Below are 71,637 nucleotides of genomic sequence, written 5' to 3'. Positions count from 1 at the left end.
TCAGAATGACAGGTGCATAGAAGGAAGCATTTTCTCCCCTCTCGCTTTTAATCCTAGATTCTCGCTCCTGTTAGTATCGAGAGTGAAGAGGTAATTCTATTTGCTTATATTACATTTTCTACTGAATAAAATTTGTTTATTCACAAGAGGACAAATGCTCTCTCTCTTCAAGCATTTCAATTATTATTATTTTCTGCAGGATGTTTACAAAAGTCAAACCAACAATCGCAAGTACTAAAAAGGGAAAGTGAATTCTCCATCTTGAGGTTGGTGTGACAATAACAGGTCTTTGGCCCACTGTGTGCGCGTTTGTATTGAGTTAGCAGGGATGGCGGAGACATAGGAACATACTGATCCCCGCTGAATTTGTGGCACAATTTGTTGGGAGACAACTTGAACACACAATGCCTCCTTAGATAGAGTCATCAAGTTCTGTACTATTGACTCCAAAATCAGGCCAAACTGAGATTTGTGGCTTTGAGAGATATGTGAGCAGTCACCTGGCTGCCCTCTGCTTCAATGAAATACAAACTTCATGGGTTGCAAATTTGAGACGTTTTTGTTCAGCAGGGTTGGGGGACTAGTCCAAAGGGAAAGGGTTAAAGACTCCATGTCTCAACTCATTGCTCTGATGAGACTCATAAAAAAGAGGGGTGGACCATCAGAAGACTGACAATGAATTTCCCAGAATTCCAGTCTATTCTCCCTTCCAGTTCTCTTCTTGGTAGCTTTCTTTTTGTGCCTAGTCACCTGAAAGAACTAAGCCAACAACTGCTTTGATTGAGGTTGGGTCCCACAGCTCCCATCATCTCTGACTATATTGCCCATGGTGACTGGTGCTGATGGGAGTTGTGGTCCCAGGCATCTGGAGGGCACTGCATTGGCTACCCTTGTGATAGGAGATGAAGGATGTAAATCAAATTAGTCAGTGGATAGCTGCAAACCCACATATATAGGTGGGAGGGCCTGGGAAAAACAGCTGTTTATGATGAGGTCCACCTCCAGTCAGTAGAGTGTGAAACTCTTAATCTCATGGTCTTGGGTTAGAATCCCATGCTGGGCGAAAGATTTCTGCATTGCAATGGGTTGGAGTAGATGGTTCTCATTGTCCCTTCCAACTCTACAATTCTATGATTCAGTCCAACACCACCTGCCTGACTTTGGTACACTGTGATATGTTTCTGGTCACCAAATACATTTGGCCTCAGTATGAATTTTCCCTCTCAAATGAGCATATTGGTTTAGGGCAGGGATGGGAGACCTGCAGCCCTCCAGATACTGTTGGGCTCCAACTCCCATCAGTCCCAATAAGCATGACCGATGGTCCGGGATGATGCATGCTGTGGTCTCACAACATCTGGAAGGCCACAGGTTCCCCATCTCTGGTCAAGGGCCTGAAAGGGTGCAGAGGAGTCTTTAGCATATGCGCTGCCGGGGTGCAAAGATTCATCCAGTACCCACAAGTATGACAAGCACCACCGCTGGTGCAGCGCATCTTTGGTAAATGAACACACAAAGTCGAAAGTCCTTTAGTGAAACTGTAGGTATACAACTCAGTAATACCTGGGTATATATGTATTTTGTTTTTCTAGCTTGATCAAAATTATTTAATATTTCTTAACAGGTAGATAGTTAAGAGCTCAAGCGGCAGGCACCCCCTAGAATTCAACACCTGGGTGCCCCGCACCCCTTGCACCCCTGGGTAAAGACGGCCCTGAAAGGGTGTTTGGTTTGGTTTTGCCTACACCACATTGTTCAGGATAAGTTATTAGGTTTGGCAGGAGACTTGAGTATAAGCAGAGGCCATGCAAGTTAAAGAGGAAAAGTGGAAGACAAACAAAGGGAGGCACTTTTGGAGAAGTTGGGCACCCTCACAACTACACATTGAGGCTGCAAGGCTTAGAAAAAGAGTTCCACTCAAGGCCTGTCTGGCTCATCATCAACATGAGGGGGATGTTGCAGGAGGAATTCCCCCAGGAAGCACTGGCTTGGTGGGGAACAACTATTCCAGGGTAATGACGGGGGCAGCCTCTTTTTTTGGAAATAAAATGGCCCTTTGTGCGTAGAATAACACAGGAAGTGATGTGCACCATTTTTAGAAGCTATTTGAACCTGTGCTGTGGAGGTGCCATCCTTTGAAGCTGCTCCAAGCAGATTTACACTATTAAAGCAAGGGAGGGAGGGAGACAGAACAGCTTTCTGTACACCTTGTACGTGCTGCTCAGTGGTGTGTGGGGTTGCCCCCAGAACTATCTTTTTAAAAAGCCACAAAGAAGAAGGACAGGGTATACTTTAAGATGTCCACATGTGGAAACAGTACAGAAGAGACTGGGCAGATTTATCTGTCCACAGCCTAGACATGTACTCACCAGTTTTGCATCTGAAGGCTGATCTTTCTTCTATTGAATGTAGGTCTTGGTGCTTAGTTTTCTGATTTTGCTTAAGCAAGCACATCAATAGGTTATGTGTATGTTCCTTAGAAGGATATTTATGTGAGCTCATGATCCAATGCCTTTAACCATACTTTACAACTATTAGGTCTTCCTGTAAAGTTTCTTCAAGGAAACTTACACTACGAGTTTCTCAAGGCCAGGTGAAGACCTCTCTCTTCTCCCAGGCTTTTTAAAATGCCACGGTTGCTGGTTTGTAAGTACTGCATGGTTACTGACTTTAAGCTGTTCTGTGGTATTATGCTGATTTATATAAATTTTGTGCTGGTGTTGCTTTTCTACGATGCGTGATTTTAGCACTGTTGGTTGTGTTAGCAGTCTATTGATTTTAAATGTTTGAACTTCTCAGAGGACACAGTTGACTGGGTGGCATAGAAATGCCAAACTAAATACCCCACAAAATGTCTTGTATCTTCATTACTGGGGTCTGGGTGCAATCTTGTCTAGGGTTCGCCTTGCAGGTTAAGCTTTCTCCCAGACCTGTGAACCGTGACCTTCTATAGATGCAGACGCCACAATTGTAGCAGTCATTGGAGCAGGGCAGCAGCACTTACTTGACCTTCCACAGAATCATAAAATCATAGAGTTGAAAGAGACCCTGAGGGTCATCTCGTCCAACCCTCTGCAATGCAGGAATCTCAGCTAAAGCATCTATGACAGATGGCCATCCAACCCCTGCTTAAAAGCCTCCAAGGAAGGAGAGTCCACCACCTCCTGAGTTTGAGTTCTACTCTCCAGAACAGAAGAAAACAAGCTTGCTCCCTCTTCTATGTGACAGACCTTCAGATATTTGAAGATGGCGATCATGTCTCTTCCCAGTCTTCTCTTTTCCAGGCTAAACATACCCAGCTCCTTCAAGCACTCCTTGTATGGCTTGGTTTCCAAACCCTTGACCATCATTGGGGTGGACAAGGTAATGGCTAGGTCAGTGCGGTGCAAACACGCTGATGGGAGTGCTGGATTGAATCCGCTGGTGTGTTTGCACCATGTTTACCTCACCCCTTTCCCTGCTGGTAAGCCGCAGTGATGCTTGTACCTGGGGCACAACTGCCTTACCAATTGTAACTGTGCCGTAGATGCACAGGAAACCTTTTGCATGGAAAGCATGTTGTCAGCTACTAAGCTACGGCATCTATTAGCTCTGAGCTGATCCCAAGCCCTGACAACATCCACTGCCTGCTGTCATGAATCTTTCCAGATGAGAAAGTCTAAACTCAACCGTTGCTACACTTTTGCACTGCACTGCAGAGAACTTCAAGACCCACACAGTAACCTTTCCTTAATGCAGAGCTGGGCTTCTGTCTAGGACACAAATGCCAATGATCACACCACAATAATGAATGTCAGAATTGCCTGGGTATCTGGTGTCAGCCCAGAAGCATGAATAACAATTTGCATTCTTTTGACTCATAAATGTGTTTTGGTGCAGCTGAGCTGTCAGGGTTAATTTATGTGTTTTCCCCCTGACAAGTTCTCATTTGCAGACTAGTTTACAGTGGTTCTGCTTAAGGAGGAAGCAGGGTGATCACCATTTATTTTCTGAGCATGCGGCTGAAAAATTGCCAGGGTATAGGAAGACTGCTTCTCTGTCACAAGAAATTAAGCTGCATTAAGGCTTCCAATTTTGTTGGTCATCTGAGCTTAGTTTTAATTGAAGCTTACATACACACCGTTGGAGAATTTGAGACCCGTTCTAAGAGAATATTTGGCAAAATGTCTTCACCCTCAACTTCTGCAAATGGTGTGGAGAATTTTGAGCACAACCATGGATACAACCCAGAATGCAAAATAATATTAAAAAAGGAAACAATATTTTGGAGGAAAAGCTCAGTCCTCTTCTTTTCACCCACTGATTCCTGCATACACCATTAGGAATGAAAGGTTGTATTCATCGCTGCCATGCCACTCACACATCCAGTGTCTGCTTGCAGAAAGGAACACCCCCATCCTCTCCTTTGCAACCCTCTCTCTCCCCATAAAATTGGCTCTAGGGGCTGGGGACCATCCTGAGCAGACCTGGAGTGGAGGAACATGCTTGGAGAGGAGGGGGAGGGAAAGTCCCTTTGTGTTAGCAAAATGCCTCTTGCGCAGCATTGCATACAACACTATCAATATTCTGAGCCAAAATTTCTCAGAAGAGGATGTTCTGAGCCATTTCAGTTTTTGTCCGCCCCCCCCCCCCAATGGCTGGAGAATTCTGCCTCCCTAGAGGATGTTTGGCAAAATGTTCCCCTCCAATTTAACCTGCAAATGTGGAGAGTTTGGGGGGGGGGGTTCATTTTCAATCATCCCTGAAATGAAAACCTGAAATTCTGATGAGGTTTTCCTGCAGGTTTCCTATGAACACGCTGCTTGTTACCATTAATTTCCAAACGGAACAGTGTCTGGCCCCAAAGCCCTTGAACTTATTTCCCTGTAACTTGGCAGGCTTCATCCACCCTGGACATTTGTGTAAGAGCTGAATCCGAGCCAAACTGACAACTCCCCCTTCCTTCAAAGAAGTTGGATGCCAAACTGCTTTGCACATTCTGAACCATCACACTAGGTCTCCTAGTGTAACCGATGCACAATAGAGATGAGTCTTTTCAAATTTATCTATAGCCCTTGCAAGTTTCTGTAGATTATAAGCATGTGGGAGGCACATGTCTCGTCCACTCTTGACCAGCATCTCAAGGTCTTCAGGGGACCTGTAAGCAGGTATCAACTGGTTCAGCAGCACAGGTGGGCCTGTGTTGCTGACCTGGCTTCCTCGTGCCATGCACCACTGCCAGCTACTGAGGGGTCCAAGGCAGCAGGGAGCTTGGGATGGTGCGGGCACAGCATCTGGAGCAAAAACTGCTGCTACTTCATGTAAGGATGTTTGTCTGATGATGCTTACAAACCTTCTCAGAGTCAGAACCTCACAGGGCCCCTGGCTTCAAGAAGACTTGTATCCACGGTGAGACAAACATACTTACAAGTCCTTGTTGCTGAATGTATCAAGGCCAATGGCTGGAAAGACCTTGAACCTCCTACTCCTTTTCGAAAAGTGGATCGAAAAGACGGAGATGCAAAGGGCATCTTGTGCTCAGCATGGCATTGTGTATGCAAAATCTGCACGGAGAAGGCTGGAAACAAAATGACTGCATGGCAGACACAGAAGGAACCACTATTATGCGCTGCGCAACATGGAACGAGATAGGCTTTCAGACATCCACACAATTAAAGTAAACAAGACTAAAAATAACCCCAGAGAGGGAAACAAATTGAGCAGAGAATATGATTATATCTAATTTCCATGGACTTCATGTCATCTTGCACTCTCAGTGTTGCTGCCGTTTCAGCGGAATAATAACTATGTTGTTCCTGTCTAATCATTTGTTTCTCCTGTCCCAAGGAACAAATTGAAGCAGGAATAAAATGGGGCTGGGAATGGAAATGATTCGAGTCTTCTCGCCAAATCAACTGCCCAGGTCAGACTGAGGATGTGGGCTACTGTGACCAAATCTAGGCCTGTTCTGTAGCCCAGAGATGCTTAATACCGTGGGATGGTGCGGAGAAAGTAGATAGAGATGTGTTTTTCTCCCTCTCGCAAATGAAGCTAGGTGTCAGGAGACTCAGGGCAGATGAAAGGAAGTAATTTTCCATGTGGCATATAGTGACGCCATCAAATTAAATTGCTTTGAGTGGGAACTAAGCATAAGAAGACGGGTCAAGGCCAGTGGTCCATTCTTTCCAGCATCCTGTTCTTACAGTGGCCAACCAGATGCCTGCGGAAAACACACAAGAACATCCTGAACGCCACAACACTCTCCCCTCCTGCGATTTCCAGAAACTGGTATTCAGAAGCATTACTACCTCTGACTATGGAGAATAAAGGTATCAATGGCTACTAGTCATATTACCTCCGTGAATCAGTCAATGGGGAACAAAGTGAGAGAAGACTATTACTATTCCTTACAAATCCCAGAGTTCCCTGTGAAGAGGAATTGGTTGTTAAACCACTCAGGGAATTGTAGCTCCGGGAGATGGAGCATAGGGGCCTCCTGGCAAATTTCAGCACCCTTAACAAACTACAGCTCCCAGAATCCTTTGGGGAAAGTAGGGCCATCTTACCCATAGGCGCCAGGGGTGCGGGGCACCTGGGAGCCGGGCTCTCAGGGGTGCCAGGCCAAGAGTCCGGGGCCCGAGAGCTGAGTCCAGGCAAGAGCCTGCCCATTGGCCGGAGCCCCATGGCAGGCTCTTCTGCTGCAGGTGGCTCTGCGCCACAAGTTCGGGGGCAACCAAGCCAGTAAGACGCTGAGGCAGCCGGCCAGCTCCGCCCTCCTGCGCGCCTGGGACTGGGAGTCTGGGACTGGGGTGGTGGTGCTGGGTGGATCTTTGCACCCTGGCACCGCATATGCTTAAGACAGCCCTGGGGGAAAGCCATGACTGTAAAAAACAATCTGATAAAAGCACAATAAAATTATGTTTATGGAAGTTCTGCCTTACAGAGTCCTCTGTGTTTCCCGGTCTCTGGTGGTCTGCTTCTCCTATAAGCATTCAGTGAATGAGTGAAGTGCATCTCTGGCTTCTGCAGATTTGAGAGATTTGAGGTGTAGCAGGGAGGAGAGTGGGCAGCACAGCAAAGGTGGGCTCAAGCTGGTGAGGAGCCCTTCTGAGTACCTTGCCTTTGGTCAGTTCCTGTGCTGCTCTACTACTGCTAACCAAGTGTGGCTGGAGGTATTTAAGCAGAGGATGAATGGCCATCTGTCAGGGATGCCATAGTTGCATCCTACACGAAGCCAGTCGATCAGCTGGATGACCTCCAGGTTCCCTTAGAGGTAAAAAAAAGGAAGCCTATGTAATACTTCATAGCTCCATGGATGAGTGGCATTTTGAGAATCCCCCCCCCCCAATAGTCTACAGATTTAGTTATTTCCTAAAAGGGAAAGCGGAGAGCCTTGAAAGCAAGCATTGCTGATGACCAACACAAATTGAATTTCAGATGAGAAATCATGAACATTCGCTCCCGGACTTTACTCTATGAGGGACGCTCCCCTAATCAGGGGGGGAACTGATCGATAGCATCCAAAGCAGTGTGCCATGTAGCATCTAAACACCACCTAAATATTGGATATTTGCAAGGAAACAGACAGGAAGGAACGAGGGGGCAATTTAGCCACTCATCCTGAATAATTAACCCACCGGAGAAAAATCACGCTTGTTTTCTCACAGCCAATTTGTGACTCCAAATGTACCCGGTAAACTGTGCCCCATGAATTATTTATCGAGTTCTGATAGAAGGCTTTAAGCAAGGAAGCTCTCCTTCATCTGTGTCCGTCGGATCGAGATGCGCTAATGAAATGGCTTGTCGTTTTGCAAAGCCAGTCCCCTGAAGGTAGGAATGACCTTTAGTGGCCCCTGTCGAGTGCCGAACAAAGCATGCCTCCTCCATCCCTTTTGTTTCGCTAGAGTTGGAGATACTTCATTTTGCCTTGGATCTGGGCCAGGGTCTGGGGAAGAGCTGCTATGGGGTTGCAATCAACATAGCAGACCTGCAGGATGAATTCTTTCTCTCTTCACTCGAATGTGTACTGCAGCTTACCTCATTTCTGCCGAGACCATATAACACCGGTCCTGAAAGATCTTCATTGGCTGCCAGTACGTTTCTGAGCACAATTCAAAGTGTTGGTGCTGACCTTTAAAGCCCTAAATGGCCTTGGCCCAGTATACCTGAAGGAGCGTCTCCACCCCCATCATTCAGCCCAGACACTGAGGTCCGGCGCCAAGGGGCTTTTGGTGTTTCTCTCACTGCGAGAAGTGAGGTTACAGGGAACCAGGCAGAGGGCCTTCTCGGTAGTAGCACCTGCCCTGTGGAATACCCTCCCATCAGATGTCAAGAAAATAAACAACTACCTGATTTTAGAAAACACCTGAAGGCAGGCCTGTTTAGGGAAGCTTTTAATGTTTGATGTTTTATTGTGTTTTTAATATTCTGTTGGGAGCTGCCCAGAGTGGTTGTTGAGGACCAGCCAGATGGGTGGGGTATAAGTACCAGTAATCAATTGTTGTTGTTGTTGTTATCTCCATATGCTGTGTGCTCCTGTGGTACATAATGGACTGCCATGCGAGGGCAGGGGGACACACAGGGCAATGGTCAGAACATTGAGCTGCTTCAGAACTAAGGGTGGGGGAGAAATTGGATTTGGTGCGCATCTGAAGGAGAATCTACCCAAGTCACACTTTCCAGAATAATATGCAAACCGAAACACAGCCAGCCATCAAAATTCACACTCCTCCAAGATTTGCAATGCAGCTCTCCACCCAAATAGTGTACAAAAATGGACGTGTGTACAAAAATGCATACATTAAGGAAAATGGCAAACATGCATTATACTTGGGGAATCAGCTTGCAAAAATGGGTATACTTTGTCCAAACTGCACGTAAAAATGTGTTAGGAGAAATTTGCACTAAAATGCTGGAGAACTTTCATGAGGATTAAAAAAACCAACCAACAACAATAGTGCAAATTGCTGCAGAAACATGAAAATCTGGTATATAAGGCTGGAAAAAGTAGAAACCGAAAAAACTGAAACCGAGAGATTTATCCATCCCTATTCTTCCCTGTTGGAATGTTGCATGTGAGAGTCAACTGCATACCAGCAAATTCAGGTCATGCAATTGCAGTGGATTTGGTGTTTTTACTCAACAAAACCATTTCCTAATTATTTTTACTCAGTGGCAAAGCAAAAAAAAAAAAACCCCACACACTTCACCAAGGGTAAATGTGCCACAAGCCACACACAATCCTTTTCCAAACATAGGAAGAGAAAGAGAGAGAGTCTGTGCTTCCAACTGCAAAAAATGAATGACAATATATTCCAGGCTTCTGATTCCAAATGCTTGATGGCACAGCTAGTTACTACGAGATTTTCCATATTTCAGTGAAATGAGGTGGTCCCGGGGACCAATGAAACAGCTTTCTTATTTTTCATTTTATTTCTTCACTGTGTTCTTCCAAATGTGCCAAATTAAAAGATCCGGAATCCACAGCCTGATAAATATATGATGTTGCTGCTTGTTAGCATAACTCTCTCTTAATTTATTATTACATTGAGATCAAGCAGCTGTTAGCAGTGCTTAGCACCAATTTTGCATGCATTGGAAGGAGACGTCCATCATTCAGTGGCAGTTTGCATCTACTTGGCGCACTATTTTCAGACTTGCACAGTCCATTTTTTCAGGCGGTATGCCAAGCCATTGCATGTAGTTAAAAAAAGAGAGAACACCCCACAAGTGCTCACATCCACCTTAAATTCATCATTTAGAGGGGGGAGAAAGGTAAAGGACCCCTGACAGTTAAGTCCAGTCGCGAAAAACTCTGGGGTTGCGGTGCTCATCTCACTTTACTGACTGAGGGAGCCGACGTTTGTCCACAGATAGTTTTTCCTGGTCATGTGGCCAGCATGACTAAGCTGCTTCTGGAGAAACCAGGGCAGTGCATGGAAACGCCGTTTACCTTCCCACTGGAGTGGTACCTATTTATCTACTTGCATTTGACGTGCTTTCGAACTGCTAGGTTGGCAGAAGCTGGGACCGAGCAATGGGAGCTCACCCCGTCGCAGGGATTCGAACCGCCAACCTTCCGATCGGCTCAGTGGTTTAGACCACAGCGCCACCCACGTCCCTAATAAATTCATCATTGCCACTGGCTAAAAGCTTCTTTGCTGCCTAATTTTCCAAGCATTCTGTTTGAAGTGACAAACATCTAATCAACATGCACAAATTGGATGTCCCTTTATGCCAGGAGCATAAATTTAGCTTCAGTCGCTAGTGTTGGACACCGGATGACATCAGGACACCTATTTACATCTGTTTGATGATTTTGCACATTTAGCTCTCCTACTTAAAAAAGAGAGCCATGCCGGGCATTGGAGCCACACCCTGCTGCAAGAGCTGAAATGGTGAGGAGGGCTATAAGAAGGTAACAGCCCCTGCTGAATTAGACCAAAGCCTTATCTCTAGACCACCTTTCGGTTTTCCAGAGTGGCCAACTAGATTATGACAACGATGATGATCAGTTGGATTTCTTACCTGCCCTTCACCATAAGGCCCCAGGGCAGATTAACAATATAAACATATAATATTAAAATCAATTAAATCCGAAGGACAACTGAAATAGATCCTGCAAGCCTTTGCAAAGAAACTTATACCTCAAAGTTGGAAGGATAGGTACCTACCTTTGCTCCTCAGTGCTCTGAGGATCTTGCTCCTTTCTATGTTCGGATGTATATCTTATGCATGTCCATCTCATATCAATATCTGTTTGGACCTATGGAGTGCTTATATTAATTTATACCCTTAGGTCGGGGCTGATGGGTTAGCTTTATTGTTAATGTAAGCTGACACTGTTTCTTTTGGTTACATTTGCTTTTTTAAAAAAATGAAAATCAGTTAAGACAACTTACAATTTGAATGGAGTAGATTTCAAGATGATAGACAGACAAACAGATTAGACAGCTAGATCTTGGCCGTCAGAGGCCAGGATAAAGAGATGCATGTTCAGCATATACCTATGGGAATCTCACAGGTAAGGCATGAGTGAAACAGCCTTCTCCAGTCCCAATGACTGGTGTGCTGGAGGTCCCACCTATCTATCACGACTAGTTGCCATTGAGACCATTATCCTCCATGAATTTGTCTAATCCCATTTTAAAGCCATATAAATTGGTGACCATCACCACCACTTAGGGCAGCAAATCCCATTGTTTTTAACCTTGGCTTTCTCTTGGCTGGTTCAAAAATCACTCCAGAGGATAACGCAGGGCAGAATTGCTAGCTATGCAGTTAAAGACTGTGTTTGGCTCTCTGTTCACACATTCATCTAGTGCCGATAATCTAGTGTCTAGTGTACCCAAGAGATTCTAAAGCATGTGTGAAGTAGGCCTTTGTACCCACTGAATGTTTCTGCCTTTTGAAAACATATGTCCAAAGTTTCCTCCTTCCGTACAAAACTTTTAATTGTGTTATTGGGCAGCAGAGATTGAAGAAACACAACCCAGAATCAAAGTGCACATCTTATTAGTTTACCCCCGAGTGCTAATTTTAAAACAGGCCAATATTGAGCCTGCTGTCTTTGTCCACCACTTTTCAAGCATTGCCTTTGCATGTGGCGCTTAATAAGCCTTCTTTGGCACCAGTTTATTGCCCTGGTGTTTCCAAAGACAATTATGTTGTGTTGTTCAATGATTAAAGAAAAGGTCTCTGCTGGTTACTGACTTCTTGCTTCTGCAAGTGGGTGAACTTACAAGCGCGCACACGCACACACGCACACACATAAGGAGAACAATAAGTTACCTGAACTATTTCGAGATATGAACTCACATACACATAATGAAGTCCAAACTACATGTGGCATGAGGCCCCCATGATAAGATCTCTCAACAAATTTCTTTGGTTAAAAATAGCCAGAGGAGGAGGGGGCGAATTTGATCAGAGCACAAAGTGGTGTTTCATTTTTATTTTTCTCAAAGGAGACCAGGGTGGCAAACACTTACATGATACAAAGTACAATTACAAACAAACCATATTGAAAACATTTAAAATCTGTTGGTGGTAAAACAAACCTTAGCTACAGCTCATGGTTTGCCTGCAATGAGATAGACCATGAGCAAAAGATCGGATGTATCACTAAGCCGAACCATGACTTAGCTCACAGCAGCATGGCAGCAGCAAGATTGGAAGAGGAGCAAAACAGCCACAATCTTCTCTCCAGCAAGCCATAATGCATTTGCTCATTCGTGCTGAACCATAGTTTGGCATAGGGTTATGTGCACAAATTGGGTCACTGTCAGAGCGGCCAAAGCTGCTTCTTCCTGCCATTTTCACTTCCATCAGCCCATCCTTGTCTTGCCAAGACAGTAAAGACCAGGTCAAAAACATGCAAGGAGGCATCTAGAAGATGGCTGTAAGCAAATGTTTCTGCACTTTCCTAGTGGTCCAAAGGATCAGCCAGCCACAACAGCGAATAGATTGCTGAACCTAAACTGGGGAGACTGGAGTTCCAAGTCTCAACCTAGTGGTGCAGGGCCCCACTCAGCAGAAAAGCAGGAGGGTCCCCAAGCACATGAGCTGGCTTACCTTCTGAAGATCAAGCCTAGGATCTAAAATTACCTATCTGCACCACCAGCTCAGCCAAGAAAGTGGCCTCCGGTCAGATACTACCTCTCAGCCAAACCTACTCATCACCGGGTTCTTGGGAGGCAAGAGTGGGTGGAATGAGAGCTCCCTGGAGAAAGGACAGCCTACTACATGAGTCTCTCGTTTCCTGTCTGATAGCTCAGTCAGTAGAGCATGAGACCTTTAATCTCAGGGAAGTGGGTTTGAGCCCAATGGGCAAAAAGATACCTGCATTGCAGGGGATTGGACTAGATAGCCCTAGGGGTCCCTTCCAACTCTACAATCCTGATTCAGCTGACAGAATGGTTTGAAGGCACACGACGCAGCTCAGGGCCTGCCAGATGTTCGCTATTGAAGAACGCTAACGAAGTAAATGGCATTCTGCTCTGTTCTTCCTCGTTTGCTTCTTGGCTTTTGAAAATCGGGTTTGGAGCTGACTGAAATAATCTGAAACACTTTCTGTTGCAGGGTCAAGATAAATACGTGGTGTTCTGCTGCAGAGGTGAGCTAGAATCCAAGAGCAGATGGAAAGCCCTGCTGGTGGCACTGAAGTCAAGCATTCTGCTTCCCATAGTGACCAACCGGTTAACTCCAGGAAATCCACAAAGAAGACATGAGGGAAATTACGCTCTCCTGCTATCACTCCCTAGAAGCAGGTAGTCAGTGGCTTCCTGAACATGAAGGTTCCATATCACCCTCTTGAGTAATAGCCATTGACAGACCACCTCTCCATTAATTTATCTAGCCCAAGCCCCTCTTCCTGCTGAAATGAATTTGTGGTTCTTTGGCAAATACGACAATTTATTCTGGGGAAATCTCTTTGCCCTGTTCTCTGCCTAGAGATAGCTGGCATTCTAGTGCCATCTTCTGGACAGTCAATAATAGCAGTTTGCTTCATTACCACAAAGGCACAGAAGACTTCTCAGTGGTATGTTTTTCTCGTATACGAATGTTCTGGGATTTTCTACGCTTGTGCTAGGCACCTTACATGTGGTTTTGAACATCATGAAAAAAGATTGCTCCATCCCCCGTCCCCTTGTGCTTTACTTAAAGACTGTAGAGGTCTTGCTTTTCCATTTTTAAATGGCACCTGGTAAATCAATAGCCATGGTGTAAAAATAAGTGATAGGGAAGAACTATTTGACCCTACATTTTTATAACACCAATGCTGGATGTTGCAATGCAATTAACACATTGAATACAGAAGATTCAGCGCATTTATTAATTTAAAAAATTGCACTTAGGGGTGTTTATTCTAAGTGCTAAGATATTCTCTGGTGGAAACCAGGTATCCATAGGACTTCATTATCTCAGTCTTCACAACCAGCGTAGTACGTCAGTGTTATGAGCCCCATATTGTAAACGAAACCCTAAGATCAGTTTATCCTAAGCTCACAGGCAAGATGACATGTGAGCTGCCTGCCTCCTGGGTCACAGCTCGGTCCCTCTGCCTCTATATTCCCATTACCATTAAATTGAAGGTGTTCAAAAATAATGATTGCCAGAAAGAAGACTGATCATTGAGTCTACAGAGCGATTTCACACCATCCCATTGTTATACTACATTATTTTTGGAAGGACATTTTAAGCACAAGACGCAATGAGTTTGTTTGACTTTTATTATCATTTCAATAAGCCTTTAAGCACCCAACCTTGATAATGCACCTGTGGAATTTGGATTTATTCACTTAACATATATAAATAATGATACATTTGCAAAATAAGAATGCCGTCTTTAAATACATGAAACAGACAAGTGAATGCATTTTTCCTGAAAACGAACAAATATGTGGGGCTTCTCAAAACATTATTGCAAGAGCAGAATAATTAGTACAAAAACAAAATACTATTTCTACAATATTTAATTATCATCTGCCTCAAGATTTATATTGTTGCCGAACTTTGCATAAAGCTGGACTTTGAGGTCTGATAATACTCTCTGGATGGATTCTACTCGTGACTCCAAAGCGCCAATTTCTTCCTGCAGGTTTTTCTGAGAAAAAGAAGAAGAAAAAGTAACAACCCCAAACAAATAATAAAAAACCACAACTGCCTAACATCCAGTTCTCAGAAGAAACCTATAGATTTTCTACAGGACCAGCTATTATAAATGACAAGACACTGTAAACAAGCTTTTTGGAAACACGTTAATCAGGCTTAGGGGTTTAGAATATTATTATTTTTGTAAAAATCAGAATCAGAGGGAAAGCTTCCTAATCTGTCCGAGCATAGACTCTAGAGCTTTTTAGAATAAAGCAGAAGAAAGATCTGTGCAGCTTCTTGGAAAACAGGATCAGGTTGGATAGAATGGGAAACTGTGGCTTAACAAACTCCAGGAGTCTGAAATTAAGGCATGAGTCAGGAGGGAGAAGGGAAGAAAGTGGTACGCATTACTGATCTAATAAACAATGGTTTATAAGACCAAGACTGATGCTTTTCAAGTGATCCTAAATGAAATCTGATGAGCTTCATGAAAATCAGTGTCAGCCAGTTTTGACCACTATTCTAATTATAACTTTTTTTCAAGATGGGGAGAACATAGCTGGTTGTATCCAGAGTTAATCAAATCGGGGGCTGCAAAAGCTGCCTTCCCCATCCTCTCCGGCCCATGGCAAACCCCAGCCTCCACAAAATTTGGGGGAATTCACCTTCCTGCACCACAGCCCACCTCCATGAGCAGGCCCCCCAGCACCAGTGGAGTATTTTCAATGATAAGGAGCCTCCGGGCGGGGGGGGGGGGGAGTCAGCTTCCACCAGCATCATTAGGCACACTTAACTCTGGATCCAATCCAGTGAGTTTTATACTTAAACCAGGAGCATATATATTAATGATAAATAAGAAGGCAAATGTATCAACGTCCCACTGAAAGGTATACATACTGATGTGTTAAGCACTGTAGTTCAGGGCCACGAAGTTTTTCCAAATCCTGCAAACCTAGTTTTCCATAAGGTGGTAAACCTGTGTATGAACAGTACCACTTTAAACTGCAAATGGGGGCTCCCAATAATGATCTTCCATGTGAAAATATTGCCTCTCCCAGCCTTACCAGGAGATGTCAGGGAACAAACCCGGGACCTTTTGCATGCAAAACAGATGTACTATGTCCCTTCCACCTTTGCAATGGAGTGATACATTCAAGATGCCAGCTTAACACCTCAGTGACGACTAGGCTCACAACCTCTACTATCAGTACTGGGGGAAATGGCTTATCAGATGCCAGGGAACAGGGCTGGCAACCGGTTGGAGGGGCCCTGCCCCATCCACTTCAGCATCTGCCTGCTGGGCCTTTCAGATAGCCTTACCAAGCAGTGGCATGGGTAGGCAACACTGGAGAAATGAAGATGGCAGGCTGCTGCAGCCTCGCCCCAGCTTGTGGCGTCACTTCACAGCACCAGACTGAGCACTACCAGCCTACTGCCCTAGTGAAAATGCGTAAAGAAAAAAGAGAGAGACACCGGCAACCAGTGTCAGCCCAGAGGACCCTCCAGGGCACATGAGCCCTGGCATTTCACAGGAAGTTGCCATACACTATGACAGACCATTGGCCCATCTACCTTTATGCTGTCAATACTGACTGGTAGCATTTCAGACAGGGCTCTCTCCCAGTCCTACCTGAAGATGCCAGAGACTGAATCTGGGACCTGCATGCAAAACTGATGCTCTGCCACTGAGCTGTATGCATGTCAGCTTCTGACACCAGGCCCAACTTCCTATAAGGCAGCTCCCCATCTTGCTACATTGGTGGGGCAGTATGGGGGCAAACCAGCCTGCTAATATGGATGCTGTGTGAAGTGAAGGCACGAGACAGGTGTTGATCATCAGGTGAGTTGTGCGTAAGCAAGCTGCCAGCTAGGCCCACAGAAGCTCCTTTTATTGACACAATATGCAAAACCAAGCAGGTACATTTTGGACTGTGACCTTTACACACCTTCCAATCCTGAGATTGAGGGGTGGCACAGGTTATTTTGGTACCTGTTTCCACCGTGTCACTTTCCCCTTGCACAATGTTTATTCAAAAGAGACAAAGGTCACAGACAGGGCACGGCAGACTACTAAGACCGCAAAACGTTAGACAGAGGGCAAGATGTTCATACAGCTGTGGCTTTATCTGTGAGGGGGAGTGTACTCCGCACCCCAAGGTCACGCGTGCAGACAGCTGAGGCCGCCCGCGGGCGGGAATGTGCTCCACAACCCAGCGATCATTCCTACACTGTGTCTGTCCTATGCAGAAAATCTACGTAGCAGAAATGTTTAATACTACAGTATTTAATATTATTTAGTATAGTAACAAAGAGGAGAAAGAGGCAAAGAGAGAGAAGACTCTTATCAGGTTTTCATCTGCCAGACTCAATGATGCTTCACACACAAACATTTTTTGCTGCATCACTGAAAGGACCCAAAGAAGATCCACAAGGAATAAGCACCAACCTTTGCTTCCTCCAGCATCTCTTCTGTTTCTTCCTGTGGGTGGCTAATGAAGACATCTCCGATTTGATAAGGTATCAGTAGTGAATCGCCATCAAGCATCATGAGGTCATCACATGCGTCTTGCAAGTTCTGAAGCTGTTTCTGTGATCAAGAGATCAGTAACTCTCCCATCCGGTTACTAGTAACATACTAAAAACTGTAACCTACTGATTTTAGCATGCCTGAAGAGTTGTGTACATAAATATATGTGCATCCTAGTGAACACCAGAAAAACATTAATCACAACTTTGATTTTTTGATTTGACTAGTATGCATTTTCAGTTACCCAGTTTGACTTGCACTGCACCCATTCATTCTGCTACCAGCGTTATATAAACAATGCATTTCCAAAGAAGTGTGGGAAAATTTAACATTTCCCACCTCATATCACTGGAAGTTCCACTCAGTTAAATGGGATCTTCTACACTGCTGGGTGTGCTTAAGATTTCATACAGTTAACAGATTCCCATCCAGAGGCTTTATAGTAAGGGTACCTTTTTATCCTCTATTTCTTCTTTCAGTTCTGTAATTCTGCTGGTGTTTCTTGCGAACTTGTTAATTTTCTGTTGATCCTCAAAGGTAACATTGACATCTTCTGCTGCCTGGAAAAGACAGAAACAGGGAGAGCTCAATACAGATAACACACAAGACAATCATACGTGTTTTCAATCCAATTATGGAACACAGTGTGCTCACCATTAAAGTTTCTGCTTTAGATTAGCTAGTCAACATATCCACATTTTACCAGCATTATTTTCCAAAGGATTTCAAACCAGCTGGCTACTATAAACTCAACAGAAGCAAGACCAGGAAGGAAACAAAAGCACACTAACAAGGAGCATGAGGACATTTGCAGACAAACACCTTGGGACATTAGCATAGACAAAGTGACCATAGGTCTGAGATCACACCTGAGATCACAAAGGAGCCAGTGTAGTATGCTGGCTAGTTATTGTACTAGGTCCTGAGAGACCTAGTACAATATCCACAAAGTTCAAATCCACACTTGGACATAAAGTTCACTGGGTGGCCTTGGGTCAATCACTGTCTCTCAACAGTATTGTTGTGGGAGAGAGAACCACATACACTGCCTTGAGCGCCTTGGAGATGAATGTAACGTTGGAATAAATGTGAAAAGTTAGTCTTGGCTAAGTTAGGCTGCATGGATTTCAAAAGGGACAAAGTTAAACTAACTTTGTCTGGATCCAACCATAGTATATAGATAAAATAAACAATGCCCTATAGTTTATAATTGGGGGTGTGCATTTTTCTCCCTCAGTGCCCTTTGCATAATTGTACAGTAATCAAGATGTTCAATGCTGTCACATGTGGATTGAATTGACACGACAGATTTCTCTGTATTAACTGCATGTATTAATTGGCTTACCAATGCAAGGATACGTCTTTTCAACTCTTATTTACTGTGAATGGTCACTGCTAATAATATAATTAGAAAGGTCTATACTTTTCTGCATTGCATGTCTGTCTGATCGCACCAAATCCCAACACACACAAACACACAAAATGAACCCACAACTCAGGACACTTCATGTATCTGATAAAGTGGACTGTAGCCTGCATGCCATAATAAATGTGTTGAGTCTTTTGTTCTTGCAGCAAGAGACTAACATAGGTGCCCCTCCAGAAAGCCCTTCAAATGTGCAAAACACACACCACCCAACACTCAGCAGGTACGTCCAAAAGACCAGATTCTTTGTAGGGTGAGCACCAGCCTGCTTGTACACTCCAACTTGAGAGCAATTCCTGTTACATTTATTGAGACTTTCTTCCAAGGAAAAATGCACAGGATGAGGCAGCGAGTCTTACAATGGGATCTGTTTGTATGTACCAAAGAACAGATTTAACTAAAGCACGTTCGGCAACATTTACTATCTGGATAGATGGATAAAGGTAAGGTTCTGCACTAAGGCAGGAAGAACCAGCTCCACAAATATAAGATGGGAAACAGCTAGACTGCTAGCAGTACATGTGAAAAAGACCTAGGGGGCTTTGTGGACCACAAGGTTAACATGAGTCAATAGTGTGACGCAGCAGCAAAAAAAGCTAATGTTATTCTAGGCTGCATCAACATAAGTATAGCGTCCCGATCAAGGGAAGTAATAGAACCTCTCTATTCTGCCTTGGTCAGACCACACTTGGAATACTGTGTCCAATTCTGGACACCACAATTTAAGAAAGATGTTGACAAGCTGGAACGTTTCCAACTAGTGGCTCCTGTCCAGGTCGGTTAACTGCTTTAATTTAAATGTTGTGAGGGTCCTATGCCCTTTTGAAATGTGTTTTTTTTTTGGGGGGAGGGGTTGTTTTTATTTTGATTGTGTATTTTGTGGTTTTATATTTTGATTTTATTCTGCGAAACGCCCTGAGATCTCTAGGTATAGGGTGGTATATAAATTAAATCAATCAATAATTTAATAATAAATTGCAGAGGAGGGCAAAAAGAGCCTGAAAAACCAAGCCTTATGAGGAACGGTTGAAGGAGCTGGGCATGTTTAGCCTGAAAAAGAGGAGACTGCGAGGAAATAGCCATCTTCAAATATCTCAAGGGCTGCCACATGGGAGGAGGGAGCAGGCTTGTTTCCTCCTGCTCCGGAGGGTAGGACTCGAACCCATGGCTTCAGGTTGCAAAAAAGGGAGATTCCGACTCAAACATCAGGAAAAACTTTCTGGTAGGAAGAGCTGTTCAGGAGAGGAACCGTCTCCTTCAGGAGGTGGCGGACTCTCCTTCCTTGGAGGTTTGTAAGCAGAGGTTGGATGGCCATGGATGCTTTAGCTGAGATTCCCACCTCGCAGGGGGTTGGGCTAGATGACCCCCGGGTGTCCCCTCCGACTCTAAGATTTTATGGTTCTATGTTTGGCCTCGGGCCAAAGATGGTTATGGGGGGGGGAGAGAGAGAGAGGCTGAGCCCCGAGGCTTCCCGGCCCCGCCGCCTCGCCTGGCCCCCCTCAGCCTCCCTTCAGAAGGGAGCCGGGACCAAGGGCCACAACCGGAGGCGCCTCCGTAGCCGCCACAACCGCTCCCTCCCCGGCCTCCCTTCAGCAGCTCACTCACCGCTTTCTTCATGGTGGCCGCCATCTTGGGGACTGAACTACTCCCTCTCCTCTGGAGGGGGAGAGGGTTCCCCCACTCGGCTCTCCTCCAACCCGGTTTTTGTTTTGTTTCTCTCCCCTGAGGAAAAATTAAAACATACCCCGGGGTTATTTTGTTTCCTCGAAGGGAATTTCGCTCCCTCCCCTCAAGCTTATCAGAGGGTACCACCCCCCTCTCTGCAGCAGATGTTGGTATCGCCCGGCTTCAAAGGAGAGGCGGAGGGAGGAGGCGAATGCCGGTTGGCCGGCAAAAATCGAAGAGGGAAAGCGCATGCGCCCAATAGGTCCGGTTGCCGCGCGCGGCGAGAGCCAGCAGGTGGCAGAGCGGACACGGGGAAGGGTTTGGGATTTTGCAGGTTGGCGCGGGAATCTGCCGCGCTCCAGATGTTGCTCCCAGCATCCCTGACCTTGGGCCATCCTGGCAGGGGTTGATGGGACTTGGTGGTCCCGCAAAATCCGCCCCACTTGGGAGAGATCTTTTATGATTTAAATTAAATTTCTAGATGTGCATCTGCTGGAGAAGACTCTTGAGAGTCCCATGGACTGCAAGAAGATCAAACCTATCATTCTGTTTTGTTTTTTTAAAAGATTTTTATTAAAGTTTTCAAAGTATCACAAAAAGGGAAAAAAAGGAAAAGAAAAAATACAAAATAAAAACAGTTAAAAACAATTCAATCTTTTCATGTCTTATCTTTCATTCGCTTGTTCCCCAGACCTCCTCACACCTCCCTTTTTTGTATCCAGTTCAATTGGTTGGTTCAGAAATCCTTTCCCTCTTTATTTTTATCCTAATCTTTAATCTTACTATATTATAACTTTAAATTATCCCCTGTTAACAGTCCATTTTTACACATCTTTATAACATTACTGCTGAAAACCACTTAGCTTCAATCCAACATCATTCTAACATTCATTCATTTTGCAATATTTCTGTAAATAATCTTTAAATTTTTTCCAATCTTCTTCCACCGACTCTTCTCCCTGGTCTCGGATTCTGCCGGTCAAACCTATCATTCTGAAGGAAATCAGCCCTGAGTGCTCACTGGAAGGACAGATCCTGAAGCTGAGACTCCAATACTTTGGCCACCTCATGAGAAGAGAAAAGACCCTGGTGTTGGGAAAGATGGAGGGCACAAGGAGAAGGGGACGACAGAGGAAGAGATGATTAGACAGTGTTCTTGAAGCTACCAGCATGAGTTTGACCAAACTGCAGGAGGCAGTGGAAGACAGGACTGCCTGGCGTGCTCTGGTCCATGGGGTCACAAAGAGTCGGAGACGACTAAATGACTAAACAACAACAGCAAAGATGTGCATCCAAATTAACGTCACCATGTAGCATGCACAACACTTTTTGTGCAACACTTGTATGTCTTCTCGCATCCTCTGTGTTGGTGGTGAAATTCTTTCTTTTTTGGGGGGGGTCACAGACACATTGTTTATTTTATTTATTCACTTTATTCAATTCATAATACGTCAGTAGTCTGTGATACCTAGCCGAGATTGAAGGTCATTGAACTCAGCAGGCCTTTATTATTTTAAAAAAACAAACAATCATGCACAAGTTTGAGCTATGAATCAATAAAAAATGCAGAATCAAAATACTAAAACAGGCTACAGAGCAGTGCAATTATAGGGAGAGGAAAGGTTTGTTAAGCGAAAGATAAAAATGCTGCTGTTCCCTATAGGTGAGAATGCAACAAGAGATCTATGTAGCTGGAGTGAAGCCACTTGCTTCAATGGCGGGAACTTCCAGATTTCCTGCCTTGCTTATACGTAGAAAAAAATCCCTAGTTGTTTCCTTTTTGCTGTAGAGATCTGCAAGTTGCAACCTGGCCCTCTGTCCCCTCTGAAGATATTACAGTGGTACCTCAGGTTAAGTACTTAATTCGTTCCGGAGGTCCGTACTTAACCTGAAACTGTTCTTAATCTGAAGCACCACTTTAGCTAATGGGGCCTCCCGCTGCTGCCGCGCTGCTGGAGCACGAGTTCTGTCCTCATCCTGAAGCAAAGTTCTTAACCTGAAGCACTATTTCTGGGTTAGCGGAGTCTGTAACCTGAAGCGTATGTAACCCGAGGTACCACTGTAATTAAACATAACAATTGTCTTTATATAATAATGAATGGTGCTCCCTCTACAATTTTGGTGGTGGTAATAACTCTCTAATCCAGTGTTTCCCAACCGGTGTTCCGCGGCACACTAGTGTGCTGCGAGACGTTGCCTGGTGTGCCGCGAGATGTTGCCTGGAGGGAGGCGGGCGAGTCGGGCGGCGGGAGGCGGGGCGGCGGCGGCGAGGAGAGGCCGCCCAGCGCGGGGCTCTCGCCGTCTGCCTGCCTGGCTGCCTGCGTGGCGCTGACGTCACGGGGCTGTAACGTGCCCCACATAGGCACACGCGGGGCGGCGAGCGAGCTCCCTCCCACATCCCATCGCCGCTCGCTTCGGCCGGCCTACTGGGCTGTCGCAGGTGGAAGGCCTGCACATGCACGAGGTTTTCGCGCCTTCGGGATTCCCTTCACGCCTTCCTCCCCCCGGGTCCTTGAGAGCGCGGGAAGCGGCAGCGCGAGACCGGCGTTGAGCCTGGTAGGTATTGCGCTTGCCAAGGCAGTCATTTGGGAAATGAAAACTTGCAAAGCAAGCAACCAGTTCAATCTGAAGTACGTGTATGCTTAATATCTTGTATCTGAAACCTGTTCTGCCCCCTCCCCCACACTTGGTGCCATTTTCATCTACACATGCAGCAGAGTAAGTTGACCCAGAATAGTACCAATTCAGATGGCAGATGGGAGAATGACAGTGCTGAATGCTTTCCCATGTAGAACAGTCCCTGCAAATAAAAACCTAGCATATTTGGAAGAGGGATGCTAGCCTAACCATTACCTTCTATGCTGTTACTATTTTTTAATTTTTTTTTACATAAGTAAAAAGTGACCTTTCCCCATCTGGCATGGTGGTGTGCCTCGAGATTTTTTTCATGAAACAAGTGTGCCTTTGCCCAAAAAAGGTTGGGAAACACTGCTCTAATCCACCTTCGACATTCACTTTGTTTTACCAACTAGTTCTGTATTCTATAATACAAGGAAAAAATCACGTCAAGCAATAACATTTCACAAAGGCAGCTGCGAGAGACATGTTGTGCCACCAAGCCGTGTTTTCCTCTCATATGAGCCTCAAGCTTTAGGGGACGGGGAGGGGAGACAAGGTGTGGCTCTGGCTGTGCTGGATGAGCTCACAGCCTTGGCATGGACTTTAGAGCAAATTGGGGAGATCAAAGCATTCTTTAGCAGCAGCATTTCCCTTAACTTGGATGGAGTCCAGATATCTGCACCCCTTTGGCATCGCATACCTTTGCTGGCTACTTCTTTTAGACTCAGTGCCAATGCCCAAATAAACACTGTGGGTAGAGACCGTGAAACACATGCAGCTGGCTCCTTAATACAGTGGTACCTCGGGTTACATACACTTCAGGTTACACACTCCGCTAAGCCAGAAATAGTGCTTCAGGTTAAGAACTTTGCTTCAGGATAAGAACAGAAATCATTCTCCGGTGATGCGGCAACAGCAGGAGGCCCCATTAGCTAAAGTGGTGCTTCAGGTTAAGAACAGTTTCAGGTTAAGAACGGACCTCTGGAACGAATTAAGTACTTAATCCGAGGTACCACTGTACTCATAAGGAGAGCTCTGCTGGATCACACCAAAGGACCATCCAGTCCAGTATCTTGTTCTAACAGTGGCCAACCAGATGTCTGCAGGAAGCCCATACGTATCGACCCAGGTGCAGCAGGGTTTTCCCCACCTGTGATTTCAAGAAACTGGCATTCAGAAGTGTACTGCCTCCGACAGCAAGCTCTGGTGTTAAGAGGATCTGGTTTATACTTTTCCGGTTTGTCAGGAAACAAGGTCTTTGTAAAATGGATGAAGATAATGAATTCCATGACTAGGAAACATTCCACGGATGGGGATTCACTGTCCGAATTAATTCCATTTCAAAGAGAGACTGGGCGTATTTCTTTGGCTTCATTATGCCCACACGTTCACCCAGGAGGGCGACGCCTGGGAAAATATAAACAGTTGCTCCACCAGAGAACTTTGTGTTCTCCCAGCCTCAGTGATGTGGAAAGAAAATGGGCCAGCAATTTGATTGGAGTTGCAGAACCAGTGTTTTGCCTCATTTTGATAATTTTGTGTTATGTTGAATTACACTGGCTTTTAGTAATGTTTTGAAACAACTGGGGTTTTGTAGAGATTCTTGCGGCATCATTTCGTATAATCTTCCATTGTACTTTATAATGTGTTCCACATGCGACATGTAAACCAATTTAGGAAGTTTTTTTTTCCTTGAAAAGCCATATGCAAATACATTTGAATAAACAAGGTAGTGGCAGCTATGGAACTCGGTAGGATTTACTCATGGTAGGGCACCTGCCACGTCTGCAGAAGACCCATGGTTCAGTCCCTGGCACCTCAAGGTACAGACCCCCTGCATGAAACCCTGGAAAACTGCTGCCAGTCAGTGTAGACAATACTAGCTAGATGGTTTGCTTCCATATAAAGCAGCTTCCTATGTTCCTAATACACTGTGATACTGCGATGCTGTTCTTTTAGGTAAAGGGACCCCTGACCATTAGGTCCAGTCATGACCGACTCTGGGGTTGCGGCGCTCATCTCGCTTTATTGGCCGAGGGAGCCGGTGTACAGCTTCCGGGTCATGTGGCCAGCATGACTAAGCTGCTTCTGGTGAACCAGAGCAGCACACGGAAATGCCGTTTACCTGGAGCAGTACCTATTTATCTACTTGCACTTTGACATGCTTTCGAACTGCTAGGTTGGCAGGAGCAGGGACCGAGCAACAGGAGCTCACCCTGTCGTGGGGATTTGAACCACCGACATTCTGATCGGCAAGTCCTAGGCTCTGTGGTTTAACCCACAGCGCCACCCGCGTCCCTGTTCTTTTACACAATAGCAATAAATGCCTTTTTGAAAGTGCATCCAACATTCTAACCACCAGGCCACACCAGCTGGTCACGAATAGGCAACAGCCGGAGCTTATTAAGTCCAGGAGAACTGCAAAGGGAGAGCAGAAAAACAGGTTGCTGAGTCCAACAGCTGGTCCTGCTTTAATTTTTCCAAGGTGACTTTCTGCCCTCCGACGATGACATGTGTTACAAAAGAGCAGCATGGCCAAGCTTCTTTGTAGGTGGCCTGATGAACATTGTTCTCCGTTTTCCCCAGCAGGAAAACCCACATAGCATTGTGGCTAGAGTCTTATTGCACTTGGAGCAGGAATACCAGAGGGTCAAACCAAAGGGCCAGAGTAAAATGCGACGATTAATGTGTAGGCAAACAGGAGAGCTTCCACACTGCACAACAGAGGAATCCAAAGCAGCAGTTGCACTAGTGGAAATTCATTGCTCAGCAGATCCCACCATCTATTGTGCAACAAAATTGCCAGCAAGCTGTGCAAAAACATTTCACCAGCAGGACAAACATACCACCAAGTGGCTTCATCTTACTGCTACCTTGGCTACAACCCCGTGTTTCACTGGTACTGTGCTAAAACTTGTACAGTGGTACCTCGGGTTACATACGCTTCAGGTTACAGACTCCGCTAACCCAGAAATAGTACCTCGGGTTAAGAACTGTGCTTCAGGATGAGAACAGAAATCATGCAGCAGCAGCGGGAGGCCCCATTAGCTAAAGTGGTGCTTCAGGTTAAGAAAAGTTTCAGGTTAAGAACGGACCTCCGCAACGAATTAAGTACTTAACCCGAGGTACCACTGTACAGTGGTTCCTCGGGTTACAGACGCTTCAGGTTACAGACTCTGCTAGCCCAGAAATAGTACCTCGGATTAAGAACTTTGCCTCAGGATGAGAACAGAAATCGTGCTCTGGCGGCGCAGCAGTAGCAGGAGGCCCCATTAGCTAAAGTGGTACCTCAGGTTAAGAACAGTTTCAGGTTAAGAACGGACCTACAGAACAAATTAAGTTCTTAACCCGAGGTACCACTGCATTCCAATTTCTTGAAAGTGTTTTTTTCCCTAAGAAAAGGGATTCAATTTTTCTCTCTCCTTCTCAGGGCACTTAAGAATATCTTTGGAATGTATGTGGGTGCAGACTTTCCAGATTCCCTTCTTCTTGTTGGCTCAGCCTGGTGTGTGTGTGTGTGTGTGTGTGTGTGTTTCCTTCCAGTAAATATTTCCCCTACACTCTCCAGCCTCCCTGGCTGCTGACACTTCCAAATGCCCCCCTCCGGAGTTTAACTGAGGAGCGGGCACCCAGGAAGGCTGCAGAGTGCAGGTGGAACAATTTGTAGCATTAGTGAAATCACATCCATAGGCACTCCTCAACCACGTGAGGGTATTTCTTCCTCTCCTTTGGTAACATTCTAATGCAATTTCACTAACTGATGAAATATGGTCTGAACTTAATTACAGGAGGGTTGAGGGTTTTTTTTAGCAAATGACTACAATTCACACCTCTGATATACTTAATAGTTTTTTAAAAAACAACAACAATGTTTTGCAAAGGTGAGTGAGTTGCTTCCTCTTCTCCAAAGGGAATTACCCTAGGTGGGTTCTTTCTCCCAGAGACCCAATGACTTCCACATATGAATAATCCCTGCTATGTCTGAGTCAAAAAGAATTTCAGATAAAAATGGGGGGGGGGGGAGTTTGTTGTGAAGACTAGGATGGCTTTACAGCTTGACAAAGAACTCTTTCCCCCGCATGCACAGGCAAGACTGGTCCTGGGTACGTGTTGCTGAGACGGAGACTTATTTTAACTCCCTGGCCTTTAAAAGTGAAAGCCGTGTCCTTGGCACAATCAGATGAACTCTCTGAACTCGCTGTCCTTTACTGCAAGGAGGCGGCTGGCTGCTTTGAAGTTGTGTGGGATGCCTTCCTGGTTTTTCTGCTTCTTTCCACAAATGTGAACAATGTCATGCTTGCATAACAATAGAATCATCGCAGTGGCAACACCACAAAATCCAACACAATCAAGGGTCCCTTAAGAAGGCGAATGCAGCTGCATTTCATAGTTGGTGTTGCTTATGCATTCTTGCTAAGTCATCCTTACAGCTAACCTCCTTGAGGATATATGGTTATGGAGGAATTACTATTTATTTCACAGACAACTGAAGGCAGCCCTGTTCAGAAAGCTTTTTTTTTTAATTACTTTTTTATTCAAAATTAAAACAAAACATATTATCCAGAAACATATCATCCTTATTTTCCCCCTTTTTTCCTCCCTCCCATGCCCTCCCCCCACAGAACCCACCCACCCCCACCCCCCAACTTCCCTCAGTTCCAGTCTTTGATTTCTCTAAAAATGCTGTTTTCTGCATGTTACACAGTTGTATAAATCCTCAAGCTATTTAAGTAATAATTATCAATAAAAAGTTTGTGAATGTTACAGTGGTACCTCGCAAGACGAATGCATCGCAAGACAAAAAACTCGCTAGACAAAAGGGTTTTTTGTTTTTTGAGCTGCTTCGCAAGACGATTTTCCCTATGGGCTTGCTTCGCAAGACAGAAACGTCTTGCAAGTTTGTTTCCTTTTTCTTAACACCGTTAATACAGTTGCGACTTGACTTCGAGGAGCAACTCATAGAACGCGGTGTGGTAGCCTTTTCTGAGGTTTTTAAAGACTTTGGTATTTTTGAAGCTTTTCCAAAACTTTCCCGACACCGTGCTTCGCAAGACGAAAAAAAATCACAAGACGACAAAACTCGCGGAACGAATTAATTTCGTCTTGCGAGGCACCAGCCAAGGAGTCCAGTTCGCTTTGTTGCATCTTCAAATACTTTGTAAAGGGTTCCCATTCATCCTTAAAGTCACAGTTATCCTTGTCCCGTAGCCTATATGTCAGTTTTGCCAGTTCTGCATAGTCCATCAATTTTTCTTGCCATGATTCTTTAGTTGGGGTTTCTTCAGTCTTCCATCCTGGTGCTATTAAAACTCTCACGGCCTGTTTCAGGAAGCTTTTAATGCTTGATTCTCTCTCTCTCTCTCACACACACACACACCCCATACTATTTTTGTTGGAAGCCACACAGAGTGGCTGGGGCAACCCAGTCAGATGCATAGAGTATCATCATCATCATCATCATCATCATCATCATCATCATCATCATTATTAGTGTTAGAGAAAGAACAACTATTTGTTTACCACCACCCTTCAATCATATTCTGAAATGACAGAAGGGTATTTTCTGAGCCAGCTTCCTGGTTATGGATTTGAGACTAGCACCCAAAGGTGCTGAGACAAGCCCCAGGGCCCATTTAGATCAGCGTTTTATTGCGGTTTATTCTGCAACATGTTCTTTATACGGTAGCAGCGCATTCATGGTGGATTTATTCTGCTTTAGTTTTGTTCTGCAATGTTCCCCCAGCAATACCACATTATTGCTGTCCAGAGGGGCCATATAGCACCACTAAAATGGGACAAAAATAAACCAGAACATTTCCAGCATGATGTGAAGGAATTTGAGCAGGAAGTTGCAGGCTACGCACTGATTGGAAAGGAAGCAGTGTGACCACCCCGAACCTTTTGCAAGTGCAAACCGTATTGACAGCAGAATTGCATCATGGACACAAATAATCATGAATGCATAACAAAGACCCCCCCCCCACACACACATTCCACATCCCAGAGCTGATGACTAGTAGTTGAATCAGGCTCCATCTGCACTGTACATTTAAAGCAGTATTATACCACTTTAAACATTATGACATTCCCCAAAGAATTCTGGGAACTGTAGTTTCGCAAGGCTGCTGAGAGTTGCTGGGAGACCATTCCCAGAGTCCTCTGGGAAAAGGGATTCTACTTTGGGAATGGTAGCTCTGTGGGGGGAGCAGGGGGAATCTCCTAACAACTTTTAGTGCCCTGTCACAAGTTACAGTTCCCAGAATTCTTTGGGAGAAGCCATGATGTTTGAAGTGGCGTGACACTGCTTTAAATCATAGCTGTTAGCTTTTCCCTTTTCTTGCGAGGAATCCTATTCGGAATAAGGGAATTTCCCTTAAAAAAGGGGAAATGTTGACAGCTATGCTTTAAATGTATGGTGTGAATGTGGCCAATGTTATCACATTATCGGTGAATAGAGGGACACTCTTTTTAAAAAAATAGAGGGACACTCTTGCAGGACAAAAGAAAAAAGAAAAGAAAATCCCAAAACATTTGTGGTATGAAAATTTACAGGATTTCAGCAGGAAGGGACTGGGCATGCACTGGTTAGAAATGAAGCAGTACATGTGCTTTGAAACTTTTGCAGCTGCAAAAAGTATTGAAAGGAAGATCACATATAGCTGTCCCGTCGTGAACACATATCACCACGTGGGCACGATTTAACAAAAGATATTGGGGAGGGGGCCTTGTATGTTCTTTCAGTATTGACCCTACTAGAGTAACTAGAAATGTGTCGCCTTCCCTTTGCAAAGTTCCCTCCCCCCCCCCATCTTTTCCTTCTTATTTCATCACTTAAGCAAACTCCCTGGGGGCTTGAGCGGGAGACCGAATGCTGGTAAGGGCTTCTGATATGCTCTAATTGGAGGCTGGGCCCTCTGAAGGGATAAGTGGTGCAATCATCTAGTCTAGTCCCGTCCCCCCACCCTGTGGCAATATGTGCACTCCGTAATCCAAACCATTCCTGAGGAGGGAGAATTGCAGCTGGGCTGGGAATGGAAAAGACAGGAAGGATCCAAGGCAAAGAGTCTGTCCAAGGAGCCTCCTCGGCCCAACTCATCTAATCTTTAACATCAATGCACAAGAATGGAGATATCTAACCTGGTGCTTAGAGGGCGCAGAGTTCAATCAACTGTGGCCCAAGAGTTTGAATTAACTGTCATTGAGACGGCAGGAAAATGGAGAGTGTGTGTGTGTGTGTGTGTGTGTGTGTGTGTGTGTGTGAGAGAGAGAGAGAGAGAGAGAGAGAGAGAGAGAGAGAGACTTCTGCAGGAATTCCAAAAGTTGGGGAAGAGGCATTTCAAAAGGACTGATCCATTGATAAAGCTTTAGAGCAAACCAGTGGGAGAGACAGGAGACAGTTCTGGAAGAGATAACAAAGAGACACAAATCTGGGTGGACGAGGAGTATTGAAGATCATGACCCCAATAACCGAATCCTGAGTAACAGAACCAAGTGGAGAGACTTGCACTCTTCCTGCAACTTGCCCAGAAGAGACTGGTATGTGAGCCCACACAGAACTCAGTAAAGAACTAATCTAAAGCCTGCAAGTGGTTTCTCACAATGAAACGTGGTGGTCGTGGTTCTTTACGGATTCATGGAATGATTTTTTGACAAGCAAGCAAGCACGCCTGGATTTTGCAGATGAGCCTGGCTCAGGAACAGACCCACTGGAAATGGGAGTTCGGGCTCAATATAGACCTAGCCTGGATGGATTTTTCAGCAGAAGCAGGTGTTATCAATTGGGCCTTTTAAGCAGGAACGTGTGATTGGGCTGGCTGGTTGCCAGATCCACACACCCACCCCATCCCCAGTTACTATAAATATCTTGCTAGTTTAACCTGCCTGTCTGAACACCTTCCCCTGGGACCCGCTGCTTGATTCTTTTTTATGCTACCTGTCTGCTATTTTAATCTTGAAAGAGGTAATTTAAAGTCTGGTGACATCTCGTGTCCCATCTCTTTTAAATGGCTGGTGAGTTTGGAAGGAGGATTTCCCAAAGATGTTGTTCCTCCTTGACAGTGGCAAGGCGCACAGCGGTGGCAAAGCAGTTGGTGGCGACAAGATCAAGGTGGCAGTGCCAGTTGGCAGATCAAGGCAGCCTCAAGTGGCAAAACGGGACACACCACCCCTGGGTGAAGATGTCCTCATAAGATGTCCTCATAAGAGCAAAATCCATACAAAGTGTAGGCAGTTCAAAATGCTGTTGCTTGCTATGCCAACAGAGTTACAAAAGCAAGCAAGCAATAGATTTTATACAAATAAATAAATACAGTGGTACCTCGGGTTAAGTACTTAATTCATTCCAGAGGTCTGTTCTTAACCTGAAACTGATCTTAACCTGAGGTACCACTTTAGCTAATGCTGCCGCGCCGCTGGAGCACGATTTCTGTTCTCATCCTGAAGCAAAGTTCTTAACCCAAGGTACTATTTCTGGGTTAGCAGAGTCTGTAACCTGAAGCGTATGTAACCTGAAGCGTATGTAACCCGAGGTACCACTGTAGTGGCCTTGGTCAGCATTTGATTTCTAGTAATATTAATGTGCAATCTGAAGTCCATCTAGAATCATAGAAATGTAGAGTTGGAAAGGACCCCGTGAGTCATCTAGTCCAACCCTCTGCAATGCATAAATCCCAGTAGAAGCCTCACTGACAGATAACCACCCAACTTTTCTTTAAAAACCTCAAATGAAGCTGAGTGTGCTACCATTCAAACAGCTCTCACCATTAGAAAGTTCTTCCTAATGCTTTGTTGGAATCTCCTTTTTCATACCTTCTTCTTTCTTAAAAAATCATTTTTATTAAGTTTCCCATTTTAACAATCCAATCAAATCACATTGAATGTTCCAAATTATACAAATACAAATCAAATAGTCCAAATATTCTGCCTGGCACAGGTTACATTTCAGGCATGGCACGCACTTAGCTCTGGGAATAAGGGGCTCAGCAGTGTGAGAGGAGTAAGGGATGCAAAGTCTGCCCTGTATCCACACACACACACACACTTTTCCCGAGGTCAGCCTTGTGCATTCACTCTTTTTTGCTTGCTCTCAAAGGAAGGTGGAGGAACGGGAACAAACTGCACCCCAGGGCAGTTTCTCAGCATCAGCAGAGCCCATAGCTCCGAGTTCAGCAGTGTCTCGAAGGCTGGAAGATTACTTGCTTATCGTCAGTTTATTGTCTTTCTCAACAGCTCCAATTACTCACTTGGCGGTGAAAGATTGACAAAGTCATCTCTGTGTTTCACTTAGAACAGCACTGGAAAGGGGCGTATAGTCCATCAAAATCCATTGCAAACCATGCTCAATGTCACTTTTATCAAAGCACAAGTTGCACATGTGGTCCTGAACGACATCCACATAGATCACTTTCCTGGTGTGTGTGCCACATCATTCGATACATCGCACCAGGAAGGGGGCTTGAACACAAGGAATTTACATTCCAGTATCTTGTTGCAGGTAACACTTACCAAGCTCTCTAACTGTGCCTGTGTATGTATGGTACTGCAGCAAAATGTTGCAGTGTGGATTGCTTCTGTTCAGCCACTCCATTCCATCCCCGTTTTTCATCTTACTCTTTTCCAGCCGTTAGGTAGCATTCTGTGTCAACTCAGCATGCTCATTCCTTACAGAGCTGCTTTTGTGGTTTCCCCTCCTCAGGATTTCTCCACACACAAATACCACAGGTTTCTCCTAAGTATGTGGATATCTCTCGCTTGTTTGTGAGCGGCCCTGTTCTGGCTACATATATGACAGCACATCAGGGGAATGATGATAAATTTCTGGAGATGCACCAAGGAAGTAGAACAGTTCATCAGCCTCAGCATTTGACATCTTGAGAATTTCAGTGTTTGTGTTTCAAGGACCAAAACAGACACAATGTTGGGAATTCATAACTGGGTCTCTTGGTGTTTTCGTCACCCCCTCACTTTGTAAAGCAGATCAGAGATTTGATCGCGGCACCGAATAGGTTCAACCAACTCCTCCCCCATGCCACTTCTCCAGTTTAAATTATTCTGTTTCCTACAGTCTCAAAGCTACTCATGATTCCTCATGGCTGTACAGTGGTACCTCAGGTTAAGAACTTAATTCATTCTGAAGGTCCGTTCTTAACCTGAAACTGTTCTTAACCTGAGGTACCACTTTAGCTAATGGGGCCTCCCGCTGCTGCCGTGCCGCCGCCACACAATTTCTGTTCTCATCCTGAAGCAAAGTTCTTAACCCGAGGTACTATTTCTGGGTTAGTGGAGTCTGTAACCTGAAGTGTCTGTAACCCGAGATACCACTGTATTTACACACCAACCACCACCAGCCAAACAACCAATCAACCTTGCATGTTAAATGCATTCATTTAACTCTATGAAGCTTGGAAATAGAATTGTTACTGCATTTATTCCTCCCCCTTTCCCCCAAGGAGCTGAAGATGGCATGCATGCATGGCTGTCTTAAGCATATGCGGTGCTGGGGTGCAAAGATCCGCCTGGCGCCCCCCCCCCCCCCGGTTGCCCAGTCCCAGGTGCACAGGTGGGCGGAGCCAGCCAGCCACCTCAGCGTCTCACTGCTCAGTCGCAAAGCCGCCCGCAGACTCTCTTTAACACCATGTGGTGCAAATAATTCATAGCGTTGAAACATTTGAGATGGAAGGATTTGAAGAGTGCATACCTGAATACTTGGGCAGAGCCAGCTGAAATGAAGTTCTTTCTCTGAAAGGATCCAAAGGTTGGGGAATTATGTAAGAGACTTTACAAAGGGCTTAGCGAGATCTATTTTTGCATTGCGAACCTACCTTAGCCACACTTCATACAAGTCCTGAACATATCAGTTTTTGGGGGCTCTTGTGTTTGCTTACTGATAAAAAGGCTATGCAGTGCACTCCCTGTTGCAACATTTATGACTCAAAAGGGCTTCTCACAAAGGCTATCTGACTAAGCCCTTGTTTAGTGTGCATTGGAGGAAGGAGCAGGGAGTAGAAACATTCCTACACCTTTCGGTTTTTCTAGCTGGATTCTGCTCCTGTCGAAGGCAACCTCCTTGTTTTGCCACTCTACCGAGCTGATTTTCAAGTCAAAGTCCTTCTTAGAAAGAAGGTGTGCTTATCTTCTTCATTTATCGGCTTATATTAACACCTAGCTTTCCTCTGGTGGAGCTTGCTGTAACAAATACAAGTCTTCTCCCTCCTCCCACGTCTTTCCCTCACAACAACCCCATGAGGTTGGTTTGGTTGAGAGGTTTGGGATGGCTGGCCTGTGCAATGCATCCACTTCTAGTGGCACACAGGTATCAAGCTGAAACAGGTCACTTCGGAGGTACTTAGGGCCTACACCCAAAGTCAGGATTTACCAGAGGCATGTGGGTGAGAACAGGATGCTGGGCTAGATATGGGCTATTGGCTTGGTCCAGCAGGTTCATCATCATCATCATCATTTATTTATATCCTGCCCATCTGGCTGGGTTTCCCCAGCCACTCTGGGTGGCTTCCAACAAAATATTAAAATACAATAGTCTGCCAAACATTAAAAGCTTCCCTAAACAGGGCTGCCTTCAGATGTCTTCTAAAAGTCTGGTAGTTGTTGTTCTCTTTGACATCTGGTGGGAGGGCGTTCCACAGGGAGGGTGCCACTACCGAGAAGGCCCTCTGCCTGGTCCCCTGTAACTTGGCTTCTGACAGCGAGGGAACCACCAGAAGGCCCTCAGTGCTGGACCTCAGTGTCTGGGCAGAATGATGGGGGTGGAGATGCTCCTTCAGGTATACTGGACCGAGGCCTTTTAGGGCTTTAAAGGTCTGCACCAACACTTTGAATTGTGCCTGGAAACGTACTGGGAGCCAATGTAGGTCTTTCAAGACTGGTGTTATGTGGTCTTGGCGGCCGCTCCCAGTCACCAGTCTAGCTGCCGCATTCTGGATTAGTTGTAGTTTCCGGGTCACCTTCAAAGCTATCTTCTTATGAAGTGGCTCTTCCCAAAGTGGTTTGAAGTGAAGCTGGATGGTCCCAAAGCTTTGGATTTACTTTTTGAAAATACCAGGACAGCCATCATAGCTCCAATGCAGGCCGTTGAGCCTTATACTATGTAGGACAGCTGCCACTGCCATCTGTGTATGAAGATAGCTGTCAAAGGAGGAAAATAAAGGCTGAAAATTCAGAACTGTCTGCAGAGGGGAAGGAGAGAAGCCTACCTTTCCCCACAAGGACACTTAGAGGAACAGGGTCCCTGATCAGGGCTAGGCTTTGCTCCACCCCAGTGACTTTTAGGACTTCAGCCTCCCCATGTATGCTTTCAGAAAACCTACCATGTAGTTATTCAGTGGGAGAATCGGAAGCAAGACTTTGCTGAGAGATAAGAGGATCTGCCCATTTTGGTGTCTCATCCATCGTTCCATTTTGAAGTTCAGATCTTTGCATTCCCACACCAGCCTGCACTTATTATTTTAAACAAGTCCCTCATGAAAATTCATCAGCATTTTGTGCAAATCCCTCCTACTATATAACCTGTCCGTATGCAATTTTGCTGAAGGTGCAGAGCAATTTTCCCCTAACGTAATGCATCTCTGTTGGTTGTTTTTACTAAGTTATTTTAAATTGCTTTTAATATTCTGCTTTAATTGGTGTAACCCACGCTGGGACCTTAGGGCAAAAGGAGGGTATTAATTATAATAAAATAAATAAACACAAGAATACATACATAATTGCATTTTAATGTACACTTTATGCGAACATATGCATCTTTGTACACATGACTTGTCTGAAGGACTACATTGCAAATTTCAAGGGAATGTGAATCCCAAAGCATGGCTGACCAAACCGGTCATGCTCCCCTAAATCCACCTCTGGCGACATGCTAGAAGTTTATAAAATTATACAGTGGTACCTCGGGTTACAGACGCTTCAGGTTACAGACTCCACTAACCCAGAAATAGTACCTCGGGTTAAGAACTTTGCTTCAGGATAAGAACAGAAATTGTGCTCCAGCGGCACGGTGGCAGCAGGAGGCCCCATTAGCTAAAGTGGTGCTTCAGGTTAAGAACAGTTTCAGGTTAAGAACGGACCTCCAGAACAAATTATGTTCTTAACCCGGGGTACCACTGTACATGGCAGGAAGAAAGCAGACAGAGCAAAGCTTTTTTCCCTCCCTCTCTCATAATAACACTATAACTCGTGGAAATTCATTGAAGTGGAGTTTTGGAAGCTTTGAGACAGGTAAAAGAAACTACCTTTCCACACAGAGCATAGTTAAACTATGGAACTCTCTCCCACTGGAGCCAGGGATGGCCAGCAATTTGGATGGCTTTAAAAGAGGATGGGACCAAGACATGGACAAGGCTATTCTCTGCCTCCAGAGTCCAAGGCAGTAATGCTTCTGAATGGCAGCTGATGGAAAACACAGGAGGGAAGAGGGCTCTTGTGCTCAGGTCCTGCTCACGAGTTTCCCACAGGCATCTGGGTGTCCACTGCTCCAGCCGGCTCTTCTTACATTAACTGAGCTAGGGTGGCAGACTTCCCATATTGCAGATTTTGCAGGCTGTTCCAAGTATGAGATATTGTAGCAACGTTTTATCTGCCAAAGCCAGAGGTTTCTAGACGCACACTCCGTCCAGGCAGGTAAGAGGCATTATAACGACACAATCTATCCAGGCAGCATCAGCAGCGAGGACTGGTGGCCTGATGAGAGAGGCATGGTCTGTGGGCGAGATAAACAGACCTGAGTTTTCCCATCCCTGCTCTCAAAACTCAAAACAAATCTGCCCCAACGTGAACCTGTGCCAATTCTCAGTTCAGTACAAGCAAGTTAATAATGCAGATGCAAAATCAGTTCAAGTGATGTGAGAGGCCCTGGTTGTTTCGAGATCTCAAGGCAATGTTGGAACACGCTTTTCAATGAAAGGTTCTAGCTAGCATCACAGCTCTGTTCAGCAAGCAGGATAGCCCTGTTTAATTACTAGCGAAATTGCAGTTACCCAGTGAGATGATGATACCGATCTTTAATTAGTTATAGTTTTGATGGAAATCTCTACAGGTTTCAAATACTAGTGGTTTGCCTTTTCATGCTGCAAATGGATAGAGGATTCTTTCAGTGCCTCTCCAAACAAAAATAACTTTGGTTTGCATAAAGAAAGCATTGCTGTGTTATTTCTTGCCTCGCCACACACAGACACAAAAGCCTAGCTGATTCAAAAGGGAGGAATAGCTCCTTCATCTAAGGCCAACATCCTGCTTGACTTGAGAGAGTGACAAGAGACCAAAGTACATCTCAAATGTACCCTTCATATTTTAGGGCATGTTTTTGTCCGCTGGTTTAGTCTGGCATTTATTTGTATTGCCATCCTGTTTATGGGTGAAAACAGGCAAGGGCACAGGAGATCTGTGATCATATTTTCCATTTTCAGAAAAGGCAATTGCAGAGGAGTCAAATTCTGATTTGATCTGCAGTGTTGGGTGTTTTGTCCCCTGTGCTCTTTCCCCATCTAAATCACAGAGAAATGTATCCACATGTGTACACTCACAAATCTGCCACCAAAACTTCAGCAGAAAATAACCTGTGCTATTATTCTCCACCCTCCCCAAGAGCAAATTCTAGCAGCAAATTCAGGGAAGTGAGCTTGATCAAGGAACCAGCTGCAATTAAAATTGGAGTGCCTCCCTTCACACACCCCAAGTTGCTTCAAATTGAGAAATATAGGGAAATATTTTTGACTCCAAGGCAAAAGGGCCAGGTCTATCCCACTGCATCCATCAGACTACACTGTGTAACATACTAAATGTAGTGCTTAAATTTCCAAAAGTCTGCCTTGGAAGTCGCTGCCCATAAATGGCTACCATCTATATGGGCTATGTTCCAGCTCTGCTGTTGAAAACCAGTGCCTGAATACCAGTTACTACAAATTGCAGGTGGGCAGAATACTATTGTGTTCATGTCCTGCTTGAACAAGTATCTGGTTAACCACTGTGAGGACAGGATCCTGAACTTGATGGACTATTCACTTGATCCAGCAGGCTCTTCTTATGGTCTATAGACATTATACAGGTGTCCTGGCTATGCAGTTTTAGATGCTTGATTTCTGTAATTAATTAAAGCAAACCTAACCTCCTGCTCACCCACAGTTTACTTACCTATGTTGGTTTTTTGAATTTTTACTAATTTTGTGTGTTTTGAGGATTTGTTTCATTGGTTTTCTTGAGTGTTTCCTGGATTTTAGTTGCTCAATCTGCAATCTTAATATGTACATGTTGCGAATATGTGGCTTATAAATCTCTCAACATAATTTTAAAAATACTGTATGTCTGAAGTTACCTACAGGTACTGTACTTTCACATGCTCACAATTAAAGATGTAGACAAAGTATACAAAGCAGCACTTTCATGTTTATTCCATTCATGCATTATTCCATTCATCCCAATGCAATGTGAATGAAGCCAGGGAGTCTGGTGGACTGGTGATGGAAATGTTGCTGTCACGTGTCCTGCAAAGAGGCCATATCCCACCCTCACCACAGCCCTCCAAACACTATCAGTCCATGTCCACCCATCAATGAGAGGACTGCCTTCTTCCATAGCAAGCTCTTGGAGACTGCTGTGGATGGCCCGGCCTCCAGGCATTCAGTGGGTGGCTTAGCACAGTGACACAAGGGAAGTTTCTCCAAAGAGAAGTTCACTTTGCTCTGTCCTGGGCAAAGTCCAAGTTATCTGGCAGCTTCTCCTTTCTTACTTGGTTTTGAAAGCCACTTACCATAGTTGGTTTCTGTAGCACACGTGATTAATTTATTTTTATTTTTATGGGATTTCAAATAACAATATAGGTAAAGGAGCCCTGGGTGGTTAAGACCAGTCAAAGGCGACTATGGGGTTGCGGCACTCATCTCGCTTTCAGGCTAAGGGAGCCGGCGTTTGTCCAGCTTTCCGGGTCATGTGGCCAGCGTGACTAAGCCGCTTCTGGCACAACAAAACACAGTGACAGAAACCAGAGCACATGGAAATGCCATTTACCTTCCCGCCACAGTGGTACCTATTTATCTATTTGCACTGGCGTGCTTTTGAACTGCTAGGTCAGCAGGAGCTGGGACAGAGCAATGGGAGCTCACCCCACTGTGCGGATTCAAACTGCCCCAAAGGGCTTAGTGGTTTAGACCACAGTGCCATCCACATCCTACTGATGATATAACAATATGGCCCTATAAGGATACCAATCTTCAGCCCTTGTATATCAACGGGGAACGGGTGGAGAGGGTGGCGGAATTCAGGTTTTTGGGAGTAACTATCGATCAGGGCATGACTTGGAGCGCAAATACCACTGCTCTGGTGAAGAAGGCCCAGCAGAGAATTTATTTCCTCAGACTTTTGAAGAAGAACAATCTGAGTGAGAGACTGCTGGTGTCCTTCTACCGAGGCTCCATAGAGAGCATTCTTACATACTGTATTTGTGCTTGGTTCTCCAGTTGTACAGCTAGGGAGAGGAAGGTGCTCCAGAAGGTCATAACCACAGCCCAAAGGATTATTGGTCATCCTCTCCCATCTTTGGAAGAACTGTACGGTTCCCGTTGTCTTAGGAAAGCAAACAACATCCTGCAGGATTCATCTCACCCGGGACACAGTCTGTTTGCACTACTGCCTTCTGGCAGGAGATATAGAAACATCAAGTCAAGGACAAATAGACTGAAAAACAGTTTCTATCCAAGAGCTGTGGCCTTTTTGAATGCTGTAACTCGATAGTATGACCTGGGAGTTTGATGGGTGTTGGTGTGGGTGTGGCTGGAATGTGGTTTGTTTGGTTGTTGTTGTTGTTTTGCTTTTGTTGTTTTTAAGGGATGGCATCCAATTTCGTTGCACTTGTGCAATGTTGCACTTGTGTAATGACAATAAAGAATCTATTCTATTCTATTCTATATACACAAGATTGTGCATAGCAAAGAGCTGCCTGCTGGAAGGTGCAGAAAACCCTGCACAGTGGACCTCCCTGCATATCCATTGGCCCCGTAGGTCACAAGGCAAACCGGAACCATGGCGACAGAAAGAGGAAGAATAATCTTGGTTCCCTCAGCTGTGGAAGGAAAAGAAAGGCAGGCAATGAAAGAGGCAGACAGAAGCTGTGTTTATACTGAAATTAAAATACCTGCACCAAATGAAGGAAATAGTGATGCTGGCATACAAAGCCCTTCCTATAATTTTGAATCCACTTTAAATTCTTTAATTGCCATGCTTCAGCAGCCAGCAATTTTTTTGGAAACACGCAGAGTATTGATTCCTTTATTGTAAATAGAACATTACACTGTCTACTCAGAAGTAAGTCCCACTGCATTCAATTGACCTTACTCCCAGATAACTGGATAAAGTCTGTGCAGCCTTACACTACAAACCTAAGCATTTTTACTCCGTCCCACTGAGTTCAGTAGGATTTACACTCTGGTATGTTCCTGAATATTATCTCATCATCATCATCATTCTGCCTTCTTCCCTAGGAGGGACTTGAAACAGCTTACAGATAAAATGTTATTTCATTCCATTTACCTGTGTGGAAGGTAGGTGTGGTGGAGAAGTTGGAATTGGCTCAAGTTGACAGATGTCCATGTGTATATGGCATCTATGTCTGCAGCAAGATCAACACAGGAGAAGCTTCCTGATGTAGAATAGAACATCCCTATTTTCACTGGAGAAGTGTTGGAGGGTATGTGAGGCATTCATTTCTTGTCAAAGATAGCATACAATAAATATGAAAACAAAGCAAAGCAAAACAATCTACCACATATTCATTAAAGTAAAATGCAAATATGCTGCACCGATCACTATTTATGGATTTGCTAATTGCATTCATTTGTAGATTTTACAAAGCTATGTGCCTACCGATCTGACCTTTTTGAAAATGACTGGGGGGATAATTATGGCTGTAGTCCAATACACATTCACCTGGGAGCACATATATATGAAATTAATAGAACTACTAAATATGCCTGGAAATGAGGCCAACCCCACCTGCATGTTTTGAAATATACAGTATTTTTTTATGTGTCTAGCGGCATCAGGGAGTGGAAAGTGGCCTAGATTTTTCAAGCAATCATCTCTGATCCTGCAAAACCATCTTGTTCTGGGTGTTCTAAAGTTCATCAACCAACCTGCCCCCCCCCTTTTTGCTAGAAATTGAACATGTGTTTGTCCTGCACATGGGAAGGATCTGAAGATGGACGAGGAATGGCTGTTATGTCTGAAACGTTTATTGTGACCTTTACAAAAAACAGAATAGGAGGCAATGATTAAGTACTTAACGAAGGGAGTAGCAGATGTCTTGACTTCCTCGCCTGTGGGTTACATCACAACCACAGGGCTGGAATCAAATCTCCTTTTCCATTCCAGAAACTTCAAAAACAGCTTATGAAAACGGGGAGTGGCATGCATCTTAGCAGGAAACTTCTGCCTCAGGCCAGTGCTGTACTTCCTGATGTAACAACTACATTCTCATTCAGCCTTCTTTATATTTATTCCAGCATTTCAGCAAGGAGGCAGCCCCTGATGTGGAAGGAAAGAACTGGTCTGCTGCCTATAAACTATAAATCTCTCTTCCCCACCCCCAACTCGGAAGCGTGTGATGATCCACTAAACTTTAATAACAAACAATATGCAAATTGCAATAGCAAACAAATGCCAATTGCCATGTGTAAACTGTTAATGAATATGACTAAGCTGTGGGCCTTTCTTAAATTCACCTCGCCTCTGCACCTGCCTCAAAACTGTGGCAGAGAGGGACTCACTACTGAGGACAAATCTCAGGCACTAGGAACAACCTAGATGGGATACTATTCATGTTAACTGGACGTGTGAGCAGATAGCTTTGAAAAAAGTAAATTTCAGGCATGGGATATGAGCCAAATCCAGCACACTGAAAGGGGGAGAAGGGTTAACTGTTTGCCCCTTCACTGTGGTCTAAACTTGTATCTGGACGGGGGCTTCATGTATATTTACTAGAGGTCCAGGTAAGAGTGCATAGGGTTTCAGCCTAGGCTAAAACAATCTGATGCTCAATTACCAAAAAGTAAATTCCATTGAAACTAGCTAGACATATTGCTGAGTAAAAAAATCACAGGATTGGGCCTAAGTCCTTGAGCCCACCCACCAAACTAGACCACGCACCAATACCATATACCCCCCACGCCACTGAGCGCTAACAGCAACGGGGGGGGGGGGATTTCCCGCCCGGCGCCGGTGTCCCAATCAAAATGGTGCAAACTTCGCGGCGCGTAGTTTCCTTATAGAAACAAATCGGTGCGCGATGCGACGCCACAGGTTACTCCGTGACATCTGCAAACTCCATTCGGACTCCTCTTTCGCTTTTTTTTTTTTTTTTTTTTTAGCTGGCGCGCCAAGAGAACATCCTCGCCTCCCAATTTCTACCTGGCTCTGGAACTGACGGTGCAATCCTACGCCTACTTACCTGAGAGTAAGTCCAACTGAACTCAATGGGACTTACTCCTGAGCCTAGGGCCGTCCTAGTAGCGCACGCTAGTTTCAGTTGTTGGCGCAAAGATCGGAGGCTCGGACAAAACGAAGGGAAAACTCTGGGCAAGAAGGCCGGGATAGTGGGGAAGGGGGTGGGGTGGGGAAGGTGTCGAAAGACAAGGATCTCGCCGAGGGCATCCCGAGCCGTTTTAGCCTCGCGGAGAGGCTTCCCCAGCTGCCTTCGTCCTGCATCCACCGCGCGGGAGGGAGGCGAGAGCGGGTGGGTCGGGATTTCGCCCGGAAAGTCACCTGATCCGCCCCGCAACCCGCCAGCCCCGCCGCGGCTCCCCCGAGGGCCGCCCGCCGCAGCCGGCCCCTCCCCGCGCCTGCTCTCCTCCCCTCCCTTTCCATTGGCCCCGGAGGAGAGTCCGGCGTCCAGCCCCGGAGGTTTATAAAAGCCGCGCTCCCAGCCGTCGATGGGACCTTCTAACACCTGGAGCCGGCGCGCAATACGGTATCCCTTCGCGTTTAGTGGTTATTTCTTTGTCTGTCTCTCTAGTTTTTCCCTCTTGCATGGAGTTAGATCTCTTGAAACCAGATCTCTTGAGAGCAAGCAGCCCGCCACAACCACAGCCCCGACGGCCGATCGCGAAGTCCTCCCCCGAGGCTAGTTTGCGCCGGGGGAAACTCTCCTCTACCCTTTCTCGGCTTCTGCGCAGATCTCCGCATCGTTGCGCAGTGCGATCCTGTGGCTTAAAGCGCGCGGCTGTTAGCGGGGTCGGCACTTTCCTGCACGACCCTCCTAGTGCTGCTACCCCGTCGGGCTAGGAGCCCGCCTCTCTTTTTTCCTCACCACCTGCATTTAAATTCAACTTGTTGCATGCGAAGTTTTACCGGCTTCCTGCTGCGCGCGGCTTTTAAGGTTAGATCCAGCCTGTGGCCAAATCCCACCGAGCGCCGGAGCTCAGGTTAGATCCCTCCGCTGGAGAGAGAGACCCCGACGTGGTCGTGTGCGTCTCGATCCACGTGCGGCGAGCTCGATTCCCTCAGGCTCCCTCCCTCGGACCATTCCGGGCATCATGAGCGCCCCCTTAAAGCGAGCCCCGCTGCTGGGCTCCCTCGTGAAGCGGCGAGGCCCTGGCAGCGCGCCCGCCCCTCCGCAGCAGCAGCAGCTGCTGCCCACCTCGTCGGTGTGCGCCTTGCAGCCCAAGGAGGAGATCCCCGTCTGCCCCAGGCAGGCGCCCCACGCGCTTTCCGCGCTGCCTGGCCCCACCAAGTGGCCTCTGATGGGCAGCCTCTTGGACATCCTCTGGAAAGGGGGCCTCAAGAGACAGCACGAGACGCTGGTGAGTAACTTCTGCGAGCCTCCACCACCAATCTTTACAGGTCCTATGGCACAAACCACCTGTGGGATGCATTGGGTTCGAAATCCTTTTGGCACAGCCCAAGGCAGCCCCATAACTCAGTGCTCCAGCAGAGGAAGCCACAAGTGTAGTCCTGGCCATCTGGAGTAAAAACTTGGGTCTCCAGTGGCATAGCTGGGAAGCCTTGACCTAGGGTGCTTCCAGACTACTTGCTTGTTGAGCGTTCATTATTATTTGTTTGCATGGTGTGTGTGTGTGTGTGTGTGTGTGTCAAATATATTGCGTGAAATTGTGTTCCCCCACAATTTCCAGTGCAGTCGCTCATCCCTTTCCTTATCCTTTGGGGGAAACTGATTGGTTGCACCAGACCTGAAGTTGCCAGTGTGTGGTTGAATCCTGCCTGAAAATAGCTGTAATCTGGAAGCGTCCCTTGATGGATAAGACCAGGGATACAAAACATGTGGCTTGGGACCAGTTGCTGTTCTAGAGTAAAGTTGCCAGACGTCCCCATTTCCAGGGACAGTCCCTGGATTTACAAATCAGTCCCCATACAAAATCCGTTGAAGTTGAAAAGTGTCCCTGGATTCATTGAAAAAAATCTGGTAGCCTTATTCTAGAGGGGAGTAATGCTGGGTTGCAGGTGCTTTATCTTCTACTCACATTGTCACCTGGGGTGAATCTCTGTAAGCTCACACTTGTATGTGCAACTTGGATACACAGTGGCTCTCCTCTTTACCCTCCCTTTCCTTTTTTCCTTTGGCTGCAGGCCGATTACCACCGCAAGTTTGGCAAGATCTTCCGCATGAAACTCGGTGCTTTCGATTCGGTGCACATCGGTGCGCCCTGCTTGCTCGAGGCCCTCTACAGAAAAGAGAGTGCCTACCCACAGCGCCTTGAGATCAAGCCTTGGAAAGCCTACCGGGACTACCGTAAAGAGGGCTATGGTCTGCTTATCCTGTGAGTTAGGAGTTAGGATAGTGAGTGGCATGCATAGCTGGGGGCAGAGCCAGTGGGCAATGAAGGAAGGCGCTCACAGCATCCTGCTGAAATCACTAAGCATCACAAAACTTCCTATGATTCTAGTGGCTTGGCACGGAGTTCCAAGTGATGTTAAGAACAGGATGGTTTTCTCGTGCTTATAAATTTAGTTGGGGGAAAGCCGCATTGATCAAGACCGAATCAAGCAACTCCTTTAATTTGCTTGATTGGTTTTTTGCGTTTGATTAAAAAACCCAAAAACTTCTGTACCTCTCCTCAGCTATTTGTGCCGTATGTGAATGTTGTTGAATAGAAGGTTGTCCACAGAAACTAAATGTCCATTCTGGCCTATGGAGGTTTTACATTCATATTGTGAAAATAGTTCAGCATAAGCCATTTCAGAGCATCTTCTGTGTACAATCTGGTGCACTGTCAGCATCAAGCTGTATGTTATGCTGGGAGATATCTGACTCCTCTCTAAAATGCTTTTTAATAATAATAATAATTAATAATAGCAAGCTTTAGGAAAATCAACCAGTCTGGTCACAGCTCTGGGACTGGGAGAAGGGTCTGTGTTATTTTCTCTGCTTTAATATGTTTCCCCTCAGCAGAAAAAAATATGGGGGGGGGAATTAGGTATGGCAGGTGAAGCACTTTGAGATAAAATGCACTATCTTGCTAATGCCACCATCTTTCAAATCAGATGGGGAATAGAGAATGTGGGGAACATTCTGTAAAACTGATTTTGAGCATCACTTTTGAAAACTACCCAGGAAGTGATGCTTTTAAGCATAAGGCCATTTTTTACACTGTCAGATTCATCTTAGGCATTTTCTAACCTTCCTTGGCATATATTAGCATTTATCTGTAAATTGCTCAAACCTAGTATTTGCTCAAAGCACATCCAGCTAATATACTGCTTTTAGATTTTAGCCATCAGCATTTTCTGACATTTTGCATTAATCCACACACAGTGCTAACTTAAGTAGGAAATGTCAGCATTTGCAGCGTGTCTGGAATCTAGTATAGTAGACATGTGTAAATGAGGGTCTCTTTTAACTTCTTTCTCTTTTTCATTCACACAGAGAAGGGAAAGACTGGCAGCGAGTAAGAAGTGCATTTCAGAAGAAATTAATGAAGCCCACAGAAATTATGAAGCTGGACACCAAAATCAATGAGGTATTTATAAGGACTTATGCTTAATTTTATATGCCTGTTGTATTTGTCCATGGAGTTTTCTTGGCAAGGATACTGGAGTGGTTTGCCGGTTCCTCCTCCAGGTGGATCACGTTTGGTCCAAACTCTCCACTATGACCTGTTCATCTTGTGTGCCCTGCTTGGCGTAGTTCATAGCTTCTCTGAGTTCTTCAAGCCCCTTCGCCACGGCAAGGCAGTGATCCATGTATAGTGATGTATGGAAGTGAGAGCTGGACCATAAAGAAGGCTGATCGCCGAAGAATTGATGCTTTTGAATTATGGTGCTGGAGAAGACTCTTGAGAGTCCCATGGACTGCAAGAAGATCAAACGCATCCATTCTTAAGGAAATCAGCCCTGAGTGCTCACTGGAAGGACAGATCGTGAAGCTGAGGCTCCAGTACTTTGGCCACCTCATGAGAAGAGAAGACTCCCTGGAGAAGACACTGATGCTGGGAAAGATGGAGGGCACAAGGAGAAGGGGGCGACAGAGGACAAGATGGTTGGATAGTGTTTTCGAGGTTACCAGCATGGGTTTGACCAAACTGCGGGAGGTAGTGGAGGACAGGGGTGCCTGGCGTGTTCTGGTCCATGGGGTCACGAAGAGTCGGACACGACTAAACGACTAAACAACAACATGCTTAATTTTGTCTTCTAAGTTGTTAAGGCTTTGATTCAATAGCCACTGAACACTGTAAGGCTTACTTCTCTGTAGACATGCATAGGATTAAACTGTAAAGCATCATGAAATCCAGTTTGGGTCTCATTCAGGCACAGATGTAATTGAATATTTTGAGCTACCTTGTTTGTGAATGGACTCATTTAGAAGAGGGAGTTAAGAAACAATCCCTGCAAAAATCTCAATTCATTCACACACATAAATCCCTGCATGTAAAAACCTAGTATATCAGATAGAACTTTCTCCCTGATGTGCCAAGTTTCTATATTCAGGGTGAGCTTTTATATGGAGTAATGCGTGCAAAATGCAATCCCCCACTTTCAGTTCCAATGGTTGAGTCTAGGAAGGACTATACACTTGATTTTGATCAATGGATGGCTCTGCAGTTAATCAGCTCCACAAGTTATGCGTCCATCTCTGCCTTTGGTATTGGTTGTGAATGGATTCAGGTAATCAGACAAATGTTGGTTGCCAAGTAATGAGATTTTGTTTGCCAGTCTATAGAATCCAGTGTTCATTGGACCCTTCCAGTCTCACTTGATTTTTTTTCCAGCACAAGGCAACTGAAGTTGTTGGTGCTCATGATGGGAGCAGCACTGAACTGACTGGGCAATATTCAACTAAGTTTTACCTATTGAAATTAGTGAACCTGACATAGCCATGTTTATTAATTCCCTTGGGTCTACTCTGATTAATACTTAGTTGAATATCACCCATTGACTCCAATTTGGAGGCTGCCAGAGAAATCCCCCTTTTCTCTGTAGATGTGCACCTATGATTTTGCAGGACTCATTAAATCCCAGTTTATTTGCCCACCCAGGGCACAAACAAATTAACTTTTAAAAAACTTTTATTGATAAATGCAATACTTACAAACACAAACCAGGACACTAAACAAACTTATTATACATATACATACACCTCTCAACTTAGATTACAAAAAAGAAAACAAACATACAAACTAAACATACAGACATAACTTCCGGAGGCGGCGCGAAACCGTGATGGCGGACCTCTTCGAGCTCTGAAGAGGGGCACCGCAGAAAAGGGTTGTTTCGCTACGGCGCAGCGGCAACCCATCAAGATAAACCACGGACAGAGTGAGTTCGTGGCCGTGGGACTCGGCGGGCACCTGGAGCGACCCCAAATTCGCAGAAGGGACCCCGTAAGGGGCTCCGGAGTGAAGGAGGGGGAGCGGTGCTGTGAGTTCATCGCTCTTTCTGCGGAGGCGAAGCCGCGCGGCTGTCACGGATGAGCGCTGACCTTTCTTCCAAAATTACCAGCCTGAAAACTGCAAACCCGTGAGTAAGGATTTAAGATTTGCTAAAATAATTTGAAGAAATTCGGCTGAAACCGGGAGACGAGAAAGAGGAAGTCCGTCTTCCGGCACTGCTTTCAAGATCAAAGCAGACCGTTCAAAGAGCGGAAAGCGCTGTGAACAGAGAAGCCTTAAGGCTTTAAAGTGGGACTTTCGTGCACACTTGAATTCTATCTTTAAAGAAAAAATACAGCTAAAAATACAGCTAAAAATATAGCTTAAAAACTGACTTGGAGCGGTCTCCCAAGGGGTGAGGGAAGACTCTAACCCCAAATCTTTGGGTGGCCGGGTGAAGTTGCTTAACTGCGGAACTGTAACAAACTTCCAGATACTTTTGTACTGAAGTGCAACTTTTGAGCTTACTTAGCTTGAGTGGATACAATTGCAGGCACCTTGTTGGAACTTTGTTAAGTGTTTTAAAGTGCTCTGCAGGATTTTCTTCTTAGTGTTTTGGAACTAACTTGTTTTTAAAATTGTCTTCAAAAATGGAACAAAAGGGACTTTAATGGCGGAAAAGTTACCTTCTTCTTACTAAATTTTGGTGGCACTCCCCCTAGAGGATATTGGGATAACAAAGGCCTGGGAAAAGTTTTTTCTGTTTACCTTCTCTCTCCAGACTGTTTTTAAATTTGGGCTTGTCTTTCCCATGGGATTACAATATTTGACCTTGAACATTGACTGATGAGTGGCACAGGAAAGACAAGAGCAGCCAAAGCTAAGGAAGCTAAGGAAAAAGAAAAAGCGAAAAAGCAGGCACAGCTCTTGCAAACAACTTTAACTCAGGGACGCAGACTATCAGTTCCAGCCGTGCTTGCAACACAAAAAGTAGAAAGTGAAAAGCCTGAAAAATCTGAGGAGGAAGATATGGCATCAGGAGGATCAGAGGCAGTACTGAAACAAGTCTTGGAACAATTATCAGCATTAAACCAAAAAATTGATAATCAATCAATAAAAATTGACCAAGCTACATCCTCGATCCAAAAACTGACAGACCAGGTTTCCCAACATACCCAAGCAATTGAAAAATTGCAAGGAGCAACAGAAGAGAATCGTAAATTGGCAGGGGAAGCCGTTCAAATTGCAACAGCAGCTAAAAAAGAGGTTGAGGAAGTTAAAGCAGAAGTCAAGCCTCTGCACAAACAGATAGGGGACCAACAAACCTACCTTTCCTTGGTGGAATTGAAAAATCGCCAGACTAACCTCAGGCTGAGGGCGGTGCCAGAAATTGAACAAGAAGACTTGATTGGATTTCTGACAACAGAGTTTTCAAAGTTTTGGGGCCTAAAAGAAGATAGTGATTTTAAAATAGTATCGGCTTTTCGATTGGGAAGATTGGGAAGAAAAGATAGATCAAGAGACTGCTTAATAGCTTTGAGATCAAGAGAAGAGAGAGACAAAATATTAGGCCTACATTTTAATAACTCAATTGAGATACAAGAGAAAAGGGTGGAAATTTACCGAGACATCCCTAAACAGTTACTGGATTTGAGAGCCACCTATTCAGAATTGGCCAAGCTGTTGAGACTCAACACAATTCCTTATAGGTGGGAGTTTCCACAAGGACTATCATTTACTTACAAACAGAAGAAGGTTAAAATAAGAACGCCAGAGGACCTACAAAAGTTCCAGCACGACCACGGAGAAGATCTCCAAAAAGAAGCAGCAGCCCATTGGCCTCTACCTAAACCAGGACCCATTCTGCCAGCAGGCGGAGGGACGCCTATACCCTCGGAACCAGAGGAAAAAGAAGACACACCGCTCTAGGTGTAACAGAATAGTTCAGGATGTCTCTGCAGCTACTAAGTTGGAATATAAATGGCGGAAATTCCCCGGAGAAAAGAAGGAGGCTATTTCATATATTGAAGAAAGAGCAATTGGACATTATTTGTTTACAAGAAACCCATGTAACCAGGCTCCACAGGAAAGTTTTGGTTAACAAAAGACTAGGCCAAGAGTTTATCTCTTCTGATAAGGTGAAGAAAAGAGGAGTGGTGATCTACGCTAAGGAGAGCCTGACACCTAAATTTCTATTTAAAGATGAACATGGAAGAATTTTGGCAATTGAAATTCAGACTCAAGGAGAAAAAATATTGTTATTAGGAATTTATGCTCCAAATGATGGGAAATCGGAATTTTTCAAGAAGCTGCATGAGACTTTGCTGGACTATCTGGACTATGCTAACATCATAATGATGGGAGACATGAATGGAGTGGTGTCTACTCATATGGATAAGTCTTACAACCAAAATTTAACATCAGACGGCAGACTGCCTAAAACTTTTTTTGAAATGACTGACAATCTGGATTTGATTGATATATGGAGGACAAAGAACCCCCTAGGTAAAGAAGGCACTTTCTTCTCTGAGGCCCACCTGTCCTGGTCAAGGATCGACCAAATCTGGACCTCCAGGGGGCTGGCACCCAAGACTAAAAAGGTGGAAATCTGCCCAAAAACATGCTCCGACCACAACGCTCTGAAAATAGAACTCAGACTAACTCAACCCGGTTCCTTCAGATGGAGAATGAATGACACACTACTAAGAGATCAAGAGATTGTGAAAAAGGCCCAAAAAACACTAAAGGACTACTTTGAGATAAATCTGAACACTACAGTAGAAAAAAGAACAATCTGGGACGCAAGCAAAGCGGTTATGAGAGGGTTTCTGATACAACAGAATACAATTAAGAAGAAGCTCTGGAATGGAAAGAAAGATAAAATATTGGAGAAAATACACCAGGGAGAGGAAAAATTGAGAACCAAGCCAAAGTCAAAGGAGCTGCTGAGAGAAATTAAATTCCATCAAGCAGAATATTCAAAATTGATTAACCAGGAGATTGAATGGAAAATAAAACAGATGAAGCAAAGATCTTTTGAATCAGCAAACAAATGTGGAAAGCTGCTAGCCTGGCAGCTGAAAAAAAGACAAAAGCTAAATACGATAACAAATCTAGAGATTGAAGGAAGGATGGTACAGAAACCAGAAGAAATTAGGAAGTGCTTCCACAGATATTTCAAAGAACTCTATACACAGGGGCCTCAGAAAGAATCTGAGATAGATCAATTTTTAAAGATAAATGGACTATCAAAAATAACTCAGGATAAAAGATCAATCTTGAACTCTATAATAACTACTCAGGAAATTGAAGGTGCCATTCAGAACATGCAACTAGGCAAATCTCCAGGCCCGGATGGGCTTACCTCCAAATACTACAAGACTTTGAAGGATTATTTGATACAACCTTTGTTGGAGGTATGCAACCAGATTTTGGATGGGAAGAGGGCACCAGAAACGTGGAAAGAAGCCTTCATCACATTGATACCTAAGACAGAATCTGAAAAGACTCAGCTCAAGAACTACCGCCCCATCTCACTCCTGAATGTGGATTACAAAATTTTTGCAGACATTTTGGCAAGTAGACTTAAAAAAGTTTTAAATGAGGTAATTCACAAAGACCAAGCAGGCTTTCTCCCTGGTAGACATTTATATGAGAATACCAGAAACATCATTGATATTTTGGAACTTTTACAAACCAACATGAACACAAGGGCGGTGTTAATCTTTATTGATGCGGAGAAAGCATTTGACAATATATCTTGGAGGTTCATGAAGAAAAACTTGGAAGGGATGGGAGTGGGGCGGGGGTTTGAAAATGGGTTACGAGCAATTTATTCAGAGCAAAAGGCTAAATTAATAGTGAACAATGTGGTGACGGAGGAGTTTAAAATTGAAAAAGGGACACGGCAAGGGTGCCCTCTATCCCCTCTTTTATTCATTTCAGTCCTGGAGGTGCTATTGAATATGATAAGGAAGGACCGGTTGGTACAAGGGATAGAGGTCGGAGTGAAACAATATAAATTGAAAGCTTTTGCAGATGATCTAGTTTTGACACTGCAGGAGCCAGAATCCAGTACAAAAAGAGCTCTTGAACTTATATCTGAGTTTGGTCGGGTGGCGGGATTTAAGTTGAACAAACAAAAAACCAAGGTTTTGACCAAGAATTTGACACCTACAGAAACAGAGGGGTTTCAGAGAGAAACAGAACTGAATGTGGTAAAAAAAGTGAAGTACCTAGGGATCAATTTGTCTTCCAAAAATTTGAATTTATTTAAGGACAACTATGAAAAATGTTGGTCGGAAGTTAAGAAGGATTTAGAAATTTGGTCAAGATTGAAACTTTCCTTGTTGGGAAGGATTGCAGCAATAAAAATGAATGTGTTGCCGAAAATGTTATTTTTGTTTCAAACCCTACAGATCGTGGACAGAGTGGAATGTTTTGGAAAATGGCAGAAGGATATATCTAGGTTTGTCTGGCAGGGCAAAAAGCCCCGAATAAAGTATAAAATATTAACAGACTCAAAAGAAAGAGGGGGGTTTGCCCTGCCGGATTTGAGGTTGTATTATGAAGCTGCAGCCTTCTGCTGGTTGAAAGATTGGCTTTTGCTAGAAAACACCGATGTCCTAGATCTGGAAGGTTTTGATAATGCCTTTGGCTGGCACGCATACCTATGGTATGACAAGGTTAAAGTTCACAAATTGTTTAAAAGCCACATTGTCAGAAAAGCAATTTTTGCAGTCTGGACGAAATATAAAGACTTATTAGAGAGTAAAACACCGAGGTGGCTGTCACCGGTGGAGGCCAAGGCTCAAAAAAGACCCAATATGGAGGCCTACTGGCCGAAATATTGGGAATTAATTGAAAAAATTGGAGACAGTTGGAAGTTGCAGAGCCAGGATAAACTAAAAAACAAGGTGCGAGATTGGTTACATTATGCTCAAATGCAAGAGGTTTTTAAAATGGATAAAAAAGTTGGTTTCCAGGAGGAGAAATCGAAACTAGAGACAGAATTGTTAGAACCAAAGACCAAGATTCTATCTAGAATGTATAACTTGCTGCTTATGTGGAACACACAGGACGAGTTAGTTAAATCTGCTATGATAAAATGGGCACAGGATGTTGGACATAATATTATGTTTGAAGACTGGGAGAGGTTATGGAACACCGGAATGAAATTCACGGCATGCAGTGCCTTGAAGGAAAACATTATGAAAATGATATACCGGTGGTACATGACCCCAGTCAAGTTAGCTAAGATACATCACCTGTCTGACAATAAATGTTGGAAGTGTAAGGAAGCAGAGGGGACTTTCTTCCATCTCTGGTGGACCTGCCCAAAAGTGAAGACCTTCTGGGAAATGATTTATAATGAATTGAAAAAGGTATTTAGGTATACCTTTCCCAAGAAACCAGAGGCCTTCCTGCTGGGCATGGTAGACCAGAAAATGCCAAAGAAAGACAGAACCTTGTTTATGTATGCAAGCACAGCAGCAAGAATACTCATTGCTAAGAGCTGGAAGACACAAGATTTGCCCACGCTGGAGGAATGGCAGAAGCAGTTGATGGACTACATGGAGATAGCTGAACTGACCGGCAGAATCCGAGATCTGGACAAAGACACAATTGAGGAGGACTGGAAAAAATTTAAAGACTATTTGCAAAAATACTACAAGCTGTATGAATCTTAAGATAGTGCATGATTAGGAAAAGTTATGCTTTAGCAATTATGATTAAGTAAATTGTAAAATAAGTGATAAAAGAGAAAAGGAGACAATTTGAATCGAACATGTTATGTTTATTTTTAAAGGCATTGAAACTGAGATACAATATATCGAATCTGGGTACATAACATTTGAAAGTTACAATAAGGCATGAAATAAGGTAACAAAATGCTGACATTGTTAATTTAAATAACGCAGAATCGGAAGGGGTGGGGAAGTCCAAGTTGTTTTTGTTTGTTTTTGTTGTTAAAAAAAAAGGGAAAATTTGTTTCTTGCAATTATGTTATTTGTTTGTAACCTATAAAACTATGGAAAGAAACGCAATAAAAAATTTATAAAAAAAAAAAAAATAAACATACAGACATAAATCTTGACTTCCCTCCACCTATATGTGGCTTCCTTTGTTTCTTTTCTTCTTTTTGCTGTGTTAACAATATTATAAACAAGTTAACATGAGTTAGTTGAGACTTTACACTTGGAAGATTCTTTACCTGCTCTTGCAAACAAATCACAACAAAGATGCATTAATCATTTGCCCATCATTTGTGAGTTGACTAATGATACAAGAACAAAGAATTCTTGTGGTCTACAAACCTATCAGTACTAACAAAATGGATTTTTTATAAGTCTTATCTGTGGGGCTTTATTTTCAGCTTAGAAGGGGGGCGGGAAATAACACATTCCTGGACTATGGAACATGTGTATGTGTGTGTGCGCGCGCATGTCTGTGCATTGCAAAAGAGTGTTTGTAAAAATAGTGACCTGTTCATATTTTGCTTTTCACCAATATTCCACATTTAATTCCCTTTTTAGGTTCTAGATGATTTTATGCATCGGATAGACACCCTTTGTAACAAGAATGGAGAAATAGAAGATTTGTATTCTGAACTGAACAAATGGTCATTTGAAAGTAAGTTTCCCTTCTACTTCTCAGCCTGGGGTGGTTGTTTTCTCCCCCCACCCCCACGCCAATCCACATCCAACTCAGGTGTATGCATGCAGTCTTCTTCCATGCAAATAGGACCCCCCCCCCCAGGCACCTGCTGGGGTGGGCAGGGCAGGGGGCATGGCTTGTAGGTGCATTCCTGCTTGTGGGATGTGATTCATAAGTAGCAGTCAAGCACAATATTCATTGTTTTCCTAGAGTGGACATGCGGGGGAATGTTTGGTCCAGTCAGTCGAAAACTTCCTGTTTACTCCTGACTGTGACATACTTCCTTATGCATGTGACTAGAGGTGGGCATGACCTTACCTGTCCAGGTAACAAAAGGACAAGGCATGCTGCCACTCTTCCTCTTTTCCATCTTTCTTTTGTCATGTGAACTGCAGTGACCGATAGTCTGCAGTCACTGGGATTATCCCACCATATGGGGTAGATATGGGGTAGATCCAAATGTACATATTTGTAACTTTAAGCCAGGCATAGGCAAACTCGGCCCTCCAGATGTTTTGGGACTACAACTTCCATCATCCCTGGACCAGTGGTCAGGGATGATGGGAATTGTAGTCTCAAAACATCTGGAGGGCCGAGTTTGCCTATGCCTGCTTTAAGCCTTCAAGGATCACACTGTGCTCGGCCTGATGCAAGTAAACTTCTTTTTGTTACTTTAAATAAGATTGTGGCATCTTATTTAAAGATAAGAAGGGAACTTACCAGGAACATACAATTCAATACTGAATTGTATGATAGTGAGAGGCCTGCTCAAGCCTGCAACCAGCTATCTGCTACGCTGCGTAAAGGGGAATGCACTCCGCTAAGTAAAGGAACTTGCTAACGCAAGTTAGGAAGGATATTAATAAACAATATATCCTCTCTTGCCTTCCTGAACATTCCCACACTGCTACCCTAGTCATGTTGAACACATGAGCAGGTTCATTTGATCCCTCCCCCCCCCCTAGTGTTCACAGCAAACTAGGGAAATAATCACTATGTTGGAGGAAGGAAGAGCACATGAGCTTGAGTTCTGGCTGGGTGTGTAATGTCAAATGATGGTTTGGCATTGCATCTGAAATAAACCATAGTGCAGAGTGTGGCTTAACTCTTTGTTCCTCATCCCCAAACAAAATGAACTTTGTATGTGCAATTTGCTTGTCTATACCTCTCGTTTCTATGGGCTTTCCCTTCGCACCCCTTCTTCAGTTATATATAAGGATGTAAGTTATCTTCAGACAAGGATTTGTGAGGCTCTTTTTTCTTTTGCTTCTGCTATAAGATGCCCTGATGGCAGTGCATCGATCCTAACGGCTTTCTTTTCTATGATAGGTATTTGTCTGGTATTGTACGGGAAGAGATTTGGGCTCCTGCAGCAGGACACTGGAGATGAAGGCCTGAACTTTATCAAGGCTGTAAAAACGGTATGAAAAAAATGACAAGCTGAACATTTTAGCCATTTGATGGACAGCAATGTAGGAAGTTACCTGATGTAGTGGTGGTACACATAACTCTGAATAGTCTATGCTAGCCCTCTCCCAATCTAGTGTCCTTTGTGCTTCAACTCTCACCAGGTCAGTGGGATGCAAATGCGCTGGTGGAGCCAATCCAGCACTCCTGCCAGCCCATTTGCATGTCACCATGCCCCTCCCCTTTCCCCTCCGCTGTGGAAACTCAGCCAAGTGGAGGTCAGGTAAGGAGTGCAGTCTTGGTCCATCAAGGTTGGGGGATGCTGGTACAGTCGAACCTCTGTTTACATAACCCTCTGGTTATGTACACTTCGGGATGTATTTTACCGGGTTTCACCCCACATGCATGCGCAGAAGCGGCCCTCAGGTTGCTTGGGATCCGACCGGACCTCCGGAATGGATCCTGTCCACAACTGGCGGTACCACTGTATAGACCGACTGAAAGCAGATCTCCAGGGTTTTGGACGGGAGTATTTTCCTACCCCTGCCTGGAAATTATGGAAACTCTGCATGCAAAACATGCTCTACCACTGACATTGTAGTTGTGATGGTCTCTAGAAAATAGTGGTTTTCTTAAGTAATTTTTGGCATGAATGGACCACTCATAGGAATGCACGATTGAGTAAAGGGTCTTTTATATCTAGAAGGAGCATGAGTAAAGATGCTCAGGAGCTGCAGGAATTCTATTGACCCAGCCTTCCTATGCATTGCACAGAAATAGTACTTGGTGCTCAGTAGGATGGCTATGTTCTGCCTCCTCTGTTAGAGGCAGTATATGTCTCTGAATGCTGGCTGCTGGGAATTGCAAGTGGGAGAGTGCTGTTGCACCCAGGGGTCCAGCTTTTAGGCTTCCTGTGGACATTTGGCTGGCCACCAAAAACAGGAAGCTAGACCAGATGATCTTCCAGGCTATTTCAGCAGGGCTCTTAACCAGATGCCTAGGAAACACTTAAAGCAGGACCTGGGTGTGCTCTGCTCACTTGCAATTCCCAGCAATTGGTATTCCAAGGCATACTATCTCCAACAGTGAAGGCAGACCATCCAGTACCATGACTAGTAGGCATTGACAGCCTTGTCCATGAACTTGTCACATCCTCTTTCAAAGCCGTTCTCTTCTCTGCTGCAATCACCGGTTTGATTCCTGCTCTTCTTTGTTTTAGTGCACATTTTGTTTCATTTTAATAATGCAGTTCATCTCTTCGTTGCCATTTTGCAGATGATGAGTACATTTGGGAAGATGATGGTGACCCCCGTTGAGCTCCACAAAAGCCTGAATACTAAAGTTTGGCAGGCTCACACAAAGGCATGGGACAATATCTTTAAGACAGGTACCTGAACACACCTTGAGGCAGTGGCGGTATCTTGTGAAATAAGCTTTGCATCTTATAATTTAGCAACTGTACTGCACTTGACCTGAAAGTTAATTTATCAATTACTCTTGATATACATTTGAAGTCTCCTCTGCGGAGCACATGGCAGCATATCTGGAGTTAGCATGTGTTATTTTTCACAACAACCCTGTGAAGTTGGTCAGACTAAAATATAGTAATTTGCCCAAGCTTCCCCATTAAGCTCCATGGCTGAACCAATAATTAAAGCCAGGTGTCCCTGGTCTGGGTTTAGTGCATTCCCTCCTACCCCCCCCCAAAAAAAGCCTGGCTTGCCAGAGTGGCTGTTTAGCTTCTTGCTAAATTAATTAATTTTATAATGAAATGATTTTAGAATGTGTATCATTTTATTGTTGTTAGCCGCTCTGAGACCGGCTTCGGCTGGGGAGGGCAGGATATAAATAAAATTGTGGTGTTGTTGTTGTTGTTGTTGTTGTTGTTGTTGTTATATATGCCCACTATAAAATATGAAACTGAAATTGGTTATGGGGAGATATCAGGCTTGAGGGATCTAATTTCTTCTTTGCAAGAACCATGCGATCTACCAATTGGAGCCAGATGCAAAAGAAATATACTCAAAGTAATGAATGCTGAGCCCAGGAATTTGTGTTTTTTCAGTACTAGAACTGAGTAGATCTCACAGTCCTTCCACACACAAAATCACTCCTGGGTATGAAACATTCCTTATTTTGGTGGTATCAATTAAGATGGCGAGGAGGGCGTTATTTTGTGGCTCCCATTGCTGGGAGCCTGGGATCCTTTGCTGATCTAAAATAGGCCTATCTTCTGCCCATCCCTAGCTAATTGGGTCGCTCGAGTTCACCACGGAAGCCTCAAAAGCTCTGATAGAATAGACCAGTGCGTAAAGCAACTTCAGATTGCTTGGCTCTCTTCTGTCAAAACCTCTGTTCTTCAGGCATTTCGTAAGTGTGTGCTGCAAGCTTCCTCTGAAGGAGCTCAGGGTAGCATTTCTGTAGCCTCACAACAATGGCCCTGTGAGGTTGGTTAAGCTATGAGAGAGTGGCCTGCCTAAGATCAAAGCAGAGAGTTGAATCTGGTTTTCCCATATCTAAAATTCTTCCCCTTGCTCCCTTTTGCAAACAGAGTGGGAGGTGCAGTATTTAAAGCTTCAGGCAGTGGCTAGCATGTTTGAATGACCCTCTCTATAATACAATACAATAAAAGCCTGCACAAAGAAAACTAGCAGGACTAGGTTTCAACGATTGTCCTCGACTCCTAGTTTTCTGTGTGCAAGGAATTTCTGAAACGGAGGAACATTGCAACTTTTGAGGCCTATAAGCATTGCTTTTGTTTGCTCAGTACTTCCTCTCTTCCCGCCCGCAGTGAAATGCTCTATTGACAGCAGGCTGCAGAAACACTCTGCCAACCCCAGCGAGGATTTCCTCTGTGACATTTACTTTGGGAGTCAGCTTTCAAAGAAGGAGCTATATGCTGCCATCACGGAACTCCAGATTGCTGGAGTTGAAACGGTAAATCCTAGCTTGCTTCTCTGCATTCGTGGCAAGGATCCTCTTAACGGTCACCCAGCTAAAAAGATGATAGCCTCCTCTTTCCTGTGACCCATTTTCCTCATTTGATTTCCTCCCTTCTTGTTCTTACTAATTATCATCACCATCATTGCTATTTAATAGGTTGCAATCCTGTTCCTTCCCTGATCAATGCCTTAACATCTGCTAAGTCTCCCCTGGATTGTGCCAAGTTGTTTCTGATGCAACTTTTCAAAAATCTAAATATAGAAGGCCTAATGCAGGGATGGAGAACCCGTGGCCCTTCAGTTTCTGGTACTGCAGCTTCCATCAGCCTCAGGTGGCATTGCCAATGGTCATGGGAGACAAGAGTTGGTTAGGTAACATATACAGTGGTTGTTGTTGTTTAGTCATTTAGTCATCTCCGACTCTTCCTGACCCCATGGACCAGAGCACACCAAGCACTCCTGTCTTCCACTGCCTCCCACAGTTTGGTCAAACTCATGCTGGTAGCTTCGAGAACAGTGTCCAACCATCTCGTCCTCTGCTGTCCCCTTCTCCTTGTGCCCTCCATCTTTCCCAACATCAGGGTCTTTTCCAGGGAGTCTTCTCTTCTCATGAGGTGGCCAAAGTCTTGGAGCCTCAGCTTCACAATCTGTCCTTCCAGTGAGCACTCAGGGCTGATTTCCTTCAGAATGGATAGGTTTGATCTTCTTGCAGTCCATGGGACTCTCAAGAGTCTTCTCCAGCACCAATACAGTGGTACCTCGGGTTAAGAACTTAATTCGTTCCGGAGGTCCATTCTTAACCTGAAACTGTTCTTAACCTGAGGTACCACTTTAGCTAATGGTGCCTGCCATGCCACTGCCACACGATTTCTGTTCTCATCCTGTAGCAAAGTTCTGAGGTACTATTTCTGGGTTAGCAGCGTCTGTAACCTGAAGTGTCTGTAACCCGAGGTACCACTGTAGTGCGTCACTGATATCTCATTCCTCTCCTGATGTTTCTAAATGCCTTTTGTACTACAGTGGTACCTTGGTTCTCAAATGGCTTAGTTGCCTAACAAATCGGCTCCCGAACGTCGCAAACCCAGAAGTAAGTGCTCCAGTTTGCAGACATTTTTTGGAAGCCAAACATCAAACGTGGATTCCGATTGAGTGCAGGAATTTCCTGCAGCCAATCGGAAGCTGCGCCTTGGTTTTTTAATGGTTTCAGGAGTCGAACAGACTTCCAGCATGGATTAAGTTCAAGAACCAAGGTTCCACTGTACTAAGAATCCAGGTGGTCTGCATAATAATAATAATAATAATAATAATAATAATAATAATAATAATTATATACCGTCCTATGCCCGCAGGTCTCCTAGGCTAGAGCAGAGCTCAGTTTTGAAACGTAAAGAAGCCAGCTGCAGATAATACATATAAATATTCTCCCATTGTGAAAGGCTTCATGATGTTGTTGTTGTTGTAGCAGCAGCTCCTTACTCATGTTAACGTAGCAGTCCTGAGTGAGCTCAGTCAGTGTCTCTTACCATTTCACAGACAGCCAACAGTCTACTCTGGGCTCTCTACAACATCTCCTGCAACCCTCATGTCCAGGCAAAGCTACTCGAGGAAATACAGGCTGTGGTCTCGGCTGAAGAGAACCCAAATGCTGAACATCTGAAGAAGATGCCCTATTTAAAGGCGTGCCTGAAAGAATCTATGAGGTAAATTTCCCTGCCTAGTATGAAAATAAACAGTCTCTCTTTTCTTTGGCTACACTCATTTAAAGCATTTTGAACAGGCGAAACTGACAGGGAAGATCAGAAACCAGGAAGATCAAGTATTTTTTAAAGACTGGAGTGAATTTATTTAAAAGACCACTGTAAACAGTTAAAACCATTGGCAGGGATGTAATGACACTTGTAATGTGGAATTAACTCTGGTAACCATGGATATATAACAGATGTATAATGGTATAAGATGCGAAAATTAAATCTTAAATATGGAATCCATGGAGGGAGGGAAGGAGGTCCGAAGGTTCAAAAGACCCTTTTATTTCAGTGTTTGAAATGGTTAACGTTTAAATGTATAAAATTGTGTAAAACCAAAAAATTAAAAAGTTAAGCATTTTGAACAGTTATGACTTCCCCTAAAGAATCTTGGGAACTGTAGTTTGTGAAGGGCGCTGAGAGTTGTTAGGAGCACCCTTAACAAACTACAGTTCTCAGGATTCTTACCAGGATGTCATCATCTGGCTCCTGGTAGATCTGTCTTGTAATTGTAGTAAAAAAAGGTGCTTAATTTTTTTTGCTGTAGGTTAACTCCGTCTGTGCCGTTTACCACTCGGACCCTGGACCAAGAAATGGTCCTTGGAGACTACGCTCTTCCTAAAGGGGTGAGTCGCATTTTCCAGCAGCAAAATTAACTTCAGATGCATTCACAACCCTATAATAAAAGTTTATTATTTTTATTACTAATCGTAAAAGCACTGGGCATGGTATGAGTGTAGAATTGCAGCTGCAAAGTCACTTTTCTAACACATCGTACTCTTGAAGGAGCTACTTTTTGGAGTGTACAGTTAAGTCACTCCAATGGAATTTGAGCACCGTAAGGTGTAATCAATTATTGCGACAACGTGAGATGTACAGGGGGAAACAGAGTGTGTCTAGCTGGCTTGACATGTTGCTTTGCAGTGCAGGTCAGTTTGCCTTCATTTATGAAAGAGGTTCCTGAGATCAAGCTTGCCTGGAAAACACACCCTCTCCAGGCTTCGCACATTTTCTTCTGACATAGCTCTTATGCCTTTAATACTGACAGGCAAAAATGCTCATCCAGACCTGCCTCACCGCTTTCCCCCAAGGAAATCCAATCTTTTCCGCTGAATCAGAGCCAACAGCAATCGAGTTTTCTCTGGATTTACGTTTGCTCAATTTATCACTTAAAGAGCAGGTTTTCTGAGGGAAAGCCGTGGGGCAACCGCTTGGACCCATGCTTTCTAAGCACAGGGCAAGCTCAAGTCTGGATGAGCCTTCAGTGCAGCTCCCCCCCCCCCCCAATATGAAAATCTGCAGCAGAAACAGCACCTGTTGAATTACTGGCTGTTCCACTATTAAAGGTATGGGTTGAAAATTTGGGTGCAGACAGAAGCCTGATGACATCCGGATCAAACCAAGCTTTGCTCACATTGCACCTTGTTTGCTTGGTTTTTTTAAAAAAGCACGCTTAGCCTTTAAAACACTCACAGGCAAGAGAATATTATCTATTTTCTACTCTGAATTGGCTCTGAAGGCAATTTCACTGAAAAGATTAAGGCTTCATCTGCTTTCTTCCGTTTTGAAACCCCTGCCTGGAAATAAATCCCAACTTGAAGTTTGTTTGGAGCCTCTTAGAAAAAGATTTTAACGTCTCCTGGCTGTTGCTCCATGCTTTTCTCGCTTGCCTTGGAAGCGCAACAGCCTTTGATGCGACATCATGGTTCTGTCAGAGAAAACAGCTTTTTCCTGCAGCTCTTTTTTCCATTAGCAACAAGGCTTGATGTTCTGTCTTTAGAAAAACTGCACCCGGCTGACCTTCACTCCCCTCTCTCGCTCGCCCCATGCTGTTTTCCATGTTTACAGACGGTGTTGATGATCAACAGCCATTCTCTGGGATGCAACGAAGAATACTTCAACGACTGGACTCAATTTAAGCCAGAGCGTTGGCTCCAGAAGAACATAAATCCTTTTGCTCATGTTCCGTTTGGGATTGGGAAAAGAATGTGCATCGGACGCCGCCTGGCAGAGCTACAGCTTCAATTAGCTCTCTGTTGGGTAAGATGTTTGCAATTACATCTTCTCACCCTCCTTCAAATAGCAGTCACAGTGTGTGTGTGTGTGTGTGTGTGTGTGTGTGTGTGTGTGGCTGAGTACGTAAAAATTTACCTATGCCCCAGCCTTCATCACAAGACCCTAAGGTGTGTTCCATACATCAAATCCTATTGGTTGTATCCTGCTAAGTTTCACATGGAGTAAACCCATTGAAATTATCAGACCTAAGTAAGTCGTGTGCAATTAGCATTGAATGTTGTTGTTGTTGTTTAGTCGTGTCCGACTCTTCGTGACCCCATGGACCAGAGCACACCAGGCACCCCTGTCCTCTACCACCTCCCGCAGTTTGGTCAAACTCATGCTGGCAGCTTCGAGAACACTGTCCAACCATCTCGTCCTCTGTCGTCCCCTTCTCCTTGTGTCCTCAATGTTTCCCAACATCAGGGTCTTTTCCAGGGAGTCTTCTCTTCTCATGAGGTGGCCAAAGTATTGGAGCTTCAGCTTCAGGATCTGTCCTTCCAGTGAGCACTCAGGGCTGATTTCCTTAAGAATGGAGAGGTTTGATCTTCTTGCAGTCCATGGGACTCTCAAGGCTCTCAAGCATTGAATACACCCCTATAAAAGAAGTGGGTGAAACTGTTAGGTACCCCCCCCTCCCCTGGGCCATGTGAACAGGTGGGAGGGGCTGCTCACTTGTCAGTCATATTGGACATCACAGCGAGGGGTTAGCCTGCCATGTTAAACTTGGTATGGATCATAGCCTTGTCATTGTGAGTAGGTTCAGACTAACCTTAGTTACAAGTTGGGATGAGTTCCTTCCCACAGGTGCTCACTAGGGTGAGTTTGAGCAGCCCGGGTTTGATTCCGTCTGTCTTTGTGTTGCAGCTTATACGGAAGTATCAGATTGTAGCGACCGATGACAAGCCGGTGGAAACGCTGCACTTGGGAATCCTCATCCCCCATCGAGAAGTTCCCATTGCATTCAGAAGGCGATAAAGGTAAATGAAGCTGGAGCTCTATGGCCAGGCTGGTCCCAGAAAATGGCGTCTTAATGGACTCTCTTCTTGGCCCACTTCTTATAGGGTTGCCATATTGAAAGTGAAAATCTGGACAAGTTGTTGAGCACATGTTGGGGGGTGTTGTTGTTGAGCTTTTAAAAGTTTTGCCATACATTCCAATTTTCCCAGACATTTTGCCAATTTCTGCCTAGACACTGCTTGTGATTGCATTATTCCAGCTATGCCTGGGAAATTCTGGGTGTATGGCAACCCTATGTAATTCGTGTTTCTGAAAGTTAGGCAGTGCCATAATTTGCTGCAAGGCTATACAGTGAAACTATGAAATGAGCAGAACTGGCTTTTTATTTAACTATCATCCTAGAGCCAGGAAGGGGAGACACTTGGCCAACTGACAATACTCAAAGCAGCAAGGGCTTCTGGCTGATTCCAGCTTCTATATATTTTCAGAGCAAATTTCTAGCCCTCATTTTTGCAGAGCAATCGGGAAGAACAGAAGGAAGCCAGGAGACAGCTAACATCCAGCCTACATTTCAAAAGTGTGCACAAACCATGTTAACCACATGATAAATTTTCCAATATGGCTTGTGCAAGATCTACCTCTAAATACCATCAGTGGACTACTAAGATAATTGATTACTTTGACCATGTAAATGTGTAAATGTTCTTTTCTCTCTTCCCCTCTCCCTCAGATACTTTTTGAAGGAAGACAGTTGCTTGAGTGCTGCCTTTTCTGAAGACAACCCCCTTGAATGCTTGGCACCCAACCTCCTTCAGCAACCAGGGGCTAAGCATGTTTTGACCTATGTGCTGTTGATGGAAGAGAGATCAAGGAGCATCTGAAGTTAGCTTTGACCTTGCTTTGGGGGGCAGATCTGTCAAACCATGCACCTAAGTAATCTTTTGAATACTGCAATGAAAACCAACAAGGACCAGCCTTTATTTTAAAAGGTGCAAACTGAGAAAACAGCAAAAAGACTGGTGCAAGACAATGGATCTTTTCATGCAGCCCTGACAAAAAAATCCATTTCTGTTCACCTGCCCGTGTGAAATCTACTGGTCGTGGCTCAGTACATCCTTCATGTTAGATGTTTTTAAGATCAGCTGGCCAAGGGTGGATGAAATGATACAGTGAGTTCAGTGCTGAGGTGTAGGGGGAGGAAAATTTTGCTGTTTCTCACATCCTGCAGGAATTGTGTAGGTTTTTTAAAGTGTCTGCTGCAGGTCTCGTTCAGCCTACCTCCTTTTACAAAGGAATGTTGTGATAAGGAGAAAGAAGCACTCCAAGAGGGTCCTGGTGTTTATATTTTTTAAAATATTTTTTTACAAAGGGGAGAAAAACTGCACTAAATCCATTTCCCTTTATGTATCTGTTAAAACCCAGCGCCTTGCTGCAGTAGCCATGAAACTTTTACCATTATATGATTTTGATAAAAACATTATTTGGGGGGAAAAACCAACAAAGTACCAAACCTCTGCTGATGGTTCACACTGCAGAAAATGTGAGCTGATTCAGGCTAGCTCTGCCTGGAAAATCCCCATAGGCTCTACATAGGTCTTCATGCTCATGAACAGACCATTACAGGGAATCCAGTGTTCTGATGCTCTGGATAACAACTTGACAGGACTGGTGGGGTGTGCACAGGTCTACAGAACTGCTCTAGTTTTTAAAAATGCACTTGTCCACTTCAGGGCTTGTACTTATGGGTTGAAGAGACTAATTCAGTACAGTCAGGCCTGCATAAGGCATGACTCACCAAGCCACAAACAGCACCCCAGTAATGTACTGGAACCTACCAGGGGCTGCCTAGAATGCTTTGGGGTCGGTTGCGTAATGTGGGTAATGTGTGAATCACCTTGGCTGCCAAAATAAGTGGCTGGTGGGTGTTTCGCTTTTTTCACGCAGTGCATGAATGAACTCACAAAAATTTGCTGCTGCAAGGCGATGTGATGGGCTGTAACTTGGATGGCTCTGAAATGGGATTGGACATTGTCATCTGTATGGTTGTATGGAGCCTCCCGGGTTCAGAGGCACAATTGCTTCTCAATACCAGCTGCCAGGAGCAACAATAGGTGAGGAAGTGTTGAGAACAAGTTGCTGCTCTACATGGCCCATTGCTGTGATCCAGTGCAGGTGATCTGGTGGTATTCAGCTTGGAGAGGCGCAGAGACACACTTCAGCATCATGATCTGCAGTAGCATATGAGCAGCATTATTCATGTTTTCACCCGTTCCTGAATAATATACGCACAGCTTCCTTTTGGTGGTGTTGGAGGGGGTTTTCTACATGATTTTTTGTGTTTTTTATATTTTAAATATTTTTTATATAACAAAGATCCTTGTACACTTTGGAGAACTGTCAACAGATTCTGATTTATTGTACAGAATTGCTATTTTTTTCAGTGTTTGGAATTTCTCTTGTTGATACCTAAACACACGCTTTTTTTGTAATAAAAAAGAATTTCCAGATATGATGCCTCTGCTTGTATCGAACACGTCATCCAGTATTGTTTTAGAAAGTCTCCTACATTCTTTGTGAGTTGCTCATCATATTTTGCCACCAGCTCAGAAGGGAAAAAAGCCAAGCTCTATGTGCTGGGCCTGGGGGTAACCTCTGAAACACGGTCCAGGACTGGTCCAGAATCCGAAGGTTCCGCTAGGAGTCAGTCCGACAGGGCCAAGGCAGGACACAAGGCAGGATACCAGGCAAGGACAGGTACAGGATCTCGGGCAGGATCTAGCATACAGCAATGTTGCTCCCGCAACCTGGGGCGGGGTCTGACAGCCTTTTATCTTTGTTGGGGTAGCGGCCAGTCCTGATCCCCCAGCTACTCACCTCCCTGTTCCGCCCGGAGGCAAGCACTCCTCCAGCAAGTACTCAGGTATCTCCTTCTCTCAGACCTTAGTCTCTGCAGCTTGGGAGACATCGGTGGGTTACTAGACCCAGGGGCCGCCTCAGCCTCCCCTGACCAAACCGGTAGTGGAGCAGCTGTAAGTGATTGCCTGGCTGAAGGCAATGAGGTAATCCTCACATCTGGAGCCAGGGCAGGCTCAGGCCCCTGACTCAGCCCAGCTGGTGTTTGTTGCAGGGGAACCTGTGCAGACTGGGACTCTTCAGAATCAGGCCCCAGACTTGGTTCAGATGATGCCCGAGGCAAAGGATCTGGTGCTGACTGAGACTCCTCTGGTTCCAAGCCTGAATCCCAGGCCATCACACTCTAGTGTGTGAGAGCTACTCAAAAGAACTTTACTTGCACCATGGCTTAAGAGATCACCTGCAAGTCCATGAGGAACTATCAGCCTGTTGAACCCACTGGTGGCTGATTAGTGCAAGGATTGCTGATCTTGAGAGATTACAGCAGGGTTTGGCAACAGTTTTCAGATATTTAAAATGTAAGGAGGAGATGAAATCTCTGTGTGTGATACCTGTAGCACCACAAGCAATATTTTTTTAACTACAGAGAAAGCTAAATTCCACATTAGGAATAACTAGTAGGATCTGCAATCAAATGTTGCCATGTAGCCTCTTCATCTAGCAGGTGTGCTCCTATTCAGTCAACCTTGCTTGCCTCCAAAATAGTACAAGATGTAAGGAAGTCAAGAAGCGACACACACACACACAATTTTTTTTTTACATTTTTCATTTCCATACCAGTATTATTTCACTACTGAGCATGCTCACTCTTCTAGGGTTGTTTTTGGAGTATTTCCACCAGTAAGGGTCATTAAAAAGAGACTGTGAAGAGCTCCAAAAGGACCTCTCCAAAGGAGTGAAGGGGCAGTAAAATGACAAATGCAATTCAATGTAAGCAAGTGCAAAGTGATAGATGTCTTTGCTAAGAAACAAACCACCCACCTAATTCCACATAGAGGCTCATGGGCTCTGAACAGGTGGTGGTTTGGGGATGTAGTGTACAGTTGATGAAGATGTTAGCCTCATGTGTGACAGCTGTAAAAGGCAAATTCCATGCTAGGGATCATCAGGAAAGGAATTGAAAGTAAAACTATGCACTAGTCACGAGCTGGAAAAGGCTCAGAAAAGGGCTACCAGAATGATCGACGACTCCTCTATGAAGAAAAGTGGTGGCATTTGGGACTTCTTAGTTAAGGGGAAAGGTGGGTAAGAGACCACATGGTGGAAGTACTGTATATAAAATTATGCGTGGAATGGAGGAAGTTCATAGAGAAAGGTTTTTCTCCCTGTCTTATAACCCTAGAACTCATAAACATTCAACGGAGCTGAATGTTGGAAGATTTGGGACAGATAAAAGACAGGGCTTCTTCATGCAAGACGTAGTTAAGCTATGGAACTCTCTGCCACTGGAGCCAGGGATGGCCAGCAATTTGGATGGCTTTAAAAGAGGATGGGACCAAGTCATGGGGGAGGGTATTCTCTGCCTCCAGAGTTTGAGGCAGTAATCATTCTGAATGGCAGCTGCTGGGAAAACACAGGAGGGGAGAGGGCTCTTGTGCTCAGGTTCTGTTTGTGGGTTTCCCACAGGCATCCGGGTGTCCACTGCAAGATCAGAATGCCACCCTGTTCCAGCCAGCTCTTCTTACGTTAACCAAGGTAGAGTGGCAGACTTTCCATATTGCAGATTTTGCAGGCTGTTCCAAGTATGAGGCATTGGAGCAATATTTTATCTGCATAGTGCGGCATTCATACTTCCACAAAGCCTATATATCAATGCATTATGACAACTTGTGGCAGCTGAAATTACAATCTATTTTACATAAGACCTTTATCTCAGGTGCATAAATCCTACAGCCTGAATTCCCGAAACACACACTCTTGAGTTATAGGTATATACACGCCTCACTTTCTGGGACTATCGCCTACTCAACTGCAAAACTGCAAGATGTTTCGCACAAAAGCCAAGTTGCTGACACAATAAGACAGATAAACAACTATATTGTAGATCTTACATGTCAACAACTTGGCTTTTACACTTGTAAAATCAGCATCCAAACTCAAATAGTCCTCAGGCAATTCAGAACAAACCTGTTAAGCTTGCCTTTAGGGTTTTGTTTTTGTTTCACGGACAACAATATATAGTATGAACTTTGGTGGTCTACATTGAAATGCAAATTCCTCTTAAAATATTTGCATCATTTTGTTATACTTTTCTGCATCAGTCAATATGTAAGCTAGCTGGTAAAAAAAGTGGTTTTAAATAGTTATATTTGTCTTGTATTTTGCTTTTCAAAATATATAAATTAAAATTATTTTTTCAATGCAACACATTTTTCCAAAATGACTGATTGATTGACACCTGCCTTTCTCCCCGATGGGGCTCAAAACGACTTAGGGATAAAAATGGAAATAGGGATGTCCTAAGGGACGCAGGTGGCGCTGTGAGTTAAACCACAGAGCCTAGGACTTGCTGATCAGAAGGTCGGCGGTTCGAATCCCCGTGACGGGGTGAGCTCCCGTTGCTCGGTCCCCTGCTCCTGCCAACCTAGCAGTTCGAAAGCACGTCAAAGTGCAAGTAGATAAATAGGGACCGCTCCAGCGGGAAGGTAAACGGCATTTCCGTGCGCTGCTCTGGTTCGCCAGAAGCGGCTTAGTCATGCTGGCCACATGACCTGGAAGCTGTACGCCAGCTCCCTCGGCCAATAAAGTGAGATGAGCGCCGCAACCCCAGAGTCGGCCACGACTGGACCTAATGGTCAGGGGGTCCCTTTACCTTTACCTTTAAGGAAAAACAGAAAATTCCAGGATCAAAGCAGAAACCAGAACAGCTTCTGTAAATCTGGGACTGTGCTTGGAAAATAAGGACGCTTGGAGGGTCTGTAAATGGCACTCTCATTCTTTCCCCAGACCTGCACTCATGGGCAGTCTACTCTCTCCTCCTTTCTTTCTTTCCCTACCTGCCACTCAAGGATCATTTTTCAGTTGTCTTCCCAACTTCAAAGCACTGCCAGAGGCAGCATGCCTCTGAATACCAGTTACTGGGAATGGCAAGAGCTGTTGTGTTAATGTTCTGCTGGTGGGCTTCTCATAGGGATCTGGGTGGCCATGGTGAGAACAGGATTATGGGCTAGATATGCCTTTGGCCTGGCCCAGCTGGGCTGCTCTTTTTTCTTTTGTTATAATTTATTTAATCATTTTTTCAATACAAACAACAACCGCAAAAGACACATACAACAAAAACCATAATAACACTAATAACACAATTTGACAATTCAGATTTGAATGCTGATATACCTTTTTAACAATATTTCCCCACCTCTCCTCCCCCTACTTCCCACCACTGTCCGCCTTATCGCTTAAATATTCCTTCCAGATTTCTTCATATTTATCCATTCTTAATTTGCGTCGACATGCAATTCGTTCGTATGTAGCTAGTCTGTCCATATTATCAATCCATGTGCTCAATGGAATCTTTTTGCGGCTCTTCCAATTCATCAAAACAAGTTTCTTTGCTTCTAATATGGCACAGTACATCCATTTTTCCTTAAGTTCTCCTGAAATAAATTGTGGGACCTTCTGGTTCTACAAAAGAGGTGCTTGAAAGGGTTTCCCTTGCAGGTGGTTCTGATTACTGGAATCTGATTACAAGACGGAAGGCTAATTCATGCATTTCCCCCCTGTGATGCGTGCCATAGGCATCCTCCTCCACTTCTCTTCTCTCCCCCAATAGACTCAGTCAGATGCTGCTGCATTCATGACAAATCAGCGAGAAACTGATCTAAAAAAGATTAGCCTACAACAGAAATGTGTGCCAGAGCGTGGGTGGTGCTAAGCACGACTTTGCGGACAAATGAATTCCAGACTTTTCAACAAGTGTTATGAAACTGAACTCACATCCTCTTTGCCTAATTCCTACTTTTGCATTGTTTCGAAGAGTATGAAGCCGTTAGAAGCACGGAGTGGGAATTAACTGTTCTCGGGACATGTGTGTGACAAGAAGAGAAAGAAGCTCTAAAAGGGGGGCATCGGGGACACATGAAAAAGGTTTGTGGACTTTACAGGACGCTGCTAAAGGGGCATTGTTCTACAACAGTGCCATGGCATATGCACTCAATTTATACCTGCAGGTACCTTAAGGCAAATTAAAGTGGCAGTGGCTGGGGTTTCTTGTTCCCTGTGCTTTGCCCCGGCCGTCCCCTAACAAGAACTGGGACTTTTTCACTGAAATCAACTAGGGTTTTTACCAGTGCTAAATTGTTTATCCAAGATCAGATTCTCTTCCTCCTTGTCAATAAGACTAGCTCTTTTATTCTCCTTCTAAACAGTAAAAAGCCTTGATTTGAAGCTCCATTTTACTGATAAATATCCTGTGAATAGGTTGTTGCGGGTACAACTCTATAGGACGTTCTGGCAACCTTGATTGCAAACATAATTTGATCAGGGTGAATTGAAAGGACATGAGCAGGTAATAATAATAATAATAATAATAATAATAATAATAATAATAATAATAATAATAATAATAATTTATTTATACCCTGCCCATCTGGTTGGGCTTCCCCAGCCACTCTGGGCGGCTTCCAACAATATATTAAAATACAGTAATCCATCAAACATTAAAAACTTCCCTAAACAGGGCTGCCTTCAGGTGTCTTTAAAAGTCTGGTAGTTGTTGTTCTCTTTGACATCTGGGTGGGAGGGCGTTCCACAGGGCGGGTGCCACCACTGAGAAGGCCCTCTGCCTGGTTCCCTGTAACATGACTTCTTGCAGTGAGGGAACTGCCAGAAGGCCGTCAGCGCTGGACCTCAGTGTCCGGGTAGAACGATGGGGATGGAAAAACAGATGGTTTCAAGGGACCTTGGACATATGCCTTTGAATTTCTTCATTGACCTGTCATGACAGGTTGTAGAATGGTCTTCTTCTCAGAAATTAACTTTATCCAAAGGTCATTAGTTTGTTTATTAGTAGCTGGTGGGCATCAATCCACAATTTTGTTCACTCACTCAGAATGGTAGAAGGATGGATTCCCCTCCCCTCACCATACACACACACTTCTTGCATTCACAACAGAGGTGGAGGAATGTTTATAGTCTTCCCTTGTGGTTGCATGCTACTGGTAGGTGGGGCCAAAAGCAAATTATTCTTTCTCCTATGCAGTATTATTTCCTTATTTTAAAAGTCTTACGGTATATACCACTTAACATTTACGAATTCCAAAAGAGTGTAGTTGAGATTCCAGCATTTAGTTGATATTCCTGCATTGCTGTGGGTTGGACTATATGATGA

The 71,637-nt window shown here is 44.5% G+C and overlaps 2 protein-coding genes across 2 annotated transcripts; one reads left to right on the top strand and one right to left on the bottom strand.

The window, feature by feature from the left end:
• Positions 1 to 14,192: 14,192 nt before the first annotated feature.
• On the bottom strand, positions 14,193 to 20,317 carry PFDN4 (prefoldin subunit 4). Its single transcript, XM_028735239.2, has 4 exons — positions 20,133 to 20,317; positions 17,554 to 17,661; positions 17,021 to 17,161; positions 14,193 to 14,584 (listed from the first exon to the last, which is right to left on the bottom strand). The coding sequence occupies exons 1-4, from the start codon at positions 20,154 to 20,156 to the stop codon at positions 14,453 to 14,455; spliced, it is 405 nt and encodes a 134-aa protein (XP_028591072.2). The 5' UTR covers positions 20,157 to 20,317; the 3' UTR covers positions 14,193 to 14,452.
• Positions 20,318 to 42,757: 22,440 nt separating this feature from the next.
• CYP24A1 (cytochrome P450 family 24 subfamily A member 1) lies at positions 42,758 to 65,905 on the top strand. Its single transcript, XM_028735238.2, has 12 exons — positions 42,758 to 43,609; positions 44,394 to 44,584; positions 45,691 to 45,784; positions 54,169 to 54,265; positions 55,619 to 55,710; positions 56,972 to 57,083; positions 58,488 to 58,633; positions 60,172 to 60,338; positions 60,931 to 61,009; positions 62,232 to 62,423; positions 63,306 to 63,418; positions 64,129 to 65,905. The coding sequence occupies exons 1-11, from the start codon at positions 43,343 to 43,345 to the stop codon at positions 63,414 to 63,416; spliced, it is 1,548 nt and encodes a 515-aa protein (XP_028591071.2). The 5' UTR covers positions 42,758 to 43,342; the 3' UTR covers positions 63,417 to 63,418; positions 64,129 to 65,905.
• The last annotated feature ends 5,732 nt before the right edge of the window (positions 65,906 to 71,637 follow it).

Source organism: Podarcis muralis, chromosome 5, assembly GCF_964188315.1.
Source record: "Podarcis muralis chromosome 5, rPodMur119.hap1.1, whole genome shotgun sequence".
Lineage (NCBI taxonomy): Eukaryota > Metazoa > Chordata > Lepidosauria > Squamata > Lacertidae > Podarcis > Podarcis muralis.
The sequence above is the reverse complement of the archived record's forward strand: the minus strand, read 5'-3'. Positions and strand labels throughout refer to the sequence as shown.

What these genes read in the sequence shown, in the direction of transcription:
- CYP24A1 (XM_028735238.2), top strand. Translation starts at nt 43,343, where the DNA reads ATGAGCGCCCCCTTAAAGCGAGCCCCGCTGCTGGGCTCCCTCGTGAAG. An exon ending in GGCTATGGTCTGCTTATCCT is followed by an intron (nt 44,585 to 45,690) that starts GTGAGTTAGGAG and finishes TCATTCACACAG; the next exon opens with AGAAGGGAAAGACTGGCAGC. An exon ending in TTATCAAGGCTGTAAAAACG is followed by an intron (nt 55,711 to 56,971) that starts GTATGAAAAAAA and finishes GCCATTTTGCAG; the next exon opens with ATGATGAGTACATTTGGGAA.
- PFDN4 (XM_028735239.2), bottom strand. Translation starts at nt 20,156, where the DNA reads ATGGCGGCCACCATGAAGAAAGCG. An exon ending in CGGCCACCATGAAGAAAGCG is followed by an intron (nt 17,662 to 20,132) that starts GTGAGTGAGCTG and finishes TGTCTTTTCCAG; the next exon opens with GCAGCAGAAGATGTCAATGT. An exon ending in AAGAAATAGAGGATAAAAAG is followed by an intron (nt 17,162 to 17,553) that starts GTACCCTTACTA and finishes TCTTGATCACAG; the next exon opens with AAACAGCTTCAGAACTTGCA.